The 71,695-nt window shown below is 38.4% G+C and overlaps 5 protein-coding genes and 1 long non-coding RNA gene across 6 annotated transcripts; 1 reads left to right on the top strand and 5 right to left on the bottom strand.

Moving 5' to 3' along the window:
* Positions 1-7,765: 7,765 nt before the first annotated feature.
* Positions 7,766-9,598, bottom strand: LOC112430756 (lipocalin). The gene is made up of 6 exons (XM_024799227.2): positions 9,243-9,598; positions 8,599-8,738; positions 8,434-8,507; positions 8,199-8,312; positions 8,013-8,114; positions 7,766-7,914 (listed from the first exon to the last, which is right to left on the bottom strand). Exons 1-6 carry the CDS (start codon positions 9,336-9,338, stop codon positions 7,886-7,888), a joined length of 555 nt encoding a protein of 184 aa, XP_024654995.1. The 5' UTR covers positions 9,339-9,598; the 3' UTR covers positions 7,766-7,885.
* A 6,835-nt stretch (positions 9,599-16,433) lies between these two features.
* Positions 16,434-18,263, bottom strand: LOC112430757 (lipocalin). Its single transcript, XM_024799228.2, has 6 exons — positions 17,911-18,263; positions 17,267-17,406; positions 17,102-17,175; positions 16,867-16,980; positions 16,681-16,782; positions 16,434-16,582 (listed from the first exon to the last, which is right to left on the bottom strand). Exons 1-6 carry the CDS (start codon positions 18,004-18,006, stop codon positions 16,554-16,556), a joined length of 555 nt encoding a protein of 184 aa, XP_024654996.1. The 5' UTR covers positions 18,007-18,263; the 3' UTR covers positions 16,434-16,553.
* Positions 18,264-26,255: 7,992 nt separating this feature from the next.
* LOC112430758 (lipocalin) lies at positions 26,256-28,081 on the bottom strand. Its single transcript, XM_024799229.2, has 6 exons — positions 27,731-28,081; positions 27,089-27,228; positions 26,924-26,997; positions 26,689-26,802; positions 26,503-26,604; positions 26,256-26,404 (listed from the first exon to the last, which is right to left on the bottom strand). Exons 1-6 carry the CDS (start codon positions 27,824-27,826, stop codon positions 26,376-26,378), a joined length of 555 nt encoding a protein of 184 aa, XP_024654997.1. The 5' UTR covers positions 27,827-28,081; the 3' UTR covers positions 26,256-26,375.
* A 4,565-nt stretch (positions 28,082-32,646) lies between these two features.
* Positions 32,647-38,255, bottom strand: LOC143415668 (uncharacterized). Its single transcript, XR_013096101.1, has 3 exons — positions 37,946-38,255; positions 32,844-33,044; positions 32,647-32,730 (listed from the first exon to the last, which is right to left on the bottom strand). It is a non-coding gene; the product is annotated as an uncharacterized LOC143415668 (long non-coding RNA).
* Positions 38,256-43,333: 5,078 nt separating this feature from the next.
* On the bottom strand, positions 43,334-46,823 carry LOC101467479 (uncharacterized). The gene is made up of 4 exons (XM_023152162.2): positions 46,762-46,823; positions 45,952-46,013; positions 45,258-45,611; positions 43,334-45,031 (listed from the first exon to the last, which is right to left on the bottom strand). Exons 3-4 carry the CDS (start codon positions 45,409-45,411, stop codon positions 44,847-44,849), a joined length of 339 nt encoding a protein of 112 aa, XP_023007930.2. The 5' UTR covers positions 45,412-45,611; positions 45,952-46,013; positions 46,762-46,823; the 3' UTR covers positions 43,334-44,846.
* Positions 46,824-51,524: 4,701 nt separating this feature from the next.
* Positions 51,525-64,418, top strand: LOC112430759 (uncharacterized). Its single transcript, XM_076881063.1, has 9 exons — positions 51,525-51,637; positions 52,833-53,096; positions 53,176-53,421; positions 53,508-53,684; positions 53,825-53,905; positions 57,126-57,224; positions 58,047-58,145; positions 61,439-61,531; positions 63,976-64,418. The coding sequence occupies exons 1-9, from the start codon at positions 51,631-51,633 to the stop codon at positions 64,035-64,037; spliced, it is 1,128 nt and encodes a 375-aa protein (XP_076737178.1). The 5' UTR covers positions 51,525-51,630; the 3' UTR covers positions 64,038-64,418.
* The last annotated feature ends 7,277 nt before the right edge of the window (positions 64,419-71,695 follow it).

The following is a 71,695-nucleotide window of genomic DNA, read 5'->3' as shown; positions in this document are numbered from 1 at the left end:
TATTATAGTAAAATATTGAACAACAATAAACATAATATGAAAGGAATATGGGATGTTTTAAACGGTATCATTAAAAATAATTCTGGACAACAAAGTTATCCACAATACTTTATCGATAATGGCAATATTATGGAAAACACTGCTGATAAGGTCAACAGCTTTAATCATTATTTTGTAAATATTGGACCAAAACTGGCAGAACAAATTCCTGAGTCACTGCCATCAGTAGACTGTAGTGAAAACCTGATTGATAGGAACCCTAACTCAATGTTCCTCACATCAGTGGAGGAAAAAGAAATAATTGACATTGTACACATGTGTAAATATAAAACATCTACTGATTGTAATGATATTGACATGAAAATCGTCAAGAAGGTCATTGAAGGAATTGTAGGACCTCTAACATATATTTGCAACTTATCATTTCAGACGGGAAAAGTGCCAAACAAAATGAAAATAGCTAAAGTTGTGCCGCTGTATAAAACCGGGGATAGACGCCACTTCACAAATTACAGGCCTGTTTCTTTACTACCACAATTCTCCAAAATCCTAGAAAACCTGTTTAATAAACGATTAGACAAATTCTTAGATAAATATAAATTACTCTCTGACAGTCAATATGGATTCAGATCAAAAAGATCAACTTCTCTGGCATTAATCGAATCAATTGAGGAGATTACGAATGCTATAGATCAGAAACAGTATGCAGCTGGAGTATTTCTGGATCTCAAGAAAGCATTCGACACAATCAATCATGACATATTAATTAATAAACTGGAACGGTATGGGATTAGGGGGGTTGTACTGCAATGGGTGAAAAATTATTTAAGTGACCGGAAACAATTTGTGAAGCTGGGTGTCCATTCCTCATCATGCTTGGACATTGCTTGTGGTGTTCCACAAGGCTCTGTACTGGGTCCAAAATTATTTATTATTTATATAAATGATATTTGTAAGGCATCTGATATATTAAAATTAGTATTATTTGCAGATGACACAAATATTTTTTGTTCTGGGGGGAATCTAAAGGAGCTGCTGGATACAATTACTTCAGAAATGTGCAAAATTAAAAAATGGTTTAACAGGAACAAACTATCGCTAAATCTAAGTAAAACTAAAATTATCTTATTTGGGAATTCCCTTAGAAATGCACAAGTGCAGATTCATGTAGATGGTGTGGAAATTGAAAGAGTACTTGAACATAAGTTTCTTGGTGTGATTATAGATGATAAATTAAACTGGAAGTCTCATATAAATCATATACATAACAAAATTTCAAGAAGTGTCTCAATCTTGAGTAAAGTAAAACACATTCTGGACCACAAATCACTCCACATTCTCTATTGTTCCCTGATTGCACCGTATTTGAATTACTGTGCAGAGGTTTGGGGCAATACTTACAAATGTTCGCTATCATCAATCTTTATATTACAAAAAAGGGCCATAAGGATAATCCATAAAACTGGTTACAGAGATCATACAAATCCACTATTCTTAAAATCAAAAATTCTAAAATTCACAGATCTGGTTCATTTTCTCACAGCACAAATTATATATAAAGCAATAAATAACCTGCTTCCTGACAATATTCTAAAAATGTTTTCTAAAAGGGAATGGGGATACAATTTGAGGGGGGAATTAAATTTAAAACATCCTCGTATCCGTACAACATTAAAAAGTTTTTGCATCTCTGTGTGTGGAGTGAAGCTGTGGAACAGACTAAGTAAAGATATGAAGCAATGTCCAAGCATGGCGCAGTTTAAAAAGCGGTTTAAGGATATGGTTTTTACAGGGTACAGGGAAAAGGTAGAGATTTGATAGGGTGTTCTTGTCTAATATTTTCATGTGTGTGCGCATGCACGGGTTTGTTGGTATGGGTATATATGTATGTGTATATGTATGTATATGTATGTATGTATGTATGTATATATATATGTGTATATATGTGTATGCGTGTGTATGTATGTGTGTGTGTGTATATATATATATATATATATATGTATGTATATATATATATATATATATATATATATATATATATATATATATATGTATATGTGTATATGTATGTATATATATATATATATATATATATATATATATATATATATATATATATATATATATATATATATATAAATTGTTGGTTGTGTATCCTTCAGGTGTTAATGGGGTTATTGAAAATGTGTATATGTGCGTATGTGTGTATATACGTAGGTATGGATAGATAGAAACATATATGTGTATATATTAAAAAAAAAAAAAAAAAATTACACATAACATATAATGTAATTACAAGGAGGTATTTCTGTAGTCTATTGATACTAGATAGTGGAAAAGGGGTGGGATTAAATAAGCTTATGCTTCTTCCTGCTCCTTTTTGAACATGGACGTTATTTGGAGTTGTGGTTGCTCGTTTTCCTTTTGTTTGCTTTGTTCATTTGTCTCTTTTAATTCTATTTTTTTTATACTTTTTCAACATGTTCAAAATAAAGATTCAATCAAACAATCAATCATGTATATATATATATATATATATATATATATATATAGATAGATAGATAGATAGATAGATAGATAGATAGATAGATAGATAGATAGATATAACAACAGTTCTAGATATAGAAGGAAGGGGGCCAGGGACTGGTGAGTGTCAGCACCACTGTCCAGGAGGAGAGAAGGAACATCCAAGAATACATTGGGAAGATGGCCCCAACTGACCGAGTGCTCAGTGAATACCTCAGGCAGCAGAAACCCAAGAAAGAGGAGGGAGACGAGGAACCTTCTTTAAAATACGGTGTGTTTTTAATATCTTAATTCTATTAATCCATAATTATGTGATATGGATATTAAATACTTTTAGTGAAATATAATCCCTCCAGAAAGGCAGGAAAAGCCCTGTAACTTACTTTAAAACTAAATATGTTCCCTAAAACGGTGACAGAGCTACAGACCCATGACACCGTTACCCAGTTAGCTAGCAGCTAATGACCACCACTATTTGTGCAGTTAATGAAAATATAGGTGATGTTTGTTGTGGTGTTGCAAACACAGCACACTCATTTGTTTCAGTTCGTCAGTTGTCTAAATGGATTGGTTCTTATAGAGCACTTTTCTACTCTGAGCACCCACAGCGCTTTACACAACTTGCCTCATTGACCCATTCACACAAGCACTTTTTTTTCCTATCTAACACGCACACACATTGGGGTATAATCTTGGCCAAAGATATTTGCCACGCAGGCTGGAATTTAACCACCAACATTGCCACTTCATTGGGTACACCTGTTCAACTTCTTGTTAATGGAAATATTTAATCAGCCAATCACATGGCAGTAAGTCAATGTATTTAGACATGTATCATTTTATGATGCTTCATGCTACATGTTGATTCCTAAGTGCTTAGCTTCAATTTGATCCCAGTTATAATATAATATAATATTATTTGGAAACTTTTCATGGGAATCATTCAGTCTAAGTCATTAGTCATGCAGGTCTTTCCACACAGCAGCTTCTATGCAGTTTGTTTTCCTTAAATGGAAAGAACTGCTGACCTCCATGGGGAAGTAATTAGACAGTGTTTACAAATTTCAGTTGTTCATTGAGTCATCAAGTGTGATCTGTCAGGGGAGTGTGAGACAGTCCAGGAGGAGAAAATCACAATCAAGCTCAGTATGTTTGTGATGTCATGAGTATGACTAAAATACTTATTGATCATTATTGATGTAGGTCTTTCATTTTTTTAGGAATAAAGTATTTATTTTGCTGCTTCTTGGCAAAATAAGAAGACTTTGTTCATGGATGAAGATTAGATATGATATGAAGGATAACCTGAGACAGGTCTGTAGTCTTAAAAACATCTTCAGCACAGAGGATCATTGGCTGTGCTCTTCTCTCCCTGGAGGTGCTGTAGGGGTCCTGCTGCCACAGGAAAGCCTGCAGCGTCCTGAAGGACGCATCCCACCCATCACCTGTCAGAGCTGTTACCATCAGGAAGGTGGTTCAGGACCATTGAAGCCAAAACAAACAGACTGAGAAACAGCACATATGCCAGGGCTGTTGCATTAATAAATACAATCGGGGGATAAATCGCTGCGAAAACACAACATTCAACTGTGCAATTTTTTCTTTTTAACTGTGCAACATTCTCAGGACTAAATCACAGTGCTCCAACCGTATCCTCACTTGTTTGTATTCTCACTTGTTCATATACAGTCTTGTATATGCTATATTTATTTATTTTATTTATTTATATTTATTTTTAATTTATTGTACATTTATGTTTCCTCCTCTTAAAAGTACCCTCTTTCAAATGTACTGAACGGGTCTGCATACAATTTTGGTTGATTCTGATTCTGATTTAACAAATATGCAGTTAATCACCACACAGACCCATGAAACTTAAGAGTCTGTCAGAGTCCTGCGTTCAGATTCATAAGAGGTGATTTTTTTTTTCTGATGCAGAATCAGCGTATGTCTGTGGCTGCAGGTCTTATCTCTGAAAACAAACAAATGTTTAATCTCTTTCACAGATCAGAACTGTTTTGTTGTGACAGCTTTGTCACAGTGATGATGATGAAAAGAAACTGCAAACAAAGAACACACATTTTATCTAAGAGCAGCATTTAGCTGCGTGTCATACCAGTTTTCTTTCCTTAAAAAGCAGCTCACAGAAAGTGAAAACTGCACGCAATGAAAAGGTAAATATTTATTTCAGTTTTAAGTGCTTTCATAAAACTTTATATTTGCTGCTCATCTCAGTGTCGTCTTCACACTCTTTATGATGAATCGACAGACAAGAATACATGAAAATATGAAGCCCATCACATTCAATCTCAGTAGTAATAATTCATGTGACATTAGTTCCTACTCAATTAATGAACATTTTTAGAAGAAAAAAATGTCACTTCTGTGCAGCTTCTTTGCAACATATACAAACCTGGTCATGAAAGGAGGCTCTGTGTTTGAGCATTGTGAGGGGGGATGTTACTCAGGTAAAGGGACCAGGCGAGCTACAATGAGGCCCTCAGGTATTCTTCCGTTTTCTGGTATGTTATTATTCCCGATGAGTCAACACACATCCAGACATGATGCAATCGTGTTGTGTTAGTCTGAGTCCAGATCTCAGAGTCAGAGAGTAACAGATGGCATCTCAGTCTGACATCAGGTTTGTTTCTTTAAATATTCATGCTCACCTGGTCATCAGTGGATTTCTGTCTCCCTGCTGGACTTGACACCTGGGGTCTGTTTCAGCGAGATCTCTGCTCATATCCTTTTGCTGATAAGCTTAAAGAAATCATGTTCATCTTGGATGTGTTATTAAATCTACTGAGTTACTGAGGCAGCACCAGCTGAAGCAAATATGTGTGACATCAGAGGTATGAGTTCACATCACCTCTGAAACTGATTCTGTCAGCCTGCAGTATCACAGAGACAAAATACATGACGAATACATCATAGAAGATCATAGAAGACCCACTGTTTTAAAAAAATAAAGACACGTCTGTGTCCCATTGTTGGCTTTTAGAGTACAACAGGTTTTCAGTAACTTGTCTGATTCTTTTGTAAGAGAAAAATGCATGACGTTGAACCACTGGATGAAACTGAAATACGTATAATACACAAACAGGTTAAACATGAACAAAATAGATCACAGAGCTTCAGATTCTGCCCACATGATGTCAGCAGTAATAACTTTCCATTCAGTAAAACAAGTCCTTGACATCTTTCAAACCTCTTTCATATTCATGTAGGAGTTTTGTTTTGTTTTGTTTTTCTATTGTGTGTGTGTGTGTGTAGTTTACATCATCAAGGTTATAATTTAATAACATGCTTATAGTGATTGGTGTACGAAGCCCTCTGGCAGTTCTTCACCAGCAGGTGGCAGCACAGGAGATTCTGTCAACCCAACAACACATGGAGGATTTCACTGTGACCTCTGACCTTTAAGCCTGAAAACTTTTGAATTAACGAAGCGTGGCGCTGCTCTGTTTTCCTCCATGTTCCTCCAGCGGAGCGGACGGAGGCAGCTACACCCCGCTGCCTCCGTCCGCTCCGCTGAGAGGGAAAAAAAGAAAAGAAAACGAGGAAAACTGTAAATATGAGCTGATAGAGAGCAAAAACATCTACACTCAAAAAAATTAAATTGGGTGGTTGTTACATGTACAAGATTCAAACTTGTAATTTGAACGAAATAATTTCATGTTTCTATGGTGAACGTAATTAAATCATGTAGCATCTGCATGAAATTCAGCAACTTAATTTGTTCTTGTTGAGATGACATGATACAGTCTAGTGAGAGTGGTTAGTTGACTGGACCCACGAAATTCACAAGATCACATTAGATGTCAAACTGCAGAAAATCACTGGAGTTTTAAGAGGCAGACAATTACACCCACATCATGTGTTTGCTATTTATTGTGGTTTAACCTGTCATGGATAAAAACGTACAAAAAATGCTGCATCAAGGCTTGTAATCATAGCTTTCATAGTTTTGTTAAGCCTGGATTGACAGCTTGGTGGCGTGTTGGTTAGCGCTGTTTCCTCACAGTAAGAAGGGTAAAACAGGCAGAAGTTTAACCAAAAACAGTTTAAAAAGGTGAGTTTTGAGTTGTTTTTTAAAAACAAAACTGATTCCACAGTTCTTAATGTATGAGGGAGCGAGTTCCACAGTCTCAGGCCACAGTGGCAAAAGCTCTGTCACCCTTAGTTCTCATCTTAGTCTGTTTTATAGCAAGTAAGCCCTGATCAGATGACCTCAGGGACCTGCTAGGGACATAGGGCTGTAGCAAATAACTGCAACATGAAAATTATTGTCAGATTTATAAAATGTGTACCAACCTGTTTTGTTCTTTCCTTGGTGCATGTTAATGAATCCAAATGAGTGAAAATCAGTGGGCACGTGTTCACCATCTGTAACCTGCACACTGTCACACACTATTTCTCCAAATAAAGAATCATGCTTACCTTATCATGGTAAGATGGGTGAGGATACTGTAAGAGAGCGTGGTTAAGAGAGGGAAAATGAATGAGTAAATAATAAGCTAGGCTTGGCTTCAAATAACATCGGTCTAAATATTGTTTTCCCTGAGACACGCTGGCTCAATTAAACTAGCAAACTAGCAGAAAAAAGAAAAAAAATCATTTCAATTCAATGTTATTTATATAGCACCAACTCAAAACAGCAGCTGCCTCAAGGTGCTTTATATTGTAAGGTAAAGACTGCACAACAATACTGGGAAACAGAGAAAACTCCAACTATCATATGACCCCCTATGAGCAAGCACTTTGGCAAGAGTGGGAAGGAAAAACTCCCTTTTAACAGGAAGAAACCTCCAGCGTAACCAGGCTCATGGAGGGAAAACCATCTAACAGTCAAATGTTTGATCATTTCTGAGACAGTCCTACACTTGTACGGACAAATTCAGGTATGAAAGTATGAATGTTTTGTGTGTGAAATTCACTGTTCATGAACGAGGCACTTAGACTGTAAATATACAGCATTTTAATGTCACAGCTATTTGAGCTGAGGGTAACTCTATCAGATGGAAGCAAATACTATTTTTATAATGGGTCTATCTGATGATTATTTATTAATCTTTCAACAGTCCAGTACTAGAAAATATTAAAACTATTACAAATACACAAAGAAAATGGTGATCACAGTTGTGGAGATAGAATCGTGTGAATGGGGGAAATTTTGGTTGTGTTGTTATGGATGTTCTTCAGTTTATTTCATATAAAGGATGAATAATGAAGAAAAACATTCTAGATTTTTGCATTTTTATTGTTAAAAACTGCTCAAGATGTTGCTCAGTCACATTTCCATAACAGATGGTGTAAGATCTTTATGCAGTGTCGGTGAGACGATCTTGCAGCAGATCAGTCAGGCAAAACACTCCTGCGGACACTCCTCTGTAGAAGGAAAAATGGAAAGTGTACGGTAATCAGTGCACATCAAGTTGTATTTCAGGCTATTTTTATATAGAACTTCACCACCAATGTAAAAGTACCGGTTTTAGGAAGATGAACAATATTTTCAGGAAGGATGCCGGACTGCAAGCAGAGCTGGTTGAACTTCTCCTTCACCTCAGCGCTGAGGTCCAGACTACGTCCTGTGAAACCACGTGATGTAAATCTGCTGCAGTGGCTGCAACTTTACTTAACAGTTTACTGAACACAGCTAAATGCAACTTTACCATATAAGTTGTTTTCAACATAGGTTTCATTCCATCCGGTGTTGATGTAATGATTCAAGGAGTACTCGTCAGGCTTCTCATCGACCACACGAATTTCAGTCGCTACCCCCGTGACTGACAAAAAGGGAAACAGCAGAAGAAAAGATGTTGGAAAAAAAGTAATACTCAATGATGATGATGATGGAGCATTAACCGTGGTGGTTAAAATGTTTCCTGGCTTTGTGGGCGTACTCACAGGGAATGCTGTATGTGAATTTTCCAGGCACGTCAGTCTTGGATGCCACCACGTCTATTTTCCAACAGTTATCACTATGGGTGCAAAGACATAACATTAATCATCAGTGTAAATATTTTAATGCTATCCAAATGGTATTTGCTTTGTCTGTCCTCTCGCACTCACGTAGGAAATGAGCAAGACGCCTTAAAACCCCCATCTTCATTTGGCTCAAGCGTGACCGTGCCAGACTTAATACTGGCTTTGCGACAGACGAACCACTTGGAATTAGAGCACATTCCAGTCAAGTACCACTTACCTGCAATCTGTGGACACACAAATGGAAAGCATTGAGAATTATAGAGAAGCACAAGAGCTGTTTATTGTAACACTGTGTGTGCATGTGTGTGTGTGTGTGTGCGCATTTGTAATACACTGATGTATATTAGCTTTATTCATGCTATATCTTGAGAAAACATTTGCAGAATTTTACATCAAAGTTTGCAATGCTTATATTTTGTTGTTCACACTCTGTTTTATATTTATATAGTTTTTTTGTTTGTTTGTTTTTAAAGCAATGGACAAAATAAATATTATCACACAAAATCCAGGGTGAAAAATAACCAATTAACTTAAATGGTGAAGTCATTATAGAAGTAAATTTTGCAAAGGTCAGCCTCCTGTAAAGACTGCTAAACTGTCTGGGGGGTGCCCTGCCTATCCTTGTTGGATAAGGTCCAGCACCCCTTCTTTCCATAAGACGGAGATATTTGTATGAAAACAGATGGGCGGTGAAATAAAAAATAAAAAGTATTATGGATGACTCTTACCGCCTGTAAATCAAAGTCCGCCTGAGGTAGGATTTCAGAAGCAGAAACCATGAGGGAGCACAGTACCACTCCCAGAAGGGCACGAAGTGAAGCCATAGCTGCTGAAGAGTGAAGAAATGATGATGATGGGTGAAGGAAACGGTTTCCAAGGCCTAATCCGTGGATCGACTTCCTTCGAGGCGTGGACGTCTATCAGCAGAGAATGTACCTTAGTCTGTAACACAGTCAAATATATTCTCAAGTAATATTCAAGCATGCCATTCAGCGTGTTAGTACGAGCTCGGGAGCAGCTTGGGAGAACAAGAAAACAGAGACTGCTTTAGATTATCTTCCCAAAGTGACTCAACTTTATTCACAAGTACAACAGTTTATATAGAGGGTAAAATTCATGAGACAGCAGATTATCAGTTTAAACCAGTACAGACCAAGATAAGGCAGCGTCTTCCTGCCCTTGGGTGAAGAAGCATCCTTTGTGTAGTGTATCAGTTCAGCTACAATTGTGATTATCTCAGCGACATATTTTCAAGGCACAAAACAAAGAGTTCTTACATTAGTGAAATCTGAAACAAACCATTTGGCCTTCAACAGGCGTCTAAAAGATTAAGAAACTAATGTAGCTGAGGGAGTGATCTCTGTGGTATTTCAACCTTGTACCAGCCTGTGATTCTCACACATCAATTCTTGGGTCAAAGAGAAAAATAACTAAAACAAAGGGGCCTTATTGAATGACAGAGTTTTCCTGTATAATGTCACTATAAAACAATATCCAGTAAATGCTCCCATGGTACTAAAATACCTAACAATGGGGGAGTTCACAAATGAAGATCTGGAAGTTGCTGCCTGGTGACTCTTTATATAGAAGAGTGAGATTATCTCCCCACCAACCGGTTCACACAGTTTTTTTCTAAAGCTGACTGATTAGGAATCTCAAAGTTGGCTTTCCTTATAAGTAATACATGGTCTCAGTCAGACTGGACATGATCACTCCTACAGGAAGCAAAGTAAATGTACTATGATTTTATTTCACCTGTGAAATGATGAAAAACAGCAGAGTAGCTAACGCTAACAAAAGCGTGTTGAAATGTTTCATTTTCTGCTGTTTCATAGGTCAAAAGGGCGTTGAACCAAACTGAACCTGAACTGCTGCTACTGTTGTAGTGCAGCATCTGCTGTGTGGTTAATCATATAACATTTTGTACACAGCAGACAGAGGCTACTGGCACTTAAGTCCATCTGCTAGATAGCTTTTAAAATTGGTTAGGGAAGTGGCTTTGATAATACTGATACACGTTCTTTGCTACTGTGACAGGACAGGGATCCACCAGGGAATAGCTGTCAGGATAAAGAGCCTTCAGTTCTCTAAATATAAACTGGGTACTTGTAGGAAACTTTGGGAAGCGGCATTTTTCCTCATATCGTCTAAATTTAAGTTAGCTCAGGTACTTCTTACATACTTGCTCTACAGAAAGCCCAAATAAAGCCAAGGAGATATGTGAAAATAGGAATAGTAAAATATGCATCATAATCAGTTGTATGTGTCAACTATGTGGGCACCTCAGTCTTGTTGGCATGAAGAAAAGTTGTGTAATGTGTGCCATAAGAGCTGCAAAGGCATCATTTAAACAGTAGTCGTCTATTAGTCATAACGTATCTCCTGTTAAATAGTTAAATGTCCGTTCTCCATCTCTGTCCTCTCACAGCTCGGCGTATACCAACTCCAGGTCCCCACCAGCAGCTGTGGTAACAATGGCTGTGCCCATCAACACACTGAAGCTGAGAAGCCACCGGTTACTATTGGCGGCTCCAATAGGGTTACCTGTCAACTGTGGACACATGAAAGGACACCAGCAGAAGTTAAACAGAAACACAAGACAAGTTTACTGGAACATTTCCTATTGATAGCTTTATGGAAAAGTGTGTTTAAACAATTTTCTATTTTTTATTTTGTTTATGATTAGATTTATTGTGAAAGGAATTTCAAACTTTTACATTTAATTTGACCTTTCCCCTGTTTTTCATACAGAGTGAAGACGAATGGATGGTGCTTTCTTTGTTTGTTTAAAGATAATGAATATAACTCTAAAGACGTCTTAAACCACCCCTCGTTTCTATATATTTTGTTATATAAATGGAAATACAGTATACAAGACAAAAACTGAGCTTATATGATACTAAGGACCCTGTAAGTCAGTCCACCTTTATTATTCAGCACAGCCTTAAGTCTCTTAGTCAAGCTTTTTTGTATTTTCTGTAAAGAAGTATTCAGGAGCAGTTCTTTTCTTGGATGTTGGTTCCCTTTTATTCCATTCTCTGTTAAGACGTTTCAGTAATGTTGAGGTCTGTGGAGGCTAATCCATGACTGAAGTCCTGTGATGCTTCATACTGCATTAGCAGTTTGTTGTCATAGTGAAAAATGAAGCCACTGCCAATCAGACATTTGCATAGTGGATCAACTTCTGATGGTACTTTCCTGAATTCCATACCTATAATATGTTTGCACATGCTGATGAATATTTTCAACTGATTTTCCGTCCAGTTCCTGTGTAATGTGACATACGCCAGTCTTTCTCCCTGTGTCCCTTCCTTAAGAATAGAGCCATCCTTCCATTGAGACTGTTTCTGATGAGGCTTCATTGAGCAGTAGATGGATCCCTCAGCTCATCTAATCGTCCTATTTCTTAACACGTGACTTTCAGAAACTGTTAATCTGCAGTAGCTCGTTAACTCTTGCACTTCTTTTTTTTTTTGTAATCTCTTAGTTTCCTCATTTTGTTAAGGTGGCACTGCACACCAAATCCAAAGTCAACATACTTTTATATAATGGAGTTGAACCTGTAACTGAGTTTGATTTAAACCAACCTAAGCGATTAAGTGAATGATGATGAGTAAAGGCGGAGGTCGTGGATGAAGACAGCTGTTGGCTTCTCGTATATTGCAGAGTGAGGTTGTGTTTGCGCATTATTATAAAACCATGTTCACTATATATTTTAGCTGCAGACAATAACATTATTTGTTCTGCTGTGCTGATGTTATTCCACTTTTTATTCCAAGACCCTCAACACAAGCCTTGTAGTCCAACCATATACAGACAAATAAATGGTTGTGGTTGTAACAGCTCATGAACATGAATCATTCCACATTACTTTAAAAATCATTGTAAACTAAAATGGAATAAATGAGTGTTTATATATAGTTTTGTCTCTGCTGTTTACACACAGTGTTTCAGTTCTTATCAGAGAGTCCCACCGTCTCACATGTGATGAACCTTTAGCTCTGTTGTAAGCGTTTTGTTAGACCAGGTTTCCCTCATTTAAAAAATAATCTCTCATTAGAAATGGATATGATGTCTAAGACATAGAAATGCTTATTATGGGTTCACTTGATGCCATTGAAAAGAGAGATGCACATAGGTAACGCGCAGGCCATCCGAGGTTTATCTTCTCACCTCGAGTTTGCGACACTCTCAGATAAGGGCGTGCACGTTTCTGCGTGATCTTCTAAATTAGAAAAAACATTTCACAAAACAGAAGCTGACCATCACAAAACACTCATCACAAACCAAAAATGGCTCCACTGAGTGTCAAATTATCACCAGAATTTACTGATAATCTAAAGACTCACAGAACTAATTTTGTCTCATTTTGTCTTAGTTTGAGACATAAGTGCATGATTATAATACTGTGTAGTTAGATGAGACAGAACTGATGGTTCCTCTTAATTATCCTCTTCATTTTTCCTGAGCCTCAGTAGTGGTAGCTACCATGGATAGAAAAACAATGACTCATCTTAAATCTACCCAACCACAGTGTTAGGTGTGGCTGTGTGCAGGCAGGAATAGGACCCAAGGTGCAGACTCTGGAGACGGACGTGAACTCAAAAAGGCTTTAATTAGGTACTCAAAAATATAACATAACTGAAAAACCTCAAAACAAACTTAAACTGGAGAAATGACAGAACACACAGCTAAGAAAACGGTAGATCGCGACACAGACACTAAGAAACACAGGGCTTAAATACACAGAGGGAGCAATCAGGAAATGAGTAACAGAAGGGAAACACAGCTGGGGCAAATCAGAACTGACGAGACCAAAGAAGCGTAAACTGCACACACTGAGAAAAGACGGAGACCTTCAAAGTAAAACAGGAAACACATAACACAGACTGAACAAAGACACAGACTCACATGCAGGCACTACAAAGGGAACAGAGACGTGGGACCAGGGCAGACACAAACACTGACTGAACACGGGGATATAGGAACTAAGGATACACATAGACGCGAACTAGACAAGGGGATGCAGGTGATAGAGGAGACAGAGCAACTAAAGAAGACAGAGACCTAAGCCATAAGACAGAACTCAAAGAAACCAAAAACTAGACAGTATAAATAATATCATAAACTCAAAAACCCTGGGTCGACGACCCAGGCATCCTAACACACAGACTGCAAATCTAAACAAACAAACATACGGTGAAAGAAAACAGGGACTTTAACCGGGGAAGTACACACTCAGACACTGTTGACTTAATGGTATTCCTTATCTGCAGCTGGACTTTCGTCTGAATTACACTGAAACTGGCAATTTCACTTAGTTTTACTGTTTTTTAAGCTATTAGGCTGCTTTGTGGCTCACTTAATACTAAACTAAGATACTTTCAGTGTGAATCATTTGCATGAAGCAGGATTTAAAGTGGCCTGCAGAACTTTACAGTCTCTGTCTCAAAACATGCTAACAGGTCTTTGTTTTTTTTTTGTTTTTCCAATTTTCACTGGTTTGATGTAATAAAAGAAATTTTAAAGAAGCAGACAATTTTTGTTATTTTAGTTAGTATTTTAGTTTAGTATTTTATAATTTCATAAATCATGGTATGGATCCAAGTCAACATTAAAAATAAATGAGATAATACAGCACTTTTGATGTTTGCCTTTTTATTTTCCCAGCAGTACTCAAGTTGGTTCTCGGCTACGTTTACATAACAGATTTTAATGTCTTCAGCAGCTGGACACTCATCTGAGGAAGGAACATTGGAAAGGTGGTCAGTGCACAACTGCATTACAAATTTTATGTACGACCCTGTATTTTATTGTATTTATATATTTTTAACATTTTACTTAATAGCTAACCTAGTATTGTGGATAGATGATCTCAGTTGTTCTCCTGACTGAAGTTTAGTCCGTTTACAGCATCCTGCCATGAAATTGCATTGCATTACATTACAGTACCACTTTTGGGAAGGATGAAAATATTTTCAGGAAGGAAGTCAGTCTGCAAGGAGAACTGCCTGAACTTCTCCTGCACGTCAGCACTGAGGTCCACACTGCACCCTGTGAAAACATTAGGTGTTTCAGCTAGACGTTTTAATAATAATAATGGATTGGATTCATATAGCACTTTTCTAGGCACCCAAAGCGCTTCACAATACCACTATTCATTCACTCTCACATTCACACACTGGTGGAGGCAGCTACAGGTGTAGCCACAGCTGCCCTGGGGCAGACTGACAGAAGCGAGGCTGCCATATTGCGCCATCGGCCCCTCTGGCCAACACCCGTAGGCGGTAGGTGAAGTGTCTTGCCCAAGGACACAACGACCAGGACACAGAGAGCAGGGGGATCAAACCGGCAACCTTCCTCCCCTGAGCCACGGTCGCCCGAACCCTCTGCATGAAATTCGGCAACTTAATTTGTTCTTGTTGAGATGACATGATACAGTCTAGTGAGAGTGGTTAGTTGCCTGGACCCACGAAATTCACAAGATCACATTAGATGTCAAACTGCAGAAAATCACTGGAGTTTTAAGAGGCAGACAATTACACCCACATCATGTGTTTGCTATTTATTGTGGTTTAACCTGTCATGGATAAAAACATACAAAAAATGCTGCATCAAGGCTTGTAATCATAGCTTTCATAGTTTTGTTAAGCCTGGATTGACAGCTTGGTGGCGTGTTGGTTAGCGCTGTTTCCTCACAGCAAGAAGGGTAAAACAGGCAGAAGTTTAACCAAAAACAGTTTAAAAAGGTGAGTTTTGAGTTGTTTTTTAAAAACAAAACTGATTCCACAGTTCTTAATGTATGAGGGAGCGAGTTCCACAGTCTCAGGCCACAGTGGCAAAAGCTCTGTCACCCTTAGTTCTCATCTTAGTCTGTTTTATAGCAAGTAAGCCCTGATCAGATGACCTCAGGGACCTGCTAGGGACATAGGGCTGTAGCAAATAACTGCAACATGAAAATTATTGTCAGATTTATAAAATGTGTACCAACCTGTTTTGTTCTTTCCTTGGTGCATGTTAATGAATCCAAATGAGTGAAAATCAGTGGGCACGTGTTCACCATCTGTAACCTGCACACTGTCACACACTATTTTTCCAAATAAAGAATCATGCTTACCTCATGGTAAGATGGGTACATGGCGAGGATACCGTAAGAGAGCGTGGTTAAGAGAGGGAAAATGAATGAGTAAATAATAAGCTAGGCTTGGCTTCAAATAACATCGGTCTAAATATTGTTTTCCCTGAGACACGCTGGCTCAATTAAACTAGCAAATAAATAAAAAAGAAAAAAAAATCATTTCAATTCAATGTTATTTATATAGCACCAAGTCAAAACAGCAGCTGCCTCAAGGTGCTTTATATTGTAAGGTAAAGACTGCACAACAATACTGGGAAAACAGAGAAAACTCCAACTATCATATGACCCCCTATGAGCAAGCACTTTGGCAAGAGTGGGAAGGAAAAACTCCCTTTTAACAGGAAGAAACCTCCAGCGTAACCAGGCTTATGGAGGGAAAACCATCTAACAGTCAAATGTTTGATAATTTCTGAGACAGTCCTACACTGTACGGACAAATTCAGGTATGAAAGTATGAATGTTTTGTGTGTGAAATTCACTGTTCATGAACGAGGCACTTAGACTGTAAATATACAGCATTTTAATGTCACAGCTATTTGAGCTGAGGGTAACTCTATCAGATGGAAGCAAATACTATTTTTATAATGGGTCTATCTGATGATTATTTATTAATCTTTCAACAGTCCAATACTAGAAAATATTAAAACTATTACAAATACACAAAGAAAATGGTGATCACAGTTGTGGAGATAGAATCGTGTGAATGGGGGAAATTTTGGTTGTGTTGTTATGGATGTTCTTCAGTTTATTTCATATAAAGGATGAATAATGAAGAAAAACATTCTAGATTTTTGCATTTTTATTGTTAAAAACTGCTCAAGATGTTGCTCAGTCACATTTCCATAACAGATGGTGTAAGATCTTTATGCAGTGTCGGTGAGACGATCTTGCAGCAGATCAGTCAGGCAAAACACTCCTGCGGACACTCCTCTGTAGAAGGAAAAATGGAAAGTGTACGGTAATTAGTGCACATCAAGTTGTATTTCAGGCTATTTTTATATAGAACTTCACCACCAATGTAAAAGTACCGGTTTTAGGAAGATGAACAATATTTTCAGGAAGGATGCCGGACTGCAAGCAGAGCTGGTTGAACTTCTCCTTCACCTCAGCGCTGAGGTCCAGACTACGTCCTGTGAAACCACGTGATGTAAATCTGCTGCAGTGGCTGCAACTTTACTTAACAGTTTACTGAACACAGCTAAATGCAACTTTACCATATAAGTTGTTTTCAACATAGGTTTCATTCCATCCGGTGTTGATGTAATGATTCAAGGAGTACTCGTCAGGCTTCTCATCGACCACACGAATTTCAGTCGCTACCCCTGTGACTGACAAAAAGGGAAACAGCAGAAGAAAAGATGTTGGAAAAAAAGTAATACTCAATGATGATGATGATGGAGCATTAACCGTGGTGGTTAAAATGTTTCCTGGCTTTGTGGGCGTACTCACAGGGAATGCTGTATGTGAATTTTCCAGGCACGTCAGTCTTGGATGCCACCACGTCTATTTTCCAACAGTTATCACTATGGGTGCAAAGACATAACATTAATCATCAGTGTAAATATTTTAATGCTATCCAAATGGTATTTGCTTTGTCTGTCCTCTCGCACTCACGTAGGAAATGAGCAAGACGCCTTAAAACCCCCATCTTCATTTGGCTCAAGCGTGACCGTGCCAGACTTAATACTGGCTTTGCGACAGACGAACCACTTGGAATTAGAGCACATTCCAGTCAAGTACCACTTACCTGCAATCTGTGGACACACAAATGGAAAGCATTGAGAATTATAGAGAAGCACAAGAGCTGTTTATTGTAACACTGTGTGTGCATGTGTGTGTGTGTGTGTGCGCATTTGTAATACACTGATGTATATTAGCTTTATTCATGCTATATCTTGAGAAAACATTTGCAGAATTTTACATCAAAGTTTGCAATGCTTATATTTTGTTGTTCACACTCTGTTTTATATTTATATAGTTTTTTTGTTTGTTTGTTTTTAAAGCAATGGACAAAATAAATATTATCACACAAAATCCAGGGTGAAAAATAACCAATTAACTTAAATGGTGAAGTCATTATAGAAGTAAATTTTGCAAAGGTCAGCCTCCTGTAAAGACTGCTAAACTGTCTGGGGGGTGCCCTGCCTATCCTTGTTGGATAAGGTCCAGCACCCCTTCTTTCCGTAAGACGGAGATATTTGTATGAAAACAGATGGGCGGTGAAATAAAAAATAAAAAGTATTATGGATGACTCTTACCGCCTGTAAATCAAAGTCCGCCTGAGGTAGGATTTCAGAAGCAGAAACCATGAGGGAGCACAGCACCACTCCCAGAAGGGCACGAAGTGAAGCCATAGCTGCTGAAGAGTGAAGAAATGATGATGATGGGTGAAGGAAACGGTTTCCAAGGCCTAATCCGTGGATCGACTTCCTTCGAGGCGTGGACGTCTATCAGCAGAGAATGTACCTTAGTCTGTAACACAGTCAAATATATTCTCAAGTAATATTCAAGCATGCCATTCAGCGTGTTAGTACGAGCTCGGGAGCAGCTTGGGAGAACAAGAAAACAGAGACTGCTTCAGGTTGTCTTCCCAAAGTGACTCAACTTTATTCACAAGTACAACAGTTTATATAGAGGGTAAAAATCATGAGACAGCAGATTATCAGTTTAAACCAGTACAGACCAAGATAAGGCAGCGTCTTCCTGCCCTTGGGTGAAGAAGCATCCTTTGTGTAGTGTATCAGTTCAGCTACAATTGTGATTATCTCAGCGACATATTTTCAAGGCACAAAACAAAGAGTTCTTACATTAGTGAAATCTGAAACAAACCATTTGGCCTTCAACAGGCGTCTAAAAGATTAAGAAACTAATGTAGCTGAGGGAGTGATCTCTGTGGTATTTCAACCTTGTACCAGCCTGTGATTCTCACACATCAATTCTTGGGTCAAAGAGAAAAATAACTAAAACAAAGGGGCCTTATTGAATGACAGAGTTTTCCTGTATAATGTCACTATAAAACAATATCCAGTAAATGCTACCATGGTACTAAAATACCTAACAATGGGGGAGTTCACAAATGAAGATCTGGAAGTTGCTGCCTGGTGACTCTTTATATAGAAGAGTGAGATTATCTCCCCACCAACCGGTTCACACAGTTTTTTTCTAAAGCTGACTGATTAGGAATCTCAAAGTTGGCTTTCCTTATAAGTAATACATGGTCTCAGTCAGACTGGACATGATCACTCCTACAGGAAGCAAAGTAAATGTACTATGATTTTATTTCACCTGTGAAATGATGAAAAACAGCAGAGTAGCTAACGCTAACAAAAGCGTGTTGAAATGTTTCATTTTCTGCTGTTTCATAGGTCAAAAGGGCGTTGAACCAAACTGAACCTGAACTGCTGCTACTGTTGTAGTGCAGCATCTGCTGTGTGGTTAATCATATAACATTTTGTACACAGCAGACAGAGGCTACTGGCACTTAAGTCCATCTGCTAGATAGCTTTTAAAATTGGTTAGGGAAGTGGCTTTGATAATACTGATACACGTTCTTTGCTACTGTGACAGGACAGGGATCCACCAGGGAATAGTTGTGAGGATAAAGAGCCTTCAGTTCTCTAAATATAAACTGGGTACTTGTAGGAAACTTTGGGAAGCGGCATTTTTCCTCATATCGTCTAAATTTAAGTTAGCTCAGGTACTTCTTACATACTTGCTCTACAGAAAGCCCAAATAAAGCCAAGGAGATATGTGAAAATAGGAATAGTAAAATATGCATCATAATCAGTTGTATGTGTCAACTATGTGGGCACCTCAGTCTTGTTGGCATGAAGAAAAGTTGTGTAATGTGTGCCATAAGAGCTGCAAAGGCATCATTTAAACAGTAGTCGTCTATTAGTCATAACGTATCTCCTGTTAAATAGTTAAATGTCCGTTCTCCATCTCTGTCCTCTCACAGCTCGGCGTATACCAACTCCAGGTCCCCACCAGCAGCTGTGGTAACAATGGCTGTGCCCATCAACACACTGAAGCTGAGAAGCCACCGGTTACTATTGGCGGCTCCAATAGGGTTACCTGTCAACTGTGGACACATGAAAGGACACCAGCAGAAGTTAAACAGAAACACAAGACAAGTTTACTGGAACATTTCCTATTGATAGCTTTATGGAAAAGTGTGTTTAAACAATTTTCTATTTTTTATTTTGTTTATGATTAGATTTATTGTGAAAGGAATTTCAAACTTTTACATTTAATTTGACCTTTCCCCTGTTTTTCATACAGAGTGAAGACGAATGGATGGTGCTTTCTTTGTTTGTTTAAAGATAATGAATATAACTCTAAAGACGTCTTAAACCACCCCTCGTTTCTATATATTTTGTTATATAAATGGAAATACAGTATACAAGACAAAAACTGAGCTTATATGATACTAAGGACCCTGTAAGTCAGTCCACCTTTATTATTCAGCACAGCCTTAAGTCTCTTAGTCAAGCTTTTTTGTATTTTCTGTAAAGAAGTATTCAGGAGCAGTTCTTTTCTTGGATGTTGGTTCCCTTTTATTCCATTCTCTGTTAAGACGTTTCAGTAATGTTGAGGTCTGGGGAGGCTAATCCATGACTGAAGTCCTGTGATGCTTCATACTGCATTAGCAGTTTGTTGTCATAGTGAAAAATGAAGCCACTGCCAATCAGACATTTGCATAGTGGATCAACTTCTGATGGTACTTTCCTGAATTCCATACCTATAATATGTTTGCACATGCTGATGAATATTTTCAACTGATTTTCCGTCCAGTTCCTGTGTAATGTGACATACGCCAGTCTTTCTCCCTGTGTCCCTTCCTTAAGAATAGAGCCATCCTTCCATTGAGACTGTTTCTGATGAGGCTTCATTGAGCAGTAGATGGATCCCTCAGCTCATCTAATCGTCCTATTTCTTAACACGTGACTTTCAGAAACTGTTAATCTGCAGTAGCTCGTTAACTCTTGCACTTCTTTTTTTTTTTGTAATCTCTTAGTTTCCTCATTTTGTTAAGGTGGCACTGCACACCAAATCCAAAGTCAACATACTTTTATATAATGGAGTTGAACCTGTAACTGAGTTTGATTTAAACCAACCTAAGCGATTAAGTGAATGATGATGAGTAAAGGCGGAGGTCGTGGATGAAGACAGCTGTTGGCTTCTCGTATATTGCAGAGTGAGGTTGTGTTTGCGCATTATTATAAAACCATGTTCACTATATATTTTAGCTGCAGACAATAACATTATTTGTTCTGCTGTGCTGATGTTATTCCACTTTTTATTCCAAGACCCTCAACACAAGCCTTGTAGTCCAACCATATACAGACAAATAAATGGTTGTGGTTGTAACAGCTCATGAACATGAATCATTCCACATTACTTTAAAAATCATTGTAAACTAAAATGGAATAAATGAGTGTTTATATATAGTTTTGTCTCAGCTGTTTACACACAGTGTTTCAGTTCTTATCAGAGAGTCCCACCGTCTCACATGTGATGAACCTTTAGCTCTGTTGTAAGCGTTTTGTTAGACCAGGTTTCCCTCATTTAAAAAATAATCTCTCATTAGAAATGGATATGATGTCTAAGACATAGAAATGCTTATTATGGGTTCACTTGATGCCATTGAAAAGAGAGATGCACATAGGTAACGCGCAGGCCATCCGAGGTTTATCTTCTCACCTCGAGTTTGCGACACTCTCAGATAAGGGCGTGCACGTTTCTGCGTGATCTTCTAAATTAGAAAAAACATTTCACAAAACAGAAGCTGACCATCACAAAACACTCATCACAAACCAAAAATGGCTCCACTGAGTGTCAAATTATCACCAGAATTTACTGATAATCTAAAGACTCACAGAACTAATTTTGTCTCATTTTGTCTTAGTTTGAGACATAAGTGCATGATTATAATACTGTGTAGTTAGATGAGACAGAACTGATGGTTCCTCTTAATTATCCTCTTCATTTTTCCTGAGCCTCAGTAGTGGTAGCTACCATGGATAGAAAAACAATGACTCATCTTAAATCTACCCAACCACAGTGTTAGGTGTGGCTGTGTGCAGGCAGGAATAGGACCCAAGGTGCAGACTCCGGAGACGGACGTGAACTCAAAAAGGCTTTAATTAGGTACTCAAAAATATAACATAACTGAAAAACCTCAAAACAAACTTAAACTGGAGAAATGACAGAACACACAGCTAAGAAAACGGTAGATCGCGACACAGACACTAAGAAACACAGGGCTTAAATACACAGAGGGAGCAATCAGGGAATGAGTAACAGAAGGGAAACACAGCTGGGGCAAATCAGAACTGACGAGACCAAAGAAGCGTAAACTGCACACACTGAGAAAAGACGGAGACCTTCAAAGTAAAACAGGAAACACATAACACAGACTGAACAAAGACACAGACTCACATGCAGGCACTACAAAGGGAACAGAGACGTGGGACCAGGGCAGACACAAACACTGACTGAACACGGGGATATAGGAACTTAAGATACACATAGACGCGAACTAGACAAGGGGATGCAGGTGATAGAGGAGACAGAGCAACTAAAGAAGACAGAGACCTAAGCCATAAGACAGAACTCAAAGAAACCAAAAACTAGACAGTATAAATAATATCATAAACTCAAAAACCCTGGGTCGACGACCCAGGCATCCTAACAGTACCCCCCCCTTAAGGGCTGGCTTCCAGGATGTTTGTGATGTCATGAGTATGACTAAAATACTTATTGATCATTATTGATGTAGGTCTTTCATTTTTTTAGGAATAAAGTATTTATTTTGCTGCTTCTTGGCAAAATAAGAAGACTTTGTTCATGGATGAAGATTAGATATGATATGAAGGATAACCTGAGACAGGTCTGTAGTCTTAAAAACATCTTCAGCACAGAGGATCATTGGCTGTGCTCTTCTCTCCCTGGAGGTGCTGTAGGGGTCCTGCTGCCACAGGAAAGCCTGCAGCATCCTGAAGGACGCATCCCACCCATCACCTGTCAGAGCTGTTACCATCAGGAAGGTGGTTCAGGACCATTAAAGCCAAAACAAACAGACTGAGAAACAGCACATATGCCAGGGCTGTTGCATTAATAAATACAATCGGGGGATAAATCGCTGCGAAAACACAACATTCAACTGTGCAATATTTTCTTTTTAACTGTGCAACATTCTCAGGACTAAATCACAGTGCTCCAACCGTATCCTCACTTGTTTGTATTCTCACTTGTTCATATACAGTCTTGTATATACTATATTTATTTATTTTATTTATTTATATTTATTTTTAATTTATTGTACATATATGTTTCCTCCTCTTAAAAGTACCCTCTTTCAAATGTATTGAACGGGTTTGCATACAATTTTGGTTGATTCTGATTCTGATTTAACAAATATGCAGTTAATCACCACACAGACCCATGAAACTTAAGAGTCTGTCAGAGTCCTGCGTTCAGATTCATAAGAGCTGATTTTTTTTTTCTGATGCAGAATCAGCGTATGTCTGTGGCTGCAGGTCTTATCTCTGAAAACAAACAAATGTTTAATCTCTTTCACAGATCAGAACTGTTTTGTTGTGACAGCTTCGTCACAGTGATGATGATGAAAACAAACTGCAAACAAAGAACACACATTTTATCTAAGAGCAGCATTTAGCTGCGTGTCATACCAGTTTTCTTTCCTTAAAAAGCAGCTCACAGAAAGTGAAAACTGCACGCAATGAAAAGGTAAATATTTATTTCAGTTTTAAGTGCTTTCATAAAACTTTATATTTGCTGCTCATCTCAGTGTCGTCTTCACACTCTTTATGATGAATCGACAGACAAGAATACATGAAAATATGAAGCCCATCACATTCAATCTCAGTAGTAATAATTCATGTGACATTAGTTCCTACTCAATAAATGAACATTTTTAGAAGAAAAAAATGTCACTTCTGTGCAGTCAGAGAGTAACAGATGGCATCTCAGTCTGACATCAGGCTTGTTTCTTTAAATATGCATGCTCACCTGGTCATCAGTGGATTTCTGTCTCCCTGCTGGACTTGACACCTGGGGTCTGTTTCAGCGAGATCTCCGCTCTTATCCTTTTGCTGATAAGCTTAAAGAAATCATGTTCATCTTGGATGTGTTATTAAATCTACTGAGTTACTGAGGCAGCACCAGCTGAAGCAAATATGTGTGACATCAGAGGTATGAGTTCACATCATACTCTGAAACTGATTCTGTCAGCCTGCAGTATCACAGAGACAATATACATGACGAATACATCATAGAAGATCATAGAAGACCCACTGTTTTAAAAAAATAAAGACACGCATGTGTCCCATTGTTGGCTTTTAGAGTACAACAGGTTTTCAGTAACTTGTCTGATTCTTTTGTAAGAGAAAAATGCACGACGTTGAACCACTGGATGAAACTGAAATACGTGTAATACACAAACAGGTTAAACATGAACAAAATACATCACAGAGTTTCAGTTTCTGCCCACATGATGTCAGCAGTAATAACTTTCCATTCAGTAAAACAAGTCCTTGACATCTTTCAAACCTCTTTCATATTCATGTAGGAGTTTTGTTTTGTTTTGTTTTTCTGTTGTGTGTGTGTGTGTAGTTTACATCATCAAGGTTATAATTTAATAACATGCTTATAGTGATTGGTGTACGAAGCCCTCTGGCAGTTCTTCACCAGCAGGTGGCAGCACAGGAGATTCTGTCAACCCAACAACACCTGGAGGATTTCACTGTGACCTCTGACCTTTAAGCCTGAAAACTTTTGAATTAACGAAGCGTGGCGCTGCTCTGTTTTCCTCCATGTTCCTCCAGCGGAGCGGACGGAGGCAGCTACACCCCGCTGCCTCCGTCCCCTCCGCTGAGAGGGAAAAAAAGAAAAGAAAACGAGGAAAACTGTAAATATGAGCTGATAGAGAGCAAAAACATCTACACTCAAAAAAATTAAATTGGGTGGTTGTTACATGTACAAGATTCAAACTTGTAATTTGAACGAAATAATTTCATGTTTCTATGGTGAACGTAATTAAATCATGTAGCATCTGCATGAAATTCAGCAACTTAATTTGTTCTTGTTGAGATGACATGATACAGTCTAGTGAGAGTGGTTAGTTGACTGGACCCACGAAATTCACAAGATCACATTAGATGTCAAACTGCAGAAAATCACTGGAGTTTTAAGAGGCAGACAATTACACCCACATCATGTGTTTGCTATTTATTGTGGTTTAACCTGTCATGGATAAAAACGTACAAAAAATGCTGCATCAAGGCTTGTAATCATAGCTTTCATAGTTTTGTTAAGCCTGGATTGACAGCTTGGTGGCGTGTTGGTTAGCGCTGTTTCCTCACAGTAAGAAGGGTAAAACAGGCAGAAGTTTAACCAAAAACAGTTTAAAAAGGTGAGTTTTGAGTTGTTTTTTAAAAACAAAACTGATTCCACAGTTCTTAATGTATGAGGGAGCGAGTTCCACAGTCTCAGGCCACAGTGGCAAAAGCTCTGTCACCCTTAGTTCTCATCTTAGTCTGTTTTATAGCAAGTAAGCCCTGATCAGATGACCTCAGGGACCTGCTAGGGACATAGGGCTGTAGCAAATAACTGCAACATGAAAATTATTGTCAGATTTATAAAATGTGTACCAACCTGTTTTGTTCTTTCCTTGGTGCATGTTAATGAATCCAAATGAGTGAAAATCAGTGGGCACGTGTTCACCATCTGTAACCTGCACACTGTCACACACTATTTCTCCAAATAAAGAATCATGCTTACCTTATCATGGTAAGATGGGTGAGGATACTGTAAGAGAGCGTGGTTAAGAGAGGGAAAATGAATGAGTAAATAATAAGCTAGGCTTGGCTTCAAATAACATCGGTCTAAATATTGTTTTCCCTGAGACACGCTGGCTCAATTAAACTAGCAAACTAGCAGAAAAAAGAAAAAAAATCATTTCAATTCAATGTTATTTATATAGCACCAACTCAAAACAGCAGCTGCCTCAAGGTGCTTTATATTGTAAGGTAAAGACTGCACAACAATACTGGGAAACAGAGAAAACTCCAACTATCATATGACCCCCTATGAGCAAGCACTTTGGCAAGAGTGGGAAGGAAAAACTCCCTTTTAACAGGAAGAAACCTCCAGCGTAACCAGGCTCATGGAGGGAAAACCATCTAACAGTCAAATGTTTGATCATTTCTGAGACAGTCCTACACTTGTACGGACAAATTCAGGTATGAAAGTATGAATGTTTTGTGTGTGAAATTCACTGTTCATGAACGAGGCACTTAGACTGTAAATATACAGCATTTTAATGTCACAGCTATTTGAGCTGAGGGTAACTCTATCAGATGGAAGCAAATACTATTTTTATAATGGGTCTATCTGATGATTATTTATTAATCTTTCAACAGTCCAGTACTAGAAAATATTAAAACTATTACAAATACACAAAGAAAATGGTGATCACAGTTGTGGAGATAGAATCGTGTGAATGGGGGAAATTTTGGTTGTGTTGTTATGGATGTTCTTCAGTTTATTTCATATAAAGGATGAATAATGAAGAAAAACATTCTAGATTTTTGCATTTTTATTGTTAAAAACTGCTCAAGATGTTGCTCAGTCACATTTCCATAACAGATGGTGTAAGATCTTTATGCAGTGTCGGTGAGACGATCTTGCAGCAGATCAGTCAGGCAAAACACTCCTGCGGACACTCCTCTGTAGAAGGAAAAATGGAAAGTGTACGGTAATCAGTGCACATCAAGTTGTATTTCAGGCTATTTTTATATAGAACTTCACCACCAATGTAAAAGTACCGGTTTTAGGAAGATGAACAATATTTTCAGGAAGGATGCCGGACTGCAAGCAGAGCTGGTTGAACTTCTCCTTCACCTCAGCGCTGAGGTCCAGACTACGTCCTGTGAAACCACGTGATGTAAATCTGCTGCAGTGGCTGCAACTTTACTTAACAGTTTACTGAACACAGCTAAATGCAACTTTACCATATAAGTTGTTTTCAACATAGGTTTCATTCCATCCGGTGTTGATGTAATGATTCAAGGAGTACTCGTCAGGCTTCTCATCGACCACACGAATTTCAGTCGCTACCCCCGTGACTGACAAAAAGGGAAACAGCAGAAGAAAAGATGTTGGAAAAAAAGTAATACTCAATGATGATGATGATGGAGCATTAACCGTGGTGGTTAAAATGTTTCCTGGCTTTGTGGGCGTACTCACAGGGAATGCTGTATGTGAATTTTCCAGGCACGTCAGTCTTGGATGCCACCACGTCTATTTTCCAACAGTTATCACTATGGGTGCAAAGACATAACATTAATCATCAGTGTAAATATTTTAATGCTATCCAAATGGTATTTGCTTTGTCTGTCCTCTCGCACTCACGTAGGAAATGAGCAAGACGCCTTAAAACCCCCATCTTCATTTGGCTCAAGCGTGACCGTGCCAGACTTAATACTGGCTTTGCGACAGACGAACCACTTGGAATTAGAGCACATTCCAGTCAAGTACCACTTACCTGCAATCTGTGGACACACAAATGGAAAGCATTGAGAATTATAGAGAAGCACAAGAGCTGTTTATTGTAACACTGTGTGCGTGTGTGTGTGTGTGTGTGCGCATTTGTAATACACTGATGTATATTAGCTTTATTCATGCTATATCTTGAGAAAACATTTGCAGAATTTTACATCAAAGTTTGCAATGCTTATATTTTGTTGTTCACACTCTGTTTTATATTTATATAGTTTTTTTGTTTGTTTGTTTTTAAAGCAATGGACAAAATAAATATTATCACACAAAATCCAGGGTGAAAAATAACCAATTAACTTAAATGGTGAAGTCATTATAGAAGTAAATTTTGCAAAGGTCAGCCTCCTGTAAAGACTGCTAAACTGTCTGGGGGGTGCCCTGCCTATCCTTGTTGGATAAGGTCCAGCACCCCTTCTTTCCATAAGACGGAGATATTTGTATGAAAACAGATGGGCGGTGAAATAAAAAATAAAAAGTATTATGGATGACTCTTACCGCCTGTAAATCAAAGTCTGCCTGAGGTAGGATTTCAGAAGCAGAAACCATGAGGGAGCACAGTACCACTCCCAGAAGGGCACGAAGTGAAGCCATAGCTGCTGAAGAGTGAAGAAATGATGATGATGGGTGAAGGAAACGGTTTCCAAGGCCTAATCCGTGGATCGACTTCCTTCGAGGCGTGGACGTCTATCAGCAGAGAATGTACCTTAGTCTGTAACACAGTCAAATATATTCTCAAGTAATATTCAGCGTGTTAGTACGAGCTCGGGAGCAGCTTGGGAGAACAAGAAAACAGAGACTGCTTCAGGTTGTCTTCCCAAAGTGACTCAACTTTATTCACAAGTACAACAGTTTATATAGAGGGTAAAATTCATGAGACAGCAGATTATCAGTTTAAACCAGTACAGACCAAGATAAGGCAGCGTCTTCCTGCCCTTGGGTGAAGAAGCATCCTTTGTGTAGTGTATCAGTTCAGCTACAATTGTGATTATCTCAGCGACATATTTTCAAGGCACAAAACAAAGAGTTCTTACATTAGTGAAATCTGAAACAAACCATTTGGCCTTCAACAGGCGTCTAAAAGATTAAGAAACTAATGTAGCTGAGGGAGTGATCTCTGTGGTATTTCAACCTTGTACCAGCCTGTGATTCTCACACATCAATTCTTGGGTCAAAGAGAAAAATAACTAAAACAAAGGGGCCTTATTGAATGACAGAGTTTTCCTGCATAATGTCACTATAAAACAATATCCAGTAAATGCTCCCATGGTACTAAAATACCTAACAATGGGGGAGTTCACAAATGAAGATCTGGAAGTTGCTGCCTGGTGACTCTTTATATAGAAGAGTGAGATTATCTCCCCACCAACCGGTTCACACAGTTTTTTTCTAAAGCTGACTGATTAGGAATCTCAAAGTTGGCTTTCCTTATAAGTAATACATGGTCTCAGTCAGACTGGACATGATCACTCCTACAGGAAGCAAAGTAAATGTACTATGATTTTATTTCACCTGTGAAATGATGAAAAACAGCAGAGTAGCTAACGCTAACAAAAGCGTGTTGAAATGTTTCATTTTCTGCTGTTTCATAGGTCAAAAGGGCGTTGAACCAAACTGAACCTGAACTGCTGCTACTGTTGTAGTGCAGCATCTGCTGTGTGGTTAATCATATAACATTTTGTACACAGCAGACAGAGGCTACTGGCACTTAAGTCCATCTGCTAGATAGCTTTTAAAATTGGTTAGGGAAGTGGCTTTGATAATACTGATACACGTTCTTTGCTACTGTGACAGGACAGGGATCCACCAGGGAATAGTTGTGAGGATAAAGAGCCTTCAGTTCTCTAAATATAAACTGGGTACTTGTAGGAAACTTTGGGAAGCGGCATTTTTCCTCATATCGTCTAAATTTAAGTTAGCTCAGGTACTTCTTACATACTTGCTCTACAGAAAGCCCAAATAAAGCCAAGGAGATATGTGAAAATAGGAATAGTAAAATATGCATCATAATCAGTTGTATGTGTCAACTATGTGGGCACCTCAGTCTTGTTGGCATGAAGAAAAGTTGTGTAATGTGTGCCATAAGAGCTGCAAAGGCATCATTTAAACAGTAGTCGTCTATTAGTCATAACGTATCTCCTGTTAAATAGTTAAATGTCCGTTCTCCATCTCTGTCCTCTCACAGCTCGGCGTATACCAACTCCAGGTCCCCACCAGCAGCTGTGGTAACAATGGCTGTGCCCATCAACACACTGAAGCTGAGAAGCCACCGGTTACTATTGGCGGCTCCAATAGGGTTACCTGTCAACTGTGGACACATGAAAGGACACCAGCAGAAGTTAAACAGAAACACAAGACAAGTTTACTGGAACATTTCCTATTGATAGCTTTATGGAAAAGTGTGTTTAAACAATTTTCTATTTTTTATTTTGTTTATGATTAGATTTATTGTGAAAGGAATTTCAAACTTTTACATTTAATTTGACCTTTCCCCTGTTTTTCATACAGAGTGAAGACGAATGGATGGTGCTTTCTTTGTTTGTTTAAAGATAATGAATATAACTCTAAAGACGTCTTAAACCACCCCTCGTTTCTATATATTTTGTTATATAAATGGAAATACAGTATACAAGACAAAAACTGAGCTTATATGATACTAAGGACCCTGTAAGTCAGTCCACCTTTATTATTCAGCACAGCCTTAAGTCTCTTAGTCAAGCTTTTTTGTATTTTCTGTAAAGAAGTATTCAGGAGCAGTTCTTTTCTTGGATGTTGGTTCCCTTTTATTCCATTCTCTGTTAAGACGTTTCAGTAATGTTGAGGTCTGGGGAGGCTAATCCATGACTGAAGTCCTGTGATGCTTCATACTGCATTAGCAGTTTGTTGTCATAGTGAAAAATGAAGCCACTGCCAATCAGACATTTGCATAGTGGATCAACTTCTGATGGTACTTTCCTGAATTCCATACCTATAATATGTTTGCACATGCTGATGAATATTTTCAACTGATTTTCCGTCCAGTTCCTGTGTAATGTGACATACGCCAGTCTTTCTCCCTGTGTCCCTTCCTTAAGAATAGAGCCATCCTTCCATTGAGACTGTTTCTGATGAGGCTTCATTGAGCAGTAGATGGATCCCTCAGCTCATCTAATCGTCCTATTTCTTAACACGTGACTTTCAGAAACTGTTAATCTGCAGTAGCTCGTTAACTCTTGCACTTCTTTTTTTTTTTGTAATCTCTTAGTTTCCTCATTTTGTTAAGGTGGCACTGCACACCAAATCCAAAGTCAACATACTTTTATATAATGGAGTTGAACCTGTAACTGAGTTTGATTTAAACCAACCTAAGCGATTAAGTGAATGATGATGAGTAAAGGCGGAGGTCGTGGATGAAGACAGCTGTTGGCTTCTCGTATATTGCAGAGTGAGGTTGTGTTTGCGCATTATTATAAAACCATGTTCACTATATATTTTAGCTGCAGACAATAACATTATTTGTTCTGCTGTGCTGATGTTATTCCACTTTTTATTCCAAGACCCTCAACACAAGCCTTGTAGTCCAACCATATACAGACAAATAAATGGTTGTGGTTGTAACAGCTCATGAACATGAATCATTCCACATTACTTTAAAAATCATTGTAAACTAAAATGGAATAAATGAGTGTTTATATATAGTTTTGTCTCTGCTGTTTACACACAGTGTTTCAGTTCTTATCAGAGAGTCCCACCGTCTCACATGTGATGAACCTTTAGCTCTGTTGTAAGCGTTTTGTTAGACCAGGTTTCCCTCATTTAAAAAATAATCTCTCATTAGAAATGGATATGATGTCTAAGACATAGAAATGCTTATTATGGGTTCACTTGATGCCATTGAAAAGAGAGATGCACATAGGTAACGCGCAGGCCATCCGAGGTTTATCTTCTCACCTCGAGTTTGCGACACTCTCAGATAAGGGCGTGCACGTTTCTGCGTGATCTTCTAAATTAGAAAAAACATTTCACAAAACAGAAGCTGACCATCACAAAACACTCATCACAAACCAAAAATGGCTCCACTGAGTGTCAAATTATCACCAGAATTTACTGATAATCTAAAGACTCACAGAACTCATTTTGTCTCATTTTGTCTTAGTTTGAGACATAAGTGCATGATTATAATACTGTGTAGTTAGATGAGACAGAACTGATGGTTCCTCTTAATTATCCTCTTCATTTTTCCTGAGCCTCAGTAGTGGTAGCTACCATGGATAGAAAAACAATGACTCATCTTAAATCTACCCAACCACAGTGTTAGGTGTGGCTGTGTGCAGGCAGGAATAGGACCCAAAGTGCAGACTCCGGAGACGGACGTGAACTCAAAAAGGCTTTAATTAGGTACTCAAAAATATAACATAACTGAAAAAACTCAAAACAAACTTAAACTGGAGAAATGACAGAACACACAGCTAAGAAAACGGTAGATCGCGACACAGACACTAAGAAGCACAGGGCTTAAATACACAGAGGGAGCAATCAGGGAATGAGTAACAGGAGGGAAACACAGCTGGGGCAAATCAGAACTGACGAGACCAAAGAAGCGTAAACTGCACACACTGAGAAAAGACGGAGACCTTCAAAGTAAAACAGGAAACACATAACACAGACTGAACAAAGACACAGACTCACATGCAGGCACTACAGAGGGAACAGAGACGTGGGACCAGGGCAGACACAAACACTGACTGAACACGGGGATATAGGAACTTAAGATACACATAGACGCGAACTAGACAAGGGGATGCAGGTGATAGAGGAGACAGAGCAACTAAAGAAGACAGAGACCTAAGCCATAAGACAGAACTCAAAGAAACCAAAAACTAGACAGTATAAATAATATCATAAACTCAAAAACCCTGGGTCGACGACCCAGGCATCCTAACACACAGACTGCAAATCTAAACAAACAAACATACGGTGAAAGAAAACAGGGACTTTAACCGGGGAAGTACACACTCAGACACTGTTGACTTAATGGTATTCCTTATCTGCAGCTGGACTTTCGTCTGAATTACACTGAAACTGGCAATTTCACTTAGTTTTACTGTTTTTTAAGCTATTGGGCTGCTTTGTGGCTCACTTAATACTAAACTAAGATACTTTCAGTGTGAATCATTTGCATGAAGCAGGATTTAAAGTGGCCTGCAGAACTTTACAGTCTCTGTGTCAAAACATGCTAACAGGTCTTTGTTTTTTTTTTTGTTTTTCCAATTTTCACTGGTTTGATGTAATAAAAGAAATTTTAAAGAAGCAGACAATTTTTGTTATTTTAGTTAGTATTTTAGTTTAGTATTTTATAATTTCATAAATCATGGTATGGATCCAAGTCAACATTAAAAATAAATGAGATAATACAGCACTTTTGACGTTTGCCTTTTTATTTTCCCAGCAGTACTCAAGTTGGTTCTCGGCTACGTTTACATAACAGATTTTAATGTCTTCAGCAGCTGGACACTCATCTGAGGAAGGAACATTGGAAAGGTGGTCAGTGCACAACTGCATTACAAATTTTATGTACGACCCTGTATTTTATTGCATTTATATATTTTTAACATTTTACTTAATGGCTAACCTAGTATTGTGGATAGATGATCTCAGTTGTTCTCCTGACTGAAGTTTAGTCCGTTTACAGCATCCTGCCATGAAATTGCATTGCATTACATTACAGTACCACTTTTGGGAAGGATGAAAATATTTTCAGGAAGGAAGTCAGTCTGCAAGGAGAACTGCCTGAACTTCTCCTGCACGTCAGCACTGAGGTCCACACTGCACCCTGTGAAAACATTAGGTGTTTCAGCTAGACGTTTTAATAATAATAATGGATTGGATTCATATAGCACTTTTCTAGGCACCCAAAGCGCTTCACAATACCACTATTCATTCACTCTCACATTCACACACTGGTGGAGGCAGCTACAGGTGTAGCCACAGCTGCCCTGGGGCAGACTGACAGAAGCCAGGCTGCCATATTGCGCCATCGGCCCCTCTGGCCAACACCCGTAGGCGGTAGGTGAAGTGTCTTGCCCAAGGACACAACGACCAGGACACAGAGAGCAGGGGGATCAAACCGGCAACCTTCCTCCCCTGAGCCACGGTCGCCCGAACCCTTAAAAAAAAGGATTCGTCAGAGTGTGAAATTATGCCTAAATACTGTTACTGTCTAGTTTGTTAGCAGATACGTTTCATTCCCCTTGGTGTTGATGGAGTAAGTCAGGGTGTATTCATCATACTTCACATCAACAATGAGCAACTCGCTCAAATGTCCAAAGCCTGACAAAAGAATATAACTGAAATAATGAAAATTCTAAAAGGTGAAACTATTAATATCTTTCTCCCAGTGTGGGCGCACCCACTCTGACTTATGTGTCTCAACTTTCCAGGCACGTCGGTCTTATTGGCCGCTTTTTCCATTTTCCGACATGTGCCATTATAGCTGAAAAGACATCATTGAAACCTGATTAATCTTCATTTTAAATTATTTATTTATATTTATATTTATTTATATGTAAAAGACTACAAGTTTAACTTCACATAATTATATGTTAATTGTTACCCTGAAAAAATGCTGTAGCTGGCATTTGTAACCAGTTCTGTTTAGAAACTCGTGGGTTTGCAGTGTGCTATGGGTCACTATTCATTTGAAATGGGAAGTGCTGTTCAGTTTTGTGATGGCTGCTGAAGGTGGCTGCTGTAAAGGCCTAGCAGAGCATCTCAAGGGAGGAAACACAGCATTTGGTAGTGATGTGACGTTCTGTATCGAGGCTTCGAAGCGATGCGCGTTTCGAGGCATGCTTCATTTATGGGAGGAGCTGAAAATGATGACGTCCGAAGCCTCGCTGCCCGGCTGTACCACGTGACTGGTTCATGAAGTGGTTCGAACTTAGCCGCGAGATATGACAGCGATATAAACCCCTCAGACTTCATTCAAAATGTGGGTGTTTGATGGAGAGTTGCAGTTAGTGAGTTTGGAGACAGTTTGGAGGTTTATGAGAGTGAGGAGAGAAAGTCAGGAGAGAATGGAGCCAGCTAAGAAGAGGAGGATGTCCTCCCCTGTGTGGGAACATTTTGATTTTATTCCTCCCAACAAGGTATGTACATTTCTACAGAAGATGTATTTTCATAATACTGATGGTGCAATACAATTTATGTTAAGCTGTCTGTACTTTTGTAAGGTGAAGTGTTTGCTATGTGCCAGGGAGCTGGGATATAACAACAACAACACCTCATCCATGCTTAGGCACTACAGAGCTTTGCATGAGAATAAAGGGAACACCGAATGTGGAGCAAGACCAGGTGAGCCATCAAATGCCATGATAATATAGCATGCAGTAATGTTACTAAATGGTATAACAATATTATACAGCTGTAATAAGTTACGTGTGTGATATTTATATTTGTGCTTTGTCTTTATTGTCTTTCCTCAGGAGAACAATCTCAAATAGATGAAGACCTGGTTACCATGGTGATTGAGGACTCCCAGCCAGTTAGCATTGTGGAGGACAAAGGATTCAAAAGATTTGTTAAATCATTAAATCCCAGCTATGTTCTCCCCACTAAAAGGTCATAAAAGCAGTGAAAATTTAGTTTTTACAGAATAAAATGTGAACAGGCAGGACTGAGGCTCAAAGCCTCAGTGTGTAGCTGTCCATACCTCAACGTTACAAAAGCACAACCACTGTCCACACCCCAACCACACCTCACCTCACAGTAAATGATCATTTCCATTTCAAGCATTTCCAAATAATCATTTTCCATACTGCCAGTATAAATATACACAGTATACTGCATCACTACAATATACATGTGTTACACACTCCTTTTGTTGTTGACATTTACAGGCTGTGTGCAAAATGCCACACTCTTCAAATTCATGCCAACTAATATTTTTACGTCCAGTAGGTGTCCTACTAGAGCAAATGAAGCTTCAAGAAGCTTTGTGCTGGGGTGAACCAATTGGATGAAAAGCTTCAGTGCTTCATGAAGCTTCATCTGCCCATCACTATGCATTTGGCACTGTCCATGAATTCTGTGCTTCAGAATTTCACCCAAGCAATATAATCAGTTGTTAAAAATGGCACATTATGTGCAAAATTGCTGTAATTAATAATTAGTTAATGAATATCTCCATGACATGCTGGTCAGTCACAGGAGCTCGTTCAGTGAGAGACTGAGATTACCGAAAAGCACCACTGAACGACACAGGAAATCATTCCTGCCTGTGGCCATCTCCCTGTACAACGCATCCACTTAACACACTGTTTGCTGCTACAACTACACATGTTTCTTTTCCAAATATTTATTTATAAGTGACTTATGTATGTATGTATGTATATATATGTATATATTGTACTATTCTTAGTTAGCGTATTGTCTGTCTTGTCTTAATGTTGGTTTAAAATGGAGCACTGTAACAAAAAATAATTTCCCCCAGGGATCAATAAAGTATTCTGATTCTGATTCTGATTCTGAATATAGTCAGGGGCGATTCTAGGATCAGAGCTTTGGGGGTGCTGAGCACCAGGAGAGCTGCCCAGTCAGGCAGGGTAAACTTTACTCGTCACAATGAGACTTCTTCCCCGTCTCTGTCAGTCCCTGCGTCCTTAAATGTCTCCAGTTGTCCCGGGTTCCCTCTGACTGTCTCCTTGGTGCATTTAAACCCCTGTCCCTCCCTGTCCTCGTCGTCTGTTGTCTTCATCTCCGTTATCAGTCATCATAATTTTACCATCTCTGTGCAAGTCTGCAAATTTCTTTATTAAATCATAAGATTCTTAAATTCATCAAGTCTCAAAACATGACATCATTGTTTTGTACATTTTAACACAATTTAATAAGCATATGCTTCAGCCAGTACCTTTTGATTATTGTCTCGGTTTCTTGCTTTGTGGTAGATCTTTATTCTGTTTTCACTAAGATATTTGAATGCTAATGAATAAATCAATATTCAATTCTAAAAAAAATAGAATCCCCACATTTGTGAAAGAAACGCAAAACACTTTTTTGAAAAGTCTGTAACAAAACCATCAAATCTGATAAAGGTTATTTAAATGCTGCAAAAGAAGAATGGATAGGAATAAAAAAATTACATATCCTAACCTTACTTACTGTGGGAGAATAATCAATGATGCTCACAGTGAGTGAAAAGTAAACTGAGTGCATTTTTTGGACAGAGATTCACTTTTAAAGTGTACGAATAATATAATACAGATACATAGAAAATACACTGCAAAAATAGAAGAGCCCTTGAAATGTACAAATGTACAAAATCTTAATTAAAAAAATTATAAAAATGGAGGCAACTGTGCCTATGGTACGATGTATGAAAGGATCTTTACTGCAGATGCTACTACCATGGCTCTGCAGATTTAGTCTTTTATTTTAACCTATGTCACCTCACCTTGAGGTTGGCAAATCTGTCACTGTTTGGTGATCAACTCTCTCAAGCAGTTTAACAGTTTGTGTTGTGCCTGTCACTGTTCCCTGTCTGTTTCCTTACCTGATTCTTCCTGATCTTGTACTTTCCTCTTTCCTCTCTCCCTCTTTGGACTGACAATCATACGCAAGATTGTATTAGATGAAAAAATTAAATTAATATGAAAAAAATTACTATTGAAATCACTAATAATTAAGTCCTCTCTCAGTGTACTTTCAACCAAAATGCAAATAACCAAAGATTAAATATTGAAACACTGATCCAACATTATCCTTTATTGACGGATCATTTGATCTTACAATTTTACCTGAATGTGGCTCCTGTTTTTGAAAAAACGTCCTTATATCCATTATGAACCTGGCTGTCTCTCTGTACACCACACACACACACAAACACACACACACACACACACACACACACACACACACACACACACACACAGTAACAGGATGGTCAAGTGTCGCTGATTTTACTACAGAACAGGACGGATTGTAGGGTAGCAAACATCGTCGGAAAACATGTTTTCAACACTGCAGGTTACCTGGTGTAATGTTTTTCAGCTAAAAAGAAACATGGCCTGACTCCTATCAAAGTATATAAAGAGTAACTGAAGGTTAATTGCAGCTATTATGTCCTGTTTTAAGCCAGGCACTTACACCTCCGCTCTGCTGCGTCTCAGCCACTATCGCTCTGGCACAAAGGGCACCAGAGCCAGAGATGGGGAGAGGCGAGCTGGAACAAACCATTTTGGGACTGGGGGTAACTATACTTTTGTTGTTAAAATATTACATCTCAACCAAGTACTATATGCTTTCTATATTTTTTGTAGTGTGTCACACAAACACCAAATATTGTCAAAAAAGTAAAAAATCTTTGGGGGTGCTTTGATTCATTTTGGGGGGTGTTTAAATGGGCTAAAAACGGCCCTTCTTACTAAGAAGGGGTTCAAATCCACAATCTGGTTGGTTTGCAATGTGTAATTAGAGTTAGGTTAATTGGTGATTGTAAATTACCCATGAATGTAAGTGCAAATGGGTGTTTGTCTCTATAAAACCATCAACCCCCATATTGGTTCATTAAGGAAGACTAGCAGTAATTGCCTTGATTAACAAAGTAGTTCTTCAAACAACAAGATTTCATTGTGTTTTCCTAAAGTTTTTAACTTGTGTAGAATGAATTAAAACAAATTTTACTCTACATACTTAAATAAATCACTTCAAGTCAATCATCGAGTCCATCCTCACCTCCTCCATCACCGTGTGGTACGCTGGAGCCACTATCAGGGACAAACAGAGACTGCAGCGTGTTGTGTGCTCTGCTGAGAAGGTGATTGGCTGCAGACTCCCATCTCTGCAGGACCTGTACACCTCCAGGACACTGGGGCGTGCAGCTCGGATCTCAGCTGACCCTTCTCACCCTGGACACAGTCTGTTTGACCTGCTCCCCTCAGGCAGGAGGCTCCGGTCCATTCGCACCAGAACCTCTCGCCATAAGAACAGTTTCTTCCCCTCTGCTGTTGAACACATGAACAATAACCGTATGACTGTTCCCACCACTAACACATGACCCTACGCTGTGTCACTGCATCATTTCATGTTTGGCACTGATCACCACCTGCACTCATGTATATATCATGTATCTATCTATCTACTTAGCACTTTTAATTCTTATTCTTATTTTTATTTCATGTCTATTTAAGCGTAATTTATGACAGTATGTTTGCACTGAAGCACCGCAGCAATTTCCTAATGTTGTAAACCTGCTCAACATTTGGCAATAAAACCCTTTCTGATTCTGATTCTGATTCTGATTCTGATGTATGTATACTACATTGATCCAACGTAATCTGATTACATTAAACCACCAAATGCCAAATGTGTTGGTTTGATACTGTCAAAAATAGGTTTTTGTACTTGGTTAAATCACGTGGAAAAAGGTGCCATGATTAAATTGTGTTCATCCAACAACAGATTTTTTTGAGTGTACGTTACAGTAGATCAGAGAAGTTAAACAATCAGTGAATATTAAACAGAAAATGGGCTTCTCCTGCCACCACCAGACACTAAATATTCTAAACAGCCAATTATATAATAATAATAATCCAGATCAGCAGTAATGTAGGCGATAAGAGTTTCTCAGGTCTTTGAATTCCAGCTAAACACCCCCACAGTAACAGCTCAGCCAGCTTCAGCTCCTGCTGTAGATGAATCCAGGAACGTGTTTAAAGCTTTTTTCTATATTTGCTCTGACTGTTAGGGACAAACATACAAATGAAGGTTATATATTTATATAGAGGAGGAAGGAGGCAGGCAAAGGAGAGATCAGATGTAAACAGGACACTCAGACTGAAAGTCAACCAGTGCCAACATGTTTTCTTTTGAAACATCACGACTTCTTGAAATTTCTAAGAAACGGCTGAACTGCATTCCAGACATGATGAGACAGGATTGAATGCTTCCTGATAGTTCCCAACAATAAACACATTTAGACACTCCTGTAAGTCAAAACTCTGATTAAAGAGAATTTCTAACATAAATATTAGAGGTCCATGAATAAATATGTGTCATGTTCACAAGAGCAGCCTCTGTGTTTAAATCTGACCTCCAGAGGGCCCCAAAGCTCCTGCTGGCTCATCTATAATGAGGTCATTTGTTTTAAGTGATTCTTTTTTCTGCATATTAAAAAACCTGCAGCGAAGCTTCTGTTCATCCATCTGAGTCATGCACAATGTTCCTTATATCATTAAAATGTCTAAAACGAGTAAAATCACAGAATAAATGTTGGCAACTTTCCACTGATAAACAAAATGCTGGTGGGTGTGGCCTTCTCTCTCACTTTCATTTCTTCTAAAACGAAGCTCAGTGCGTAACTTTCTTTTTCCCTCTTTTGGAATTTTATGTTTTAATACTTCAGAATAACTGATAATAACCAGTGAAATTCCCTGACTCCTAAACAGCTTCAGTTTAACTCATTTGTTTGTTTGTTTTTTGCTCAGACTTCACAGAGCCATCACACTGAGGACAGAGTACAGCGTATATATATATATATATATATATATATATATATAAATATATATATAGTATATACATTGGGTGAATGTGCAGTAGTAGCAGCAAGCAGGTGAATTCTGTACATTAACAAAAATAGACATCTGACTATTTTACAGGATAGACAATATAGACATATTTAAAATCAAAGGAATTTGAAATGTACATTGTGCCTGGGTTTAGAGTTTTTGGATGAGAAATTCTCAGAGAAACAGACAAAACAGACTCCCTGACATGCGAGACTATTGGTATTTGATCCTGGAGACAAATCCCATTGTTTGCCCATCAAACAGAAGCAGGTGAGCAGAACAGGTGACACCGTATACACACAATGCTTGTCCTGTTGTCCTCCTGCTCACCTTTAAAAGCTCACAGCAGATGACCACCCGTCCATTAATGTGATTCTAAGGTTTCTTTCTGCTAAATGGATTTTTGTTCTTCCAACCGTCACCAAGTGCTCGCTGTGTTATTGTACGGTCTTTACCTTACAGTGCAAAGCACCTTGAGGTGACTGTTCTTGTAATTTGGGACTATAGAAATCAAACTGGACTGACACCAAATTGTAAAATAACTGAAGAATTATGAATAACCTTTAGACACATGGTTGAAATAGACACACCTCACTTCCGATGTTTCCGGCTGTCTGTGGACTGAAGCCCTCAGAGTCTGTGTTTTGTACACACACACACAGTCAGGGTTAAACTACTGTACACTTTGTCCTTCTGAAGTATTAACACACACTCACATTCTACCAGGCTGCACCTTCTTCTCCTAATTATACACCATTTAATATTTAAAAAGTTGTTAGAAATGAAATTATAAATCTCATCTCTCTTTGTGTCTTGTGTCGCCAGCTTCTCCTGCTATGCTGAGCAGAAAGATGAGTGATGCATGAGCTGAGGCTCTTTTAACAGACAGACTTTGATGTAAGGAAAGGATGGAGGCGCCCGTGTGTGCGACTGTTTTAGAGGACTCCACAAAGTGCATCCCACAATCCTACAACACAGTCCAACACGAGTTCCACATCATCAGTGATGTGACACAACCGCAACCTCAACTCTCTCTATCAAATATTTTTATTTGTTTTTGCCAATAGAGCGCACAGAGTATTTGCAGAAATTACACGGACCTCACAGCAGGAAACAGGAAACTGTTTATAACATCACCCTGAACACAGGATCCTGATATTGTTTTGAGTTGAACCTATGAAAGAGTTCATAAGGCGGAGCTGTATTCGTTTTTGGGGTTTCTGGTCTATTGTTTACATCACTTCTGCTTTCCCGCACTTTAAAACTCATTTCTGTTGTCATCAGTCTGGTCCAATCATCTCACAGCCCTCCTTCAGTGAGCCAATCAGCCTCTGCTCTGTGCACTTCAAATGTCAATAAAGTCTGTCCCTCATAACAGCGCCTCATTAAACCCCACCCTGTGACTCAGAACAAACATAAACACTATTACACAACCGTATATAAACACTCTTCATGTGAGCCTTGGTCACACAGACCTTTGCCACAGAGTGTGACATGTGTGAAGGAGGAAATGTGACACTCTGGATTTTTTTGTGAGTCGGCCTAAACAGAAGGCTCTTTGCATGGTGCATGAAGCAACTTCCTGATTCAGTCTGCAAGCTCGAAACCACAGTGCAACAGCTTCAACCACAAACACTGTGCACATGTGTGTGTACACCCATTTTGTTATCTCTGCTGTCTCTCAGGGACGGACCCCTAACTGACATTTAGAGATAAACACATTTTAGTTTTGATTCTTACACAGTAAAAACAAACTTTACTATTTGTATTTTCCAAGGAAATTTTTTAAAGCTGAGTTTTTCCCCCAGAGCAACATTTATGTTTCATCTTTCTGAGTCACAGAGTGACTAACCACACACACCAGACGGCACATGTGGAACTTAACCTGGCCCACATTAAGACCTTTATAGCTGAGGAGCTGACGAGGTCTAAAATGAGTGCTGTGTGGGCCAGATGTGGTAGAAGTGTCAGAAAACAGCGTACGTCTGACCTATAAGAGATGAAGCCGTGGCTGAGTTGAGACAGTCCGACTCACTCAACTTGTCACTTTCACATACGTTCCCCTTCAGGTTCATGTCCATATTTGACATTTAAAACCATCTTATCAAATTACTGCATCCCACAAATATCACAGTGTCACATGACCTACAGCTTTAACTTCCTCTGATCCAGATGATGATGATCTCTGCTGTGATGATGACCTGGATGACTGAGAACCTTCACAAACAGATCTAACCACACACTGAGCTCTGTTTACAGTCGCAGGCTCGTTAGGAGCTGTGCAGGTTACATTTTAACTTCAGTTTCTTTGTTGCACACTGCAGTTAAAGCAGGTCAATGATAAGGTTTGGTATCAGCCTCTGCATAAAGAAATACCAAACAAATATGTTTCATTATTCAGTGCTGCAGCTGCTCTCTGAGTGTTTTTCACCTGGTGATGCCTGAAGCTGATCTCAGGTGCTGTGTTTGACTCTGGAACTGGATCAGCAGGTTTCCAGTAAAACTAGACCTGCATGAACACGCCCACTCGCAGCGCTGAACACATCAACAGAAAAGAAAACAAGCATAAATCCTTTTTAAATAGAGAAATGCATCACAGTACAATACAGAAACAGAACAATTGTTTTCATAGTTTGTTTTTTGAGTATGTATTAAGAACATCATAATAGAAAGTTTTAATACAGCCCTTGTTATTATTTAAACCACTGTTTTCTCTTTTAGGATCATATATTAATACTTACAGTCAGACGATTAAACAACCTTTCAGTTCATAAAGATTTCAAGCATTTTACCGCAAAAAGATACTCTGCGAATAAGTTCATGGCATCAGGAATAGGCACCAAATTAATTTTGTGCAAACGCTTTTAAAAAGCATGTTTAAACATGCAAAATATTTAAGGACGATGGCTAAGCCTTTAAGAGGGAGCCTGCTCTTATCTAGGAGCTGCTGAGCTGATAAATGTGCAGATTAAACCATAACCATAACCTGAAGCAGCTGAATCAAAGATCAGCAGTGTTTACACATCAGGCTTCGTTTGCACTTTAGAGTCAGAGAAGAAGAACTGAAAACGTCTTCCTGCCTCAGGCTGAGAAACAGTGGCAGAGCTGAAGCTGAACTTCAGGCAACAACACGAACCTTTTTGCTTCTAGTTACAGTCACAGGCTCATCAGGAGCTGTGGCTGAACTTAAGTTTAATCCAAAGTATTTTTGCTACATACTGTAGTTAATGAAAGTCACTCCAATCACTTTATCACCAGCTTTTATTGAGTATAATCAGTGTGTGTTCTACACAGAGAACTTTGTTCAAGGAATAACTGATAAGCAGCCTTTATATCAGGTATAAAGAGCTTTAGACTCAAATGTGTCTTGAGGGAAAAGATTATTGACTTTTAAATCTTCAGTGCTGCAGCTTCTCTCTCTGAGCTGAGTTCAGGTGGTTCCCAGTGAGATTAGACCTGCATGAACATGATATTAGCCAGTTGTTGCTTTTTTTTTTCATATTCACCAGTAAAGGAAAGAACCTGAGCACGAAACAACAGAAAAAAAAACACAATATAAACTGATAGTTTTCCCTTTAATTTCATTTCACACTAGTCCTTCAAAAGGCACATTAAAGCATCAGAAGGTAATCATACAGGTGATATCACCCAAACAGGATTTTGTTTAAAAAGCTGATGCTAAATAAAATGCAAGAAACAGTAAAGAAGTGAAATGAATACTATGTTTAACTGTAGCTTATAAGAGGACTTCTGCTTCAAACAAGACATTGATATTAAACAGAGAATCATTTCAATTGGCTCACAGTGACTGATCTACTTATATACGTCATTACCAGACAGACCCTCAATCCAAACACCAGAACAGCAAATCTTTAGTTCATGTTCTGACAGACAGAGACAGAATGCATTCAATTTATAATTTATGTAAAACTGTGGAAGTTTTAGTTTTTGTAATTTTCTATTCTTGCATTTTTCTTGTTGTTTTATATTTATTTGCCCTTAACAGACATTTTATTGCTAGACCAGCAATAAAAGGCTTAACATTTAGAATAAGTGATTTCATTTTCTCTTTGCTCTCTGTTTTGAGGTGAGGATGAAGAGGCAATTATTCCTCAGACGATGAATGTTTATTAACTGCCCTGTACAAAGAAACTGAAGATGAAAGGCCTATTGGGAGAATTTTTCTTATCCAGGTAACTTCAAACTTCAGGGTTCAATCTGTACTATGAAGGTGGTTCACTTTTTCCTGGGGTTCCTTGTTAATCTATGACCTAACCTGTTCAATAGCAGGTTAGGTCATAGATTAGAGATCTGTAGGTATGAAATGAGGTGTGAGATCACTTCCTACTGACAAACTAAGTCTGTGGCAAACAGCATCACCATTCCTGGAAGAGCCTTCAGACCAGCGCGTGGATAGTAGTAGTTGTCCAAACTCTTTATATTATATTATTATTATCTTATAAGATTTTACATCAGTTCCAGGTGGACAGAGTTTACATTGGACAGTATACAGTATGTTATTCATATTGTAGTCTTATCTTTGCTATATAACACTGTCTGTGAAGGTTCTCAGTCATCCAGGTTATCGTAGTCAAAGGAGCTTGGAAAGAAAAGTGTCTGGACTTCTTTAAGTTACTTGAAGATGTTTCACCTCTCATCCGAAGAAGCTTCTCAGAAACATTTCGGAAACATCTTCAAGTAACTTAAAGAAGTCCAGACACTTTTCTTTCCAAGCTCCTTTGACTACGATAACCTGGATGACTGAGAACCTTCACAGACAGTGTTATATAGCAAAGATAAGACTACAATATGAATAACATACTGTATACTGTCCAATGTAAACTCTGTCCACCTGGAACTGATGTAAAATCTTATAAGATAATAATAATATAATATATAAATATGACCACCAATGTCAGGAAAGATACCCTGGGTATTTTGAACTTGCTTCATAGTACAGGGCCCAGATTCGGACCTATATTATATTTCCACATGCTGAATGTCAAAAGTGAGAACTTGGAACGGCAGCAGGAAATTTAAAGTAAAGCTGAAAAAAGCTCTGAAAATTTTCAGACAGGCTGTTGTTCAGCTGGAGGCTGGTATGATTCCTGACTCTGCTGTTGTTTATGTTTTCTGTAGATCACAAAGCCAACAACAGCAGCAACAAGAAGCACAGCAAAAACTGACAGAATAGCTGCAGGTCCAACAGATCCAATCTTCCCTCCTCCATCGTCTGGGTTTTCTCCTGTCTGACCTGCAGGTGAGAAACAGGTGTGAGGTGTCAGCTGTCAGGTAGGTGATGAGTGAAGAACAGAACAGAATCAAACTGCTGTCAGACATTATCTACTGCACTCTGATCACATCACTCAGACCAGCTGCTTTCTACAAAGTCTCATCAACAACATCTTTAGAAACAAACATCAACAACCAGGAAGCAGCTTCACCTCTGATCACACACACACTCAACTCTACTCACTCACCTGGAGGATCAACAACACTCAGGTTTATGCTGCTGATGGTTTTCACAGCTCTCTTTCTCCGTTCTCCCCCATGCGTGAGGATGCGGCACTCGTATGTTCCATTATCTGCAGCTTTCACTTTCTCCAGAATCAAAGACACGTCTCCATTTTTCATCTGTTGGTCCTGGAGTTCCACCCGGTCTTTAAAAGATGGTTGCTGGTCTTCTGGAACAATGTGCCCGTCTCGGAGCAAAAGAACATATTCTGGCTCCAGGTCCTGTCTGCTCCACTCCACACCTGCGAGGTTGTTGCTGTTTGGAGCTTGACATGGCAGAGTGACTTTTTCTCCAAGCCTAGCTGTGATGGTTTTTATGTCTGAAAGAGGAAACAACAAAGATCAGAGAGGTTAAAGGGGTCAGAGTATAGGTCTTCACTTTTACAGCAGCCAATAGGAACAAGTAACTTTAAAGAGGAACTGCAAAGCTCTGATGAACTGGGCAAGAGACAAAACAACAGACATACTTGGCATCATCTGATGTGTGGTGGATAAATCATTACACCACTTACACAGAATCGACTCTCTTTCTCTGTGAGGACCTGCACTGATGTGTGTTCCCAGACCTTAACCTTAAATGACTTTAACCTGAACATTAAAATCAGGAAAATCATATCAACGTCTTCTGTACTATAAAAGCATAAAAGCACACACACAAACCTTCTGTTGACTGTTCCCTTTGATATGAATCTCCACAGCCACTGAGTTTGCTCCTTTGTATCCTTTTGATCCACATATTTAATAAGAGTGAGGAAAAAAATTGAAGCAGCCAAAGTACCACAATATTATGATTGGCTATACTGTATTAATACCTTAGTTGCATCTATTATTGTAGGGTCTTTTCCTTACAATATAGAGAACCTTGAAACAACTGTTGTTGGGATTTGATGCTAAATAAATAAAACTGAACTGAAATTATAAACAAGGAGAACACCTCAAGTCTTTTCATTTTTAAAGAGATAAATTAGACTTAACTACAAATTAAAACTAAGGCGATGGCAGCTTCTAGCTTTGCTTGCCAGTGTCTAGAAAAAAAAACAGATGGCGCAAACTAGTCTTAGAAGCTTAGAAGTCAAGAAAAAACACATCACAGTTATTGACAGTTTGATAATAATACGTTTGTTTGCAGGTTTGCAGGGGCGATTTCCAATACGCCAGCAGATGTCGCTGTTTGAAATAGCAGGAAACAAATGCGTCAGCGTTTCCGTGTTTTACGAAGCCTTTTCTTTCCACATCACTATCGATACTGTTTTTAAAATAGACATATTTATACGTTTCTGTCATACGAATCTTACAAGCACTTTGTACTGTCGCATTAACTTCCCATGTAAAGGTTTTTTTTATGAAAAACAAAAAGACTAAATATAGACTACAATAAAAAAGCAACAAATTAAACTCACATAAAATGTATTAACCTGTTATTTAATCGTTTTTCACACATTCACATTGATCTACTAATACAATGCTCACCTTGTGCGGCAGAAATCAGTGGGTTTAGAAACAGAAGAATCAGGAAGGGCAGCATTTTCTCTCTCTTTTCATTATGTACACGTTTGTGTACTCCCCAAAGCCAGACCTAGCAAACAACTGAAGTTTAATATTAAATTTGTAATATTACGCCTCTAATATTAAACTTCAGTTGCTCGCTGTAGAATCTTACAGCAAGAAGTGTTGTTAAGTTTCGTTTTCCTTTCCACACAAAGGGAACATCCACGCCCTGTAAACCACACCACGTGATTGCCGATAACACATAGGTTTCATGCATTCTTACTTCAGTTCCCTTCCTAGCTCAGACGCCATATATATATATATATATATATATATATATATATATATATATATAGATAGATAGATAGATAGATAGATAGATAGATAGATAGATAGATAGATATGGCGTCTGAACATTTTATACAGATAAAAAAATATAAAATATAAATAAATAATATGTATGTACCCTTACATAACAGGAAACAGTTTTATGCTGTTTAAGTTGTGTTGTGGTGAGAGTGCCGTTGTCATTAATGGGTGTGTATAGTCTAAGAATATGTCACAGTTAAAACCAGGAAGCTCAGAGCAGCAGTTTTTACGCGCTTTTACGTTACATTACAAAGTTTGACTGAAACAACAGACCGCGCACATATTTGAACTCTCTGATTGGCTCTTCTTCAATTTATTGACCAATAGCTGTTCTCCTACAGCAGCGCACACTGTTGTCAGGTGTGTGTGGTGTAGCCGATTCTGTGCTGAGTGTTTTTAAATCCACTCACGTTCGTTAGCTGTGAATATTCGTGGATAACACTTTTTAACTGTAAACTATTAGACCAGTTAGTCTGGGTGGTAAGGACAATACTATCGGTCAGGTTAATGTGTAAGAATATTTATGTACTCTAAGGAGCTTAGAAAGGAAAATGACTGGACTTCTTTAAGTTTCTTGAAGACGTTTCATGTGTTTGTTCTGACAAATAACAAAGCAGTGTTGTAGGTACGAAGTGAAAACAGAACTGCACGAAACTAGGATGTATTTGTATTATGTGGAGGGTTGTAGTTTTTTTTTTTTTTGTATGGCACTTTGCTGCTCTCTAGTGACAGACACAAAATAAAGTAGTCAACTGAGTAATTACTGTTACGTAATATTTTGGGATATTTTTACGTGTAGACAACAATCAGCCAACACGTAAATAAAGACTTAAAGTCCATTTGAAACAGAGGCCATCTGACAACAGCACGAGCACAGGCAGCTCCTCGTGTGATGGTTTCTTTTCTTCCTTTCATTCTTTCTCTCTCACCTCTCTGATGGAACTGTAATCTGGTTTTACACGTTTTTGGGTGGCTCCTGTTCATTATCAATTCATAAAGCCTGCAGTATTTAAAGACACAAGTCCTGTACTACACTCAACAAAAATATAAACGCAACACCTTTGTCCCATTCCCCATGGGATGGACGTAGAGACCTAAAACTCATTCCAGATACACAATATAACCATCCCTCCCAAACAGTGGTCACAAATCAGTCCAAATGTGTGGTAGTGGGCACATCTGCTATATTGAGATAATCCATCCCACCTCACAGGTGTGCCACATCAGGATGCTGATCTGACATCATGAGTAGTGCACAGGTGTACCTCAGACTGCCCACAACAAAAGGCCACCCTGGAATGTGCAGTTTTGTCTCACAGCAAAATGCCACAGATGCCACAAGCAATGAGGGAGCGTGCAATTGGCATGCTGACAGCAGGAATGTCAACCAGATCTGTCGCCCGTGCATTGAATGTTCATTTCTCAACCATAAGCCGTCTCCACAGGCGTTTCAGAGAATATGGCAGCACATCCAACCGGCCTCACAACCGCAGACCTCGTGTAACCACACCAGCCCAGGACCTCCACATCCAGCAGGTTCACCTCCAAGATCGTCTGAGACCAGCCACCCAGACAGCTGCTGGAACAATTGGTTTGCACAACCAAACAATTTCTGCACAAACTGTCAGAAACCGTCTCAGGGACGCTCAACTGCATGCCCGTCGTCCTCATCGGGGTCTTGACCTGACTCCAGCTCGTCGCCGTAACGCCGTAACAGGTGGGATGGATTATCTCAATATGGCAGATGTGCCCACTACCACACATTTGGACTGATTTGTGACCACTGTTTGGGAGGGATGGTTATATTGTGTATCTGGAATGAATTTTAGGTCTCTACGTCCATCCCATGGGGAATGGGAGCAGTAACAAAGGTGTTGCGTTTATATTTTTGTTGAGTGTATGAAGCAGGGTTGTGGCTTATTCAAGTAACTCCACATTCACAGTACTACAAAGGTGTGTCTGTGAAGATGCTCAGTCATCAAGGTCAATTGTAGAACCACCTTCTCTACTATGAAGGTGGTTCAGTTCTCATATCTCTCGTATTAGCCAGTAGAATGTTCTTGGATTATTCCTGCAAACTCAACCCACTTTGGTCGTGTACTACAAAGCAAATCCACCATAACCTGGATGTCTTTTCTTTGATTTCATTAAAAACTGAAATTGAACATTAGTAACAAATACAGATTAGTAGACATAATTATTCGTTGGTCTTTCTTTATTCATTGATGTATATAAAAGAACTGAAGAAGCTTCTCAGGTGAGAGGTTAAACATCTTCAAGAAACTTAAAGTCCAGTCACTTTTCTTTTCAAGCTCTTTAGAATATATAAATATTCTTCAACAATGTACACATTAACCTGACTAACCAGTCTAACCATTTACTCTTTAAGCATGATATCCATAGTTATCCATTACAGTCAAGCTGTGTGATGTAACAAAGCACAGTGTGGTGCTCTGATACAGCTTCAGAGTTTTAAACAATTGATGGGTTAAAGTTCCTTAATCAATTTTATATTTGACATATTTTACTCAGCTGAGTGTTGTTACAGACACACACACCCATTAATGACAGTGATAGTCTTGCACAAAGCAAGGTCCATAAGGTCAGGTAACCTTTCATGTCTACAGATCTTTACTCATAAAGTGCAGTGTCAGCTTGAGGAAGCAAGAAAATGTGTTCTTTTGCTCCTTTTTGCTTTGGCTGTGCAGAATTGTTCAGTATGAGCGATATGGGGTTCTGACGCTGGTCAACCCCTCTGGTGCAGACACGGGGGAGTACACATGCTACCCAATGTACTGTGAACACACTGACTGCAGGAAGGAATACAGCAAAGCTGTTAGTCTTCGTCTTCTTGCCAGGTGTGATTAATACATTTTATTGATGCTTAGCCTTGCATTTCTCTGAACTGCAGACTTGACATGAATCTTTTTTACATCCTAATAATCTCATCATAAATTTGTCATATCTGGTCTCTGTACGGACCAGATCCACAACTGTTTGTTCCATCAACTGAGTATTACAAGGTGATTCAGCTGAGGGGCAACTGGCCTGCAGTCCTCCCCTGTCAGTTGACGTCACCTGAGGCTAAAGTAACTCTGCACTGTGAGTACCCACCTGTGGAGGTGGACAGAAGGGAGATCTCCTTTAATGTAAGAAGGGCTTCACAATCCATCGACCTCGGCCATGTCATGCCGGAGCTTTATACTGTGTTTCCAGTCTGGGAAACCTGAGGCAGAGCTCTATAAAGTACATGCTCATCTATGTTAACACAATGCTGAGCTCCACTCTCTTGACTGCCCAGCACAGAGTCCTGACATCCACTCATTAGAACACCTTTGGGAGGAATTGGAGTGGAGACTACAACCCGGGCCTTTTTGTCAAACATTAGTGTCTAACCTTACAAATGGAAAAATTAAGAAAAATTCCTATAAACATGTTCCTAAACCTTGTGGAAAGAGTTCCCGGAAGAGATGAAACGGCAATAGCTGTAAATCATATTACACCAATATGAATTAAGAATGGGATTTCACTCAAGTTCACATGTGTGTGAGCGCACACAAAACAATACTTTTGGCAATATAGTGTAGCTTTGTGTGACAGTACAGGATGTAAAGCCTATTTGCACTCACCTGTATTTATAAGGTGGCATCCAATATCACCAGTGGATAGGAGTCGTGGCTTGGCAGTGTCTGGCACACGAATGGCAGATGCAAAGTAGCTCTGTTATATTGCAGGACATGGTATCAAAAAGAGAAGCCGACAATAACACAAGACTGCTTGTTGTGTAGTGTTTCAACACAGTAAACATCAGTATGCATCTGAGTGAATATTGTGTTCATCCAGTGTGTTATAGATATAGTAAATTAAGCAAAAAAAAATCGTTCAAAAACATTGGACATGCTAGGGATGTCATGCTCAATATTGATGTGTGGCTCAAAAAACCCATGTCAGGTGACCACGGGTAACTGAGGTTTTGGTGCATGTTGAGTCATGGCTTGCCCGCTGGTTTGGTTGCCAGAGTATTGAAAAATATTTATGATGCCACAAACTCCCAGACACACACACACACACACAAACTACAAGCAATTTCTCTAGGTCCAAGTGCTTTCTGTCTCACATTTGCACATGTTCAAACGCCAGTGACAATGTGTGACAATAGCAAAAGTGGCCATTGGGTGTCGCTGTTCAGATGGTTTTGAAACCTTGACTGACCAATAGAAGAAGAATGTTTGGTCTGGGGGACAGAGGCACTCTCCCGTCCCTAATGACAGAGCAATCATTATTTATTCCCATCTGGCAGACCTGATAGGGGGAAAAAATTAGTGAAGGAGGACAAAGAGAGAGAGAGCGTAAGAGAGAGAGGAAGCAAACGCAGGGGAGGGCCTACATACAGTTAGGGGAAGGGGGCGGGCTTTAGTTGGTGTCATTTAAAAATAAGAAAAAGAAATCTAATTACCGAGAACAGAAATAAAGAACACAACCATGCCAAGTAAGTAATATATATATATATTTATACATCTTTGTACTCTGATTGTATGCTTTGGTTGGTAACTGAGGGCTGGGTTTGGGATGATGACAGAGAGCAGAGTCTAAACTTTGATTTAGAAGTTGTGGCTTTATTATGTGCATCCCATGTCACAAGCATAGCAAAGGAAGAAGGTGTAAAATGAACATTAATGGCATCAAATATGAGCTAAAGCCTTACACAAACAGTGGAGCATGAACAATAATTATAGAGAAGAATTTGAATTTAAGTGTTAGAGAGCGCACACCTGTGTGGGTGGGGAATAGTTATGACTATTAGTTAATTGTTTAAATTCTGTTGATCTACTGGACGGTTGGCCATGTTGTTTCATAACCAAGAACTGAAGCCAAACCTGAAAATCTTTTATATTACGTTTAGTTTTCGGTTCAGTTTCAGTGACACCAGTTTCTCTATGATCGTGTTCAACAAAAGGCACAGGAGTCCTAAATATCCTAAAACTGCTTGAAATTTGAAAATTTCGATTGTGGATTTTTGAATGCTGATGTTTTAAGATTCAAAGCAAAAATAACTTTAAGACATGAATGATCTAAAAATGTTTGTGCATTATTCTTAAATCAACCAAATGCATTTACAGTCATGGCTCTAATTTGACAAATAAATGTTTTTGACAAATAAACGTGGGATTTCTCCCACTGATAACACTACGTCCAGATGAACAGAATCAACTTTTTGGGATTGAAAAATAAAAGTTTTAATGATTATTGTTTGTTTTTAAATGTTGCCTCAACATGTTCCAGACTTCGACATTAATTTAATGGGTTTAGGTTATTAATAATTAATAAAAGTATTGCATTAGCTTTTTAGAATAACAGCAATATTTATAGACAGTCCCTCATTTTTAGAGGTTTTAAAATGACTGGTCAGTTCCTGTGTTATTCTATTATAAATTAAGCAGATAAGAAGTGATCTTCTTGATGCATGCTCAATAAGGTAAGTGAATCCCCACAAGTTGATTCTGCTCATCTGGACGTAGCAAAACAAAAAAACAGAACAAAAAAAACCTCTGCTACATCCAGATGAACAGAATCAACTTTTGGGCACCTTCACCAGTATTTCTCCATTGCTCCCTCTTTTGCTTTCTTGGTATCATGGTATTATTTGCTTTATCAACAAGTAATGAGGATTTTAACCCTCACAGCTCGTCTGACTGTGAGTCCCAGCAGCTCTCAGTTCTTTAAAGGAGACTTTGTGTCTCTGAGCTGTGAGGAGGACGACAGCTCTGCTGGATGGACTCTGAGGAGAAACACAAGCAAAGGAAATACCACTCAGTGTGGAGATGGGTGGGGAACACCAGCTGGTTCTTCCTGTAAGATCAGTAACACATATCAAGTTGACAGTGGAGTTTACTGGTGTGAGTCCAGAGAGGGTCCCATCAGTAACATGGTTAACCTGACAGTCACTGGTAAGCTGAGTGTGTGGAGTTAGTGTTGATGAAGCTGTGTGTAAATGGATGAAATGCTGTAGTTTGTCTCTGTGTTGAGGTGGATCAGTGATCCTGCAGAGTCCTGTCCTCCCTGTGATGGAGGGAGATGACGTCACTCTGCTCTGTAAAACAAAGACCACTCCCTCCAACCTCCCAGCTGCTTTCTATAAAGATGGCTCCCTCATCAGGAAGCAGCCTACAGGTCACATGACCATCCAGCATGTTTCCAGGTCTGATGAAGGCCTCTACAAGTGTGACATCAGCGGTCATGGAGAGTCTCCATCCAGCTGGATCACTGTCACAGGTGACACACTCACCTGTCTGTGTTTCTGCAGCTTTCAACATTCACAATGTGACGACAACTTAATGACTGTGTTTGCTTTATTTTAGGGGAAGACACCACCACACCTCCACCTACATCCACACCTCCACCTACATCCACTCTTCCTGCATCCCTTTCTCCTGCTGTTGTCTGCATTTTGTCAGTTTTTGGATCAGTCTGTGTTATGGTCATGCTGGTTTTACTAACTCTACTGGTGAGGCGATTTGTTCTCAGAAAGCCTGAAGGTGAGAAGATTTCATATATACATATATATACACGTGTGTGTGTGTGTGTGTGTGTGTGTGTGTGTGTGTGTGTGTGTGCAATTTTGTTTATTTATATGTTGTTTATTTTTTATTTTGGCTCATGTCATCATAACTTGAAGAAGACGACGTCAGAGATGATATCAGATACAGTGAAATCAAAATCTCAAATCCTCATCAACAGCCAATGAGGCGGCGTAAAGGTGTGTGACTGTGTCTCTGTGTGTGTGTGTTTTCTAACAACATTCAAAAGAAGGAGAAAACTTGTTTTGATGGTTAATGTAAAGTGGCTAAAGTATAATATTATGTTGCACTTTTCAGGAGAAATATCTAAATAAGTGCTTCAGAGGAAAAATACTAAAACATTGAAACAGTAAATTTACCAACAGCACTTTTAAAAAGATGATTTTTAAACTGCAGTTTAAAAGAGACCGCAGATTTCAGGCTTAGAGCGAGAGCACTACAGAATTCGGGGTTATGGGTTTATTCTGATATATTTTGTTCATAGTGAATAGTGATGTGTCGGTCGCAAACGAAACGATTCTTAGAGTCGGCTCTTTGAAGTGAACAAAGGAGACGTGCTTCTTTTCTTTCTGTCTCTCTCATACTTTTTTTTTTTTTGCTTCACGCCGCACGTGAGTCTTGTGTTTGCACTGAACACAGGGCGGAGAGGCGGTAGTTACACTCCCAGTAGCACAGGAACAGGTAGGAGAGGGAGAAAGAGAGCCAGGGACAACAACGTCACATTAGAAAGGTATAGTAATCATCCACAACTATTTTCAGTTGCAGATGATAAAGGATTCAGAAAGTTTATCCATGCAGTGAATCCTACGTATGCAATTCCAAGCAGGAAAACTCTCTCCCAAAAAATCATCCCAGACCTATATGACAGAATATGCATCTTCTTGTTGTTTTGCATATTTTAATTTATATTTTATTGTGTTCTGGTTTGAAGTGTTTTATGTTGTTTCACTTTAAATTTGTTTAAAAGAAAAAAGCTGAAAATTTAAATAGTTAAAAGTTGAAATGTAAATAGTTGGTTTTTGTATTTTATATTTTATTTTTTACATTTTATGTGCAGTGACCAGTCAGAGCGGGCACACTCTGTTTTGTGTCATTCTTTTTAAACCCCTGTAGAACTGCAACCACATAAGCTAGCGCAACAATTTTTGGTTTTGCACATGAAACCGGAGGAGTTGTACTTGGAGGCCATCAGCTTGTCCTAAGTCACGGTTTCCGTCCACATAGGCCTTGCAAAAATTTTGTAAAAAGTATTTGCAGGAACAAAAATATAATATTCCAGAAACACGCTTTGCCAACCTGATCAGCTGTTTGTATCACTTCCTAACTGGAATAGACGTCAGCGCGAACTATCGCGTGTCCGCCATTATCTGCCCAAAACCGGAAGCAACATCATTTATGGAGAAAATGTAGTTTTTTACCTTCAGGGCCATATAAGTTACACTGGTGTTTTTAAAAGTCATGTTTGACTTTATGGTTTTCTGTATCGTTTCTGGGAGGCTTAGAACTCAAATCACACTGCTGGAACACACATGTTGTTTTTGTTTTTTTGCAAATTTGCATTATATTAATTTTCCGGTTTTCCTTCAGTATTCAGGAGTGTCTATGAAGACACTCTAAAAAAAAATTCCAGAGGTGGGAAACTACGTTGTCCAACTTTTTTGTATTTACAGTTTTGAGGGCTAAATCTCTGAAATTTCTCTAACTAGAAATTATATGAAAAAAATAAATAAATAAATAATAATAATAATAGCAAAAGGTAAGGAATTTCAGAAAAATTATGCATAGCTATAAAATATAAAATATAGTGTTTGTATTGGTGTTGTGCTTTTTTAAATGTAAACTTATCATATTTTACAAAAAAAAACTGTATGTGGTGGAGGGAAATGGAGATCAAACATATAATTTACTAAAAATATCCCATGGAGCTGAATTTTTATTTATTAAATTTTTTTGCAGACCTGTGTAATTAAAAGACTCTCTCTCTCTTTGCTCTCTATGGATAATATAGGAAGAAAGCTTTTGTGTGGTGGTAAAATCCTAGGTTATCCTGATCTTAAAAACCTTTAGCCTTGGCAAATGTTGAAGACTAGTTTCAGAAAGTCTTATTAGTAAATGCCTTGGAAATGCCTTTAATTTCTGTGACATATGCCTCTAGGTTTAATCTCTTTGATTGAGGGGACACAATAAAGCTCTTCTCTGTAGATGTTATCTTCATCAATAAACCCAAGGCACATCACTCTCCAGGCACTATTCACTTGGGAATAGTATTATATTGTGTTTATATATTTATTTTATTGTATTTGTAGTTTTTAAACATACTATAAGACGTTTTTAGTGCAGTAAAAATCAGACAAGGGCAGCATTAACGAAAAAAGCATCTATTAATAGAAAAAATGGATTATTCAGTGTATTCAGATACACAGCTGTCGTCATTTTTTAGGCACGTAACATTTCTGGACCCAAACCTTCATTTTACAGCTACTTGGTGACGTTTTTTCTGCTGGCTGTGTATTTGTCATCAGTGACATCAGTAGTGGCTCATCCTGCAGCATTCTTTGTTCTTGAGATGCTTTTAAAGAGTTGAGACATACTTCAAGATGACAAACTGATTGTTTTTCAGGTCACAGACAGGAAGGCAGAGATAAGGAGAGGACCTGAGATTACAAAACCAGATCAACACATTGTGTAATAGCAGAGGCCTAATACTAGAGGTGTAACATCGTAAAGTGTTCTGGTTATTGCAGGGACCAGACTTGTTTTGATGGTTGTGGACCATAGATTGCAGAAACTGCACCCTTCCACTACACACATGGTCTATAATTAATATCTTGTGGTTTAATTTCACATTAGCATGCAAATGAAATAATTCACTTTATTTATCTTAGATTAGGTTTGTTTAAGTGATGCAACCAAAACTTAGTCTATAAATGTTCACACTGCTCACCTGCTGAACCGTTCACACGGTTGTTTTTTACATGCTGGACTGCCTGTTTGTCAGCCTGTGGTTAGTCTGTTAACACAGCAGCTCTGTGGTTGTCCAGTTTCCTGTTTCTAATGAAACACCTCAACTGCTCAGGTTTCGCTGCAGGGCAGTAAAAGGGATTTTTAAACTCTGTATAGGTACAATACATTGACTAAAATATTCATTTTCAAAATATTAATTTTATGTATTAAAAAATAAAAATGTACAGTTCTGTTAATCATACCTGCCATCTGTCTTGCACCTCAGATAAGGTGCCTGCACCATCAGCACAAAGCAGCTGTTTCACTGCTAATTTGAATACTGGACACAAAAGCAGTAGCTGAAATGGTTTTGCATCATATTTAAAATATTAAAAGTAGTATAAAAATGACCATACTGTCTGCAGTGATGTCCTCTGTGTGTGTTTTATTGTGCAGAGACTGATCCAGCTGCAGTCTACTCAGCAGTGAGAACTGAAGACGTCAGTTATGGACAAATCACCATCAAAGAGAAGCAAAGAAAGCCAAAGAAAAGAGGTACAGCTGCGCTTCTTTGTCTTCATCATGGATAAGAATGCGAGGAAGAGTCCAGCAGGTGTTGAGACTCCTGTCTGGATCAGTCTGACACTGTTTACTAATTACTCTTAAGCTAAGCATCTTTATTTAAACAGGGCTGAAGTCCTGAAATAATTAACAGGGAAATGCATTAAAGTGCGAGGTCATCACAGTTTTTCCACCCCCAGAAACAAGTGATGCTGACACTTATCCCTTATGAGTTTCACAAAGCTATGTGCATGTATGCTTCAGCTTTATGCAGCTTGTGGTTACTGTACACACATGCACAAGTGTGATTTCCACTCTCATCTATAGAACAGAAAGCTCCAGCAACACTTGAAGCACAGACACCAAATTTATTGTCTGTTCAGACTTGTAAGGCCATCGCCTTATACTTATTAATCTCTTCTGTTCATCATGAAAGATGCATAATGTGAAGTTATGGCAGAAGCATAGAAAATCACTATTTGCACCAAAAGTTATGAAATCTGTAAATATCTGCAAAGAAGAAGCACAGCACAGTTTTTGCAGTTAGCAGAAATTTTGCACTTAGTGTGACGTACACGCATCCCATGATTTTTAGCATGTTTTCATTAAAACAGTGCTGTGATCAGTTGTCTGCTTTACATATAACCTTTAGTATCACTTCTGTTCTCTTCTTTCTTGACAGTGAAAGTGTTATTCCTATTTACACAATTTAAAAAAGTAAATAATCTAAATAGTTTTTTGTGTTGTTTCTAATGTAATGGTAAGTACCAGTATGACTACTGCACTGATGTCTTCTTTGTGTGTTTTATTGTGCAGAGTGTGATCCAGCTGGAGTCTACTCATCAGTGCGAACTGGAGACGTCAGTTATGGACAAATCACCATCAAAGACAAGAAAAACAGATCAAAGACCAGAGGTACAGCTGCTCTTCTTTGTCTCCATCATGTGTTTTTGTCCTTCATAAGGACGATATTTGTTGTAAATATTGAGATGAGCTGCAGGCTGTATGAGTACCTCAGAAACACCTCTGCTCATATGCATCCAGGCTTGTGTGATTTATTATTATTAACCTTTATTTAACCAGGAAAAGTCCCATTGAGATTAAAAACCTCTTTTGCAAGGGAGTCCTGGCCAAGAGGCGACAACACGTTGAAATTACAAAGTTACATACATATTATAAATAACAATTACATTTTAAAAACATTTTTCTCTGGCTCTCTCAATCTGGACTTAAAAGCATTTAATGAAATAAGATCTGCTATCTTCCAGTCTTTTTGCATCATGTTCCATGTGAAAGGGGCAGCATAAGTAAAAGCCCTCTTTCCCAGTTCAGTTCTGGCAAATGGAACATACATCCTTGCAACCATTCATGGGGTTTGATAATTTACTGATTGATTTACCATCCATCTGTTTTAAAAGTTGAAGGTTTTGAGAGCTTATTGCAGGGCAAACACAGGAAGACAAACTCAAATTCTCATGTATGACCAAGTTAAAATCAACATCTAATTTAACAGGCATGTCAGAGGCCACGTGGCAAAACTAAGTAACAGTTCCCTCTAAGCTGAGCGCGTGAGCAATCGCACACTGCTGACACAGTCTCCACACAGAAAACCAGCGGAATTAAAATAAGTACATGTGTTTACTTCAATTTCAATTCAGGCTGGATTTTTTTTGTGCGCAGTGCAGATTTTCTGTGTCAGCAGTGTGCGATTGCTCACGCGCTCAGCTTAGAGGGAACACTGGAACATTTAACATGTAAGAACTGTGATGAATTGTCCATATCATCATATTTAAAGCAACCCTGCTTTAAAAATGACATCATTAAGTCCTGACACTGAATCAAACTAACAGTGTCTTAGATAAAATGTTTAAATTAACATCATTTCTCACACAAATGCAATGAATTAAATTTATCATTTATGTGTTATTGTATAAAAAAGTCTGAGCATTAAATATATTTGATGGCTCTGAGGTGATTCACAATAACAGGTAACTGGAACCTGGATTGTAGCTCCATCAGAATCAGAATCAGAAAGACCTGAAATATATGACAGAGCAGCATGACGTTGAAGATAAGCACAGGGCACAAACAGGCAGTAAGAGTGAGATAAGAACCTGCAGAGCTGCTCTGTGTTGTTCATATGGATGTGTTCTGATGAAGTTAGAAGTTATTCTTTTTTTTTAGCAGAGTATCACAAAAAAAGGTTGGTCTATATGTCTGAGAGTAAGCTTAAGCATTATACTATAGACTATTACAGTTACAATCTTCATAAAAGCAACATTTTGCATTAACACCTGAATTTTAAACATCTATATTTACATATCTATAGCCTCCTCTTTCTGAAATGCTTTTTAAACCGTGAACTCAGTTAAAGCGTTTCATCAGAAACAGGAAACTGGATGACCACAGAGCTGCAGTAGAGTTTAGCTTAAAAAGTTTTAAAGATTGACTTCTCATCATAGTCCTGATGATAGTGTGTATATGTAGTGATAACGTATTGGTCTATACAGTACTCTGTGGTAAAATGAAACAGGAAAGATGACCACAGGGCCTCTGAAACCTGCTGGCAGTTTCTAAGAAATCTGATCATGATGCTTACTGGGAAATAACTTCTTTTAACACATCCTGTATACTGACACCACTTTCTATGTTTCACTTCCAGCACTCATGTCCTGTTAGACACTGTTGCTCATTATGCAATGACGTTACATACCTTTTAATTTTTGTAACCTGGTGCATACAGATGCACTCAGGTTGAAGACATGAGATTTATTTTTGTTTTCTTCTGGCTCACCTGAAGCACCAGTAGTGCACCAGTGACAGGCCTGTGGTAACGTCATCGTTAGTGCATGCAACAACAAATATGGTGACTATAAAGTAGAGTTAGATTATTGATCCTTATGCAGCCATGAGAAGACCACAGCCAACAAATTCTAAAGTCTGAAGATAAACTGATAGAACTGGATGCATTTACTTTTTTCCAGCACAACTTTTTTAAAAGATGAATTTCTTGCCAACTGTTGTTTTCACGTGGACACATTTTAATCACATTCAAAGTGACATCACAATGACGTGAATGTTTCTAGCTCTAGGTTTGAGTCTTGGGTCACCTTTCAGCCTGGACATTAAGCTTAGCACCAGGACTTTTTCATAATTAGAAATCCGAGGGCTAAATTTGGTCTGTTTTTATTCTTCATCTGGTCATACGATGGTTATTTGCGCCCATCAGGGAATCACAACTTGAGCTTTTACTGAGAAATACTTAACTCTCATCAGGCTCATCAGGTCAGTATCAGCAGAGGTTTATAGTGATTGTGAGACGTTACCTGTGATGAGGCACATGATCAATAGTGGGTCAGTGGGACAACTCCCACTAGGGATTAAATACTTGGGACTCTCCACAATTTGACTTTAGAACTGAAGAAGAAGAGACGTGAAATGTGAAGAAACGTGATGAAGTCCAGTCGCTTTCTTTCCGAGTTCCTATACAGACACAGAACCACACAGATGGTGTTTTTGGAGCTGTAAGAATTTGGACTGTTTTAACTGGGAACTGAAGGAGCGTTGAATGGGCTAATTGTGTATTTTATCATTTTAACAAGTGTTTACAACATAACATGGAACAAAAACAAAGCCTTAATTACAACCTTAAAAAAATTGTAGACCCTGAACAACCAAGACATCAACAATATAGAATTATGTTTCTTATATAGTTTTTGTAGGAGCAACTTCTTGAGCCACGCCTCTTTTTTAACATTTCATATGCAAGGAGATAGAAAATAAGAAGTGATTTTCTTGTAATGCATTAAAGTCTTGAGCAATAGTTCTCCAGGATCTCTGAAGACTTAAAGTTTTGTTTTGCACACTGGCTGCTTTTTCACTCATTTTCATCTTTCATCTTTCTAGTTTCCATTTTCAGAGGTACATTTCTCTTTTTGTTAATTTCTTAAGCCACTTAACAATCATTGAAGTACAAAAAAATCACCTAACTTAAGAAATGAACCAGTGTTGTGTTTACACATAAAAGAAACCAAAGCAAAACTATTTTTTTCTATTCGTCTATATGTGCACCAAAAAGCTCACATACACACAGCTTGTGTCCCATTGCAGACAACAAAAAGAAGGAAGACCAACTTTCTTAAATGTCCAGTGAGATTTATTATGCAGTCATCTATATTTATCTATATGTTTATTTTGGTTCATTTCAGCCAGTGGAGGGAAATCTGGAGGTGATGACATCACATACAGTGACCTCAAAATATTACATCATCACCAGCAGCAGCCAACCAACCAGAGCAGAGGTATTGTTTTGTGTGCTGTGTGTCTGTCAGAATAAGGAAGGTCGAGTCAATAAAAAATATCAATAAAAACTAAGGTTAAAGTGATCTCTCTGCTTTCAGCTCAGACAAGCTTCTCATGTATTTGCATCCATCCTTGACATTAATGCCATCTTATGCTATCAACAATTGCTTGTTGTCAAGTTTGCCTCCCATAGAGACTGTAGCATCTTCATTTCACAGGCGTTACTGTTAACAGTGGCTGGAGCTAAGATGCCAGCTGCTTTTACTGATTGTTTGCACGTTGTGGATAAGCCTCTAGTCTTTGGGGGGAGATTATCATGCTAGACAAGCTTCCTCTGGATCTACTTTCACTTGTCCTGAGATCAGCTGCAAGTCTTGCTTTGTGTGGAAACACAGCTAGGATCAGCAAAAAGAGGAGTTTCTATGTTTATCACAGATATTCTTTTTTTGAAAAACTGAAGGGGAACATTAATCTCTAGAATGATCATTTTTAAGGGCAGGGACTTAAACATTTAAGGAATCATTTCCCTTCTACACTAAAAGTGACATTGTGTGGTTGTTACATTTACAAGAGACAAACATGTAACTTGAACACAATGACTTTATGTTTCTATGGTGAACGTAATTAAATCATGTAGGATCTGCTTTCAACAACTTAAAACTAGTTAAATTTATTCATGTACAGCAAGAGTGCGTAACTGCCTGGATTTGCGATATCACAATATCACATGCAACACAGAAGATAGAACATACACACACCACATGTATGCTATCTCTATTTATTGTGGCTGAACCTGTCAAGGACAGAAAAGTAAAGAAAATTCGGTATCAATCAGCTTTCCTACTTTTTTTTTAGTTTGGATTGACAGTTTGATGGTGCAGTGTTTAGCACTGTTGCCTCAAAGCAAGAAGTTCCTAAGCTCAAATCCATCATCAGGCAAGGCCATTTCTGTGTGGAGTTTAAATAAACATTAAAAAAATCATTGAGTGAATTTCCACGCGGCTAAATTGCTTTATTTGAGCATTATGCAATTCTTTTATTCCAACTTTATGAACCAACTTCATTAACTCATGATGAGTGAACTTGTTTACTGCAGTTGAGTCCAACTGAATTCAGTTGAGTTGATCCAGCCCATGCAAATTGTGTTAGTCCAATAAAAGTACTTAATAGAAAGACATTTATTAATGTGGAAATCCTTTCCATGATTATTCTAACTTCATTTAAAGAGTCTCGATGCATGCTCAATCATGCAGATAAGTAAAAAGAGTTTAAAGAGTTATTCTTTGGAGTGATCAACAAAGTCAAATTCTGGTTGACATAAAATTGTCGTGTGCGTCTTTTTTTCCTCCAGTTTAATGGATTTAGGACACAGCTGTCATCTGTCCATCTGTACATCAGGGTTGCAGGAGGCAGGAGTCAATTCCAGCTGTCGTAGGGCCAGAGACACCCTGGTCACCAGTCTATCGCAGAGAGACAGACAACCTTTCACACTCACACATATGGGCAACTTAGAATCATTAACCTAATCCCACCAACTTGCATGTACCCATGGAGACACAAACATGGAGACTGTTTTGCTGTACGCCAGGGACGACAAGGTTGCTTCTCTGCAACTTTGAGCAGGGTAATGGGTCCTTACTGTCGTCTATTCAAACATGCTGATTGACTGTTCAGAGTATCCGGTACAGTGTATGTATTTTGTGACAAAGTTGAGTCTGTTTGGCATTTGGGTGCTGAACTTTATTGTAACACCCGGGCAAACAGCTGAAAGAATTTGGCCCCAGGAATCAGTGTATAATACTACAAATGATACAGTTTATTATAGTGATTGAATCCCTTGCTGTAGGTCTTGGGCAAATTACTTTGCCAAAGGACAATGTTGAAGTTTGGATTTATGCTCATATTTAATGATTTATGAGTCCCATGTTAACGTTCAATGTGAGCACAGGATGTGGTTTGAACTTAGTGAAGAGTTTGAATTTAAGGGAGGTGAAATTCTAAAAGTTCAGGCAGTCAGGAAGGAAACCACTGCCTGGTTGTTTTGCACTCTTTGGTCAGTTGCAGCCTTTTTGTTGTTATCCACAGAATCCACGTATTTGAGCTGCCCTGCTGGAAGTATTTTCAGATTTAGTCTTTCTTTGAGTTTGAATAGAACACCTAATAAAAAGATTACCTATATATGTGAATATGTTTCCAATTTGGATCCTCCAACTTAAATTTTCGTGGCGCTCATCAGTATGTTTTTTTTGAAACAGGGAGGCTCTGAGTCGCACTTCCTGGTTGGTCTATTTCACATTATTTGTGACAGTTTGGCTCCAAGACTATTAATGTGAAAATGTGGCACCACTGATGTGGATTTTTTTTTAAAAAAATATAAATGAGTGAGTTATTTTAACTGTGACTGGTCTCATATTGTTTGAACTGTGTGTTCTTGTGTTTTCAGAGCTTCCATCAAATCCAAATGTTGTCTATTCCTCACTGAAGAAATCTGCTAGTCCAACCTAACAACCAGCTGCTGGTCCACACAGGCCGTCAGACCAGAGGGCTTTCGTTATAAAACAGATGTGTATGTATTCTGTTTGATCTCTTCATTAAATGCACTCACAAAACTGCAGACAGACAAAGAAAAACTTAATGTGGTGATGAGACGTTTTTGTAAAGAAGCTCAAGTAAATGTATTTTTGTCACACTGCCTCTCTATGTCTGCAAGGCCAAAACAGAAACATTATACTATATGTATATGCTGTATATTATATAATCTATAACTGATAAATAAACACAACGCAATGTATTTAAAATAATCAGTAACTTGTGGGACCCTGCTGTCGTCTCCACAGCAGAAATCTGTTTTTTTGTGCAGGATCAATAAACTTTGGTCGGACTTGTTGTTCTTCTCGTGTGGTTCTGTGGGTTTCATGAAGCTCTCTGATGGAAAACATGAGTTGCTGTGGCTAACCCATGCACGTCTCCACAGAGCAGATAGAAAACAACAAATATCAATAAAACCACAACCTCAGACTGAGAGCAGCACTAACATCACTCAGTGGCTGGAAACTTCACACAAAAGCTTGAGAAGCTCGTATGTGTCTGTGTACAGTAAGTTTAGATTCAAGGAAATGAAATATGTGAGACTTTAGATGCTGTTTGAAATAAATACGTCTCCATCAACAGATATCTTTCAGATGCATCTTAGTTACTGTGTTGTTGATATGTGTGGTTGTGCTTGCACAGGACACATAGTGAGGACATCTGTCCTCATTCAGTGTGATGATGATGATCTCGGTGTCGATTCAGCCAAAATCTGGGTCAGATTATGCGGCCATAACAAATGCACACTAACATGAATCATGTGTTTCTGAAAGAGAATAACTTCTACTGATATTTATTTATTTTGAATTTCTGCAATACCAAATACCACTGGGACCTGTCATATGACACGTTTTTATTATCAAAAAGGTGAAGTAAACCATTCATTCATAATTTAGAATAATCTGGAATGAATCAGGAGAGAAAATCTAAGATTAGCACTGGTTCAGGTGGAAAAGTGAGACTTGCATTTAGCAGCAGTCTGTGTGAAAGTTTTCTTGCATCGCTTGTTGTTGCTTTTTTGTTTGCTTCATTTTTCAAAGCAGCGCCTCGAGTTTGTGTTAGAGTGATTTTTATATAGTGTCTCTCTGGTTTCCTTCAATCCATGCTTACACGCACCTCAGTAAAAACATGAATTTAACTTTGTTCTCAGAGAGGTAGGAAGAGGTTTGAGCTCTACATGTTTATTATTATAGGTATGAGGATGAGTGTCATCTGTTCAAACCCAAAAAATTATCTGTCTGTAGATGTGATCACGTCAGTTTTGTGCCTAAACTGTCCCCACGGTCTTTCCGGCCACTTTAATTATATACAATCAATAACTGGTCAGTTTACAGCTGACTGTATGTAGCTTATTCCAGCAGCATCCACAGACAGTAAAAAGCACCAACCACAGCATAAAACACGGTCTGGTGCTGCCATCTAGTGACACTGAAGAGCTCCAACCACTGATTTTAGGATCATTCTGAGTGACTTTAACTGCCTCATGTAATTTCGACTCCTTTTTATCTATGTTTAAAAAACTTATAGCACACAGACAGACACATCTATACTACAATCATTGTAATATGATGGTATGGACATTATAGCGTGACTCATTTTAATCTGACATTTCATTCTTTGCTCAACTAGACTGTGAAAAGCACAGATGTTTACAGCATCTGTATAAAATATTTGTGTAAGTCAAATAGATGCTGCCACTCACAGTGTCCTATATAATGTTAATGCAAAGTTTCTTTTCTGCATGTCGATGCTGCAGAAAATTCTTCATCTATGTTTCATGTGATGATCAGCTTTTCTGCTCCAACTGAGCATTCAAAGCCCCTTTTGGCATATTTGTCATGCAGACTGGAATCAAACCACCGACCTCCATGATTAGCAGTTGACTTTGCTCTACCAGGTCTGGATTGGTTTCAAATTTGCAGTGATGCACATTTAGGTCAATGTTACTGGCCACTTTATTGGGTACACCCCTTCAACTGCATGTTACTAGAAATATTTAATCAGCCAATCACATGGCAGCAAGTCAATGTATTTAGACATGTAGCAGCTTCTTCTCATGCTTTGTGGACTCCTCAGTACTCAGTCTGAGTGAATTTTAACCTGAGTGTTTGTGAAACTTTTTTTCCTCTGTTGGACTTAAGGTGTCGGTCACTGTTTACACTGACCTCAGTGTATTTTAAGTTCTTTTGTGGTTTGAGAAAAGCATTGTTTTAACTCTACTTTGACAATGGTGGGAACTAAACAAAACCTTTGTAATTCAATACTTTGTGTTCTTGTGCAACATTTTTATTATTGTGAAAATCACTATAACATCAACAGACGAACAAATTACCAACTACTGACCAAAACATGGTCTTGTGCTGCCAGTGTAGTGACACTGAAGTGCTGACAACTAAATGAGTCGACTGCAGTTCTCAATAGAAGTTGGACTCTGACAGAAGAGTAAACAGTAAACAAGTATTAGAATATAAAGCTATTACAGTTACTTTCAACAAAAAGAACATCGTGGGGGTGAAAAGCCTTATTTTTTATTAAAACACATGTCTAACATTTGTACCAAACCATGAAAATCCAGTGCAGCACTTTAGGGACTTTAGATTCACATCATCAAATGTGCTGAAGCTGTGCGATGCTATCATCTCTATACGGACCTCTGAGGAATATTTCCAGCACCTTGTTGAGTCCATGCCAGGAGGGATTATGTCAGTTCTGAAAGCAAAAAGACGGTTCAATCCAGGACTAACAAAGTGTACCTAAAAATGTGGCCAATGAGTGTATGCACTGTGTAGAAAGACATCAGTCATAGGACCAGTAGGTGGCAGCAGAGGAGCTTCAGAATGCTCAACAAATGGTGGTTTTCATCTGACCTTTGACCTGTCTGTTGATAATAATGATAACTGTTAATAATAATTTAAAAACTGTCTCACTGTCAACAGCAGATGAGTCTGTTTCTTTTGCATTTTTAGTTCCTGATCCAAAGAGATGAATTGGCTCAGACTGATGATCCAACAGTTTTATTCATGTTCTTTATTCTTTTAATTACGATTACATTTGTGGAACTTTTATTTTGTTTAATTTTGGCTTTGCTCATCTCTGCTATCTGTTCTGAGGCGAGGATGATGAGGCATTTGCTCCTCAGGTGGTAGAAGTTTATAAACTGCCCTCCACAAAGACGCTGAAGACCAACGGCCTGTAGTATGAAGCAGAATTTTGTCTTATCCAGGTAACTTCAGGATTAACCCTGGATTTTTCTGTACTGAATGTTGGTTCACTTTACTCACCTAACCTAACCTTTTCCACAGCAGGTGGTAAAATCAAAACAAACAGAAGGCGAGAAAGAGAAAGAGAAAGAGAGAGAACACACCTCGGCAGGAAGTCAGTGAAAACGGGGTCCATGACAGAAGCTGGAGTCTTTTGGGTGTTTGTTTTTTCATAATGACTTGTTAACAGTGACCAGAGAGAGATTGACAGAGATAGACAGACAGACATGTCACCAGTTGCTACTGACAACTATTCTCTAATTCTTGACTGATGGATTTTCATCTTTTTAGAAAAATAAAGTGAAATAATCTCAATAATTTGTTGGAACTTTTTAAATAATACACTTACCATTCATGGAAGCGTACTGTTACATACATACATACAGAGATATAATCATTAAAATATAAGAATGGTCCCTGATGAGTTTGTGACATTTTGTTTTGATTCAGGCATGACATCATCATGTTTCTCAAAAAAATAAATATTCAGATGTCAGTTTCTTTAATTTGTGCTGGCCAGACATTGAACTTTGTAAAGATTTGCATATGTGAATTTACATCGGTTTATGATTCATGTACAAGAAATCAGGCACCAGGTGTATTGAGTCACTCAGGTATTCTCCACTTTGCTCATATGGGGTTATCCCATTAGAGTCAGAGAGTCATGATTGAAGACTGAAGATTTATTTTTTGTCATTATGTTGCTAGAACATAATAAAAATTGCAGTGTTGCTCTCAGTAAAAAAGAAAATGCAGAAAAAGATAAATAAATGAATAAAACGACTTAAAAAAAGATAAATGCTTAGCATTCTTTACAGTACAGTAACAGGATGTGAGTGTACGTGCAGGGGGTCAATGGGTCTATGTGACGGTGTTTCCACAGGAGCAGAGGGAAGGGTGGGTGGACAGATGGCTTTCACAGATCTTGGGAAAAAGCTGTCCGTCAGCTGGGTGCTGGTGGTCTTTATGAATCACTGTGATTCACCGTGTTAGGTAATGTCTTTGTTTCCATGATGAGTAACACGATACAGACTCTTGCATACAGTTTTACACTTATTGTTCCATATTTATCGATGTGATCATAAAATAGGACACTGTGGACTTTATGTCAAAGTTAAATAATAAAACTGAACTGAATATTAAAACCTGCTCTGACACCGTCACACTACTGACTAGTGTTTTGTGTCACCTCTCACATCTGTACCATATGGAGTGAAGGTAAGGGGAGGCAGTTACACTCCCACTAAAAGTCCATTTAAACATCTGTATTGTGAAGTGTTTACAAAGTGTTTTCTTTATGTTATGTAATGTCTGTGAAGTCTTAAGTCTCTAATCAGAGCAGCTCTGCTCTCATCCAGACTCTGTGATACAGAGATAAGCATGAAAGTTGTATTGATCACAGCTTTTACACATGTACATCTCTTATAGAGGAGGAAGAGTCCAAAGACAGGTTAGACATAAACTTGATGGTAGCTTTATATGTCACTTCACCTTGAATCACATCAGAGAAACCTGGCAGATAAACTGCACTTCAGTCATACAAAAAATATGTTCACTGTGTGTGTGTGTGTGTGTGTGTGTGTGTCAGAGGTAATGAATGCTTGTGTTTTTCTTTACATTTGCCCCTGGTATCTTTGTGACACTCGCCCTGTCAATCAACATTCTTCGGTTGTTAAACACAAGTTAAGATAATATTCCATAAATGTTAGGCATCAATGGCATCTCTACTTTCATAACTTGTTATTAATAACCAATGAAATGCCTTGGATGCCACTCAGTCTGGTTTTCCTGCCACATTGTTTGATGATTGTGAAGAAGGTCTTTAATCTTTTGGGCAGTAGCAGATCACAGAACAAGCCTGGAAGTGGAACCCGTCAGTTTATCCAAGTGTCTCAGCAAACCAACTTTCATCCAGATCTCCACAACTTGCCATTACTCCTCCTTAAGGAGATTATACTCATCACCTCCTGGCTCCTCTAAAAGATCATCTGAATGCATGCCAATGTCTTCCTTTTGCTTAAATAAAACCCCGCTCTACATACCACTGTTTCAGACCATTTCAATCTTCTATTCATCTTCTACTGTATTCACACTAGCTCCTAAACTTTGGAAAAGCCTTCATCGGCCTGTCAGGTTGACTGGACCTTTGATTCTTTTTAAATCACTACTGAAAACTCAGTTGTATAAGTTAGCTTTTCTTAAATATTTCGGTCATTATTCCAACAACTTGAATCCGATGTTAGGAAATATCAGGTAAGAATGTGCTCACCTCAGAAATGAAGGGTAAGTCAAAGTGTAGTATGTTCTGTAACTGTAAACTCTTGTTCATGGAGAACAGTAATGGTGGTTTTAACTTTCTTAGTGCAAACAGAGTGAACAGGGAAGTGGGTTGTGTGCGCCCCTGTGACGCTGACGCTCCATCACACAGTGTGACGCTGTTACTGCCAATGTTCTTTTAAATTTCACAGAGTTGAGAGAAAGTGATGTTTTTCTTTGCTACAAGCAACAAATCAAACTTGAATCCTTTTATCACCGAAAGTTAAAAGCAAATAAAGACATTATGTGATCATTTTCGAACTGAGTTTTATTGTTTTTATCTTGAGGTTTACAGCAAAAATATTATTTGCAGAACATTCGCATACTTTAAACACAAAGTTTCACATCAAACATTCAGACTGCATTAAGCTGATCACAAAGGCCTCCAGACTTTGTTTTAAACAAATTTAAAAATTATAAAAAGAATAATGTCTGCAGATACTAATTTCATTTATAATAAAATCAATAGTTATTCCAGTACAAGGATAGGAGTTGGTAGGAAGGAGTATTAGGGACACATTAAGAAAAAATAATATTAACGACCATTTTGAGAATGAAGTCGCAATAAAGTCAAAACATGTTTCAAGATAAACTGCCACGGTTGATACATCATCTGAGTTAGCGAATTCGTAGAAATTATCATTTATCTTTTAACACATAAACACAGTTTGGTGATCTGGACATTATAAATTTCTGCACCCTCTGGTCAGACATGACGCACAAACTCGGAAGAGTGGACTTGTACAAAAACGGACCGATGCAAAGTTATCGATGATTAACACTCGTGCAATAAATTAGATGTACGTTGTACAAAACGGCTGGTCAGTTTGTTTGTTTCAACTCATCTAAACATGGGATTTGTATAGTATACAGCGAGGCAGTTTGTCTTATAACAACAACGTAATTTGCACACTCGAATTTTTATTTCGACTTTACTTTCAAAATTATCAATAATATGTTTTTTTTTCTTAATGTGACCCTAATACTACGCAGGATGGTGAGGTTATATGGTCAGTGAGGTCAGATGAAAAAAAATCTTACTCCAGTGAAAAAAAGAAAGAAAAGAAAACCAACAACAAATAACAAAAAAATAAAACAAACAAACTTAAACTGTACAATGTATTAAGAAACACACACACACACACACACACACACACACACACACACACACACAACGGCAATACAACTAGAAAACCGGTGTCCGAAAATGGGGAAAATCCGTGTGAACCCACAACCAGCCCAATATGATTTTAATTACTCTAAAACAAACACTGAAATTATTATAAAAATCTAGTCAAGACTCAGGAGTCCACAGACCATTTGTAAAAAGCTGAACCTGAACGGAAAGGGCTGTAAAGCGCGTGAGCTTACCGTCAGAGGCTAAAGCCAAACTGAAAAACGAGCCGACGGGGGCACCAAGAAAACCGACTTGAAATGAAAATGTCACCATGCGTTCAGTACAAAATGATTGCCCGGACACATCTCTTGGTCTGTGGCCTTAGAAAATGGCTACGATTGCGCATGCGTCGCTCTTCGGGGGCGTGGTCTCCGTCTTCTTGCTGGTTTCTGCTGCTGTAGGTGAGATTGACACTGGCACACATTCAAAACTGATTTTATACCCATTTAGCATGAGAGATTTTACACGTGTTTCTATTCGTGGGATCAGAGATAACTTAAAAAAAGTTTTAGTGGTTATAAACTCTGGATGTTCAGACCCTAGACAACAGATTATTTTTGCCCTTCATTTGTATTATTTTAAAGAACCGATATGTGTTACTGGACTATTCATTGAAAATATGCTATCAGTTACCATAACAACTGTTTGAAAGGCTTGGGACTACTTAATATTTTGTTGTGTTTCAGTCTTTATGTACTACCATGATAAACAAATCTCCACTGAAACCTCCTCAGTATTATTTTGGCCAACATTAATTTACTTACCAAACATCATACTGTTACGTAAATTTGGAAAATTTTTTGCATTTTGACCTTTGTAAC

Source organism: Maylandia zebra, unplaced genomic scaffold (assembly GCF_041146795.1).
Source record: "Maylandia zebra isolate NMK-2024a unplaced genomic scaffold, Mzebra_GT3a scaffold02, whole genome shotgun sequence".
NCBI classification, from domain to species: domain Eukaryota; kingdom Metazoa; phylum Chordata; class Actinopteri; order Cichliformes; family Cichlidae; genus Maylandia; species Maylandia zebra.
This window is presented reverse-complemented; position numbering and strand designations above follow the sequence as displayed.

Excerpts from the sequence above, each read along its gene's own strand:
- LOC101467479 (XM_023152162.2), bottom strand. The coding sequence starts at position 45,411 with ATGAAAAATGGAGACGTGTCTTTGATTCTGGAGAAAGTGAAAGCTGCA. Across the intron at positions 45,032-45,257 it reads GAGTGTTGTTGATCCTCCAG|GTCAGACAGGAGAAAACCCA; the intron begins GTGAGTGAGTAG and ends TCTCACCTGCAG.
- LOC112430758 (XM_024799229.2), bottom strand. The coding sequence starts at position 27,826 with ATGGCTTCACTTCGTGCCCTTCTGGGAGTGGTACTGTGCTCCCTCATG. Across the intron at positions 27,229-27,730 it reads CAGACTTTGATTTACAGGCG|ATTGCAGGTAAGTGGTACTT; the intron begins GTAAGAGTCATC and ends GTGTGTCCACAG. Across the intron at positions 26,998-27,088 it reads GCGTCTTGCTCATTTCCTAC|TGATAACTGTTGGAAAATAG; the intron begins GTGAGTGCGAGA and ends TTGCACCCATAG.
- LOC112430759 (XM_076881063.1), top strand. Across the intron at positions 53,422-53,507 it reads CAGCTGGATCACTGTCACAG|GGGAAGACACCACCACACCT; the intron begins GTGACACACTCA and ends GCTTTATTTTAG. Across the intron at positions 61,532-63,975 it reads GCCAACCAACCAGAGCAGAG|AGCTTCCATCAAATCCAAAT; the intron begins GTATTGTTTTGT and ends TTGTGTTTTCAG.
- LOC112430757 (XM_024799228.2), bottom strand. The coding sequence starts at position 18,006 with ATGGCTTCACTTCGTGCCCTTCTGGGAGTGGTGCTGTGCTCCCTCATG. Across the intron at positions 16,783-16,866 it reads TGTTGAAAACAACTTATATG|GACGTAGTCTGGACCTCAGC; the intron begins GTAAAGTTGCAT and ends GTGGTTTCACAG. Across the intron at positions 16,583-16,680 it reads TGTTCATCTTCCTAAAACCG|AGGAGTGTCCGCAGGAGTGT; the intron begins GTACTTTTACAT and ends TTCCTTCTACAG.
- LOC112430756 (XM_024799227.2), bottom strand. The coding sequence starts at position 9,338 with ATGGCTTCACTTCGTGCCCTTCTGGGAGTGGTACTGTGCTCCCTCATG. Across the intron at positions 8,739-9,242 it reads CGGACTTTGATTTACAGGCG|ATTGCAGGTAAGTGGTACTT; the intron begins GTAAGAGTCATC and ends GTGTGTCCACAG. Across the intron at positions 7,915-8,012 it reads TGTTCATCTTCCTAAAACCG|AGGAGTGTCCGCAGGAGTGT; the intron begins GTACTTTTACAT and ends TTCCTTCTACAG.